At 35.9% G+C, this 72,089-nt stretch overlaps 1 protein-coding gene across 1 annotated transcript; it reads right to left on the bottom strand.

Moving 5' to 3' along the window:
• Nucleotides 1-23,490: 23,490 nt before the first annotated feature.
• On the bottom strand, nt 23,491-65,611 carry LOC128239027 (uncharacterized). Its single transcript, XM_052955454.1, has 3 exons — nt 65,053-65,611; nt 25,757-25,917; nt 23,491-25,234 (listed from the first exon to the last, which is right to left on the bottom strand). Exons 1-3 carry the CDS (start codon nt 65,324-65,326, stop codon nt 25,097-25,099), a joined length of 573 nt encoding a protein of 190 aa, XP_052811414.1. The 5' UTR covers nt 65,327-65,611; the 3' UTR covers nt 23,491-25,096.
• Nucleotides 65,612-72,089: the final 6,478 nt, after the last annotated feature.

Here is a 72,089-nt window from a genome sequence, read left to right as displayed (position 1 = left end):
TTTAAAATATGAATAAAATAATATGATTAGGCTTATGTATAGTGAACGAAGGTTATGGTGTTGATAACAAAGCTTTTTGCGACAATCATTTACACACAAACGCATATTTCAAAAATAACGTCTTCGGCCAACTGTCACTGGTTCTCGCAAGCGTAGCCACGCAAAAAAGCAGTATTTTTAAACCTGTCGATTTTTAGAAAATCCTGACAATCAATGTTGAATGAACAGCCACAATAAAACATATGTATGTCTGTATAAATAAATCCCCTTGAAAGTGAAAACTTGCGATAGGGATGGCTTTATTTACAGACGGTAGTCTGTTTCATTGACTGCTAATGTCGTACATTAATGTGTCATGCACATTTTCAAATTACCAATGTTAAAATTATACAAACCCGCATCAGGGGACCTGTCATCAAGATATGTCTACCCTTTATGCTAATTCCTTGACAAACTAGGAAAATACAATTCGTTCACGTGGGTTATTCACAGAATATTAGAATATTTAACACACAATATGTCATTTCAAAACTGTCATTTCATGAGAAATCGAAATTGAAATGATGCGACTGATTGTTGTTTGTGTAGTCAGAGTTCCACGTGATCAAAATTACTAAATTGCATAACTGTGATGCATATCAGATGAAACTACTGTCATGAGCTTGTATTAATTTTCTTTTCAGGCTATCTACGTTGCGTAAAAAATAACATTGAAAGCTAAGATATGATCATCCGTATGTACTTTACTCAAGAAAAGCCATGAAAGAAATCCTGCTTTAAGGATTAGATTTGTTTGTAATCTGTTGTAAAAAAATGGAAAACAAGTTATTCGATAGTGCAAACGTATTGTTTCTATTGTATTTTATTTCGTTGAAACCTGCGGAGGTTAAACGAAAACTAGCAAAACATCTCAGTACCATATCTGCCATTTTTCAAGAGCATTTGTTTCGGAATAATTCCTTTTCTACATTAATATCAGCGGCAAATGTATATAATGAAAATAGAATGGTTGGATTCAGAATCATAACACAAATAGATAAGTGGCATTGCGACCATTCTATGAAGCCAGAACATGTTATTCAAATGTCCAAAGACTAAGAATTTAAAGAAAATCAAATGCAGTATTGTTTATAATCTTTGTTTTTTTTTCTCGCTTGAAAATAACGGATAGTCAGTGTGAGAGCAATTTGCAAAAACGTATTTAACACCTGAGTATACAAAATTAGAATTCAACAGACGGGAAACCAAAATGTGTAATGGAGCCTTGCCTTTAAAGCTGTTAAGCCGCATATGATATCTTTGACTGGAAATGTAGGTATTTATTTACGTACGGAAGTCTTTTCATTGACGACCAATGTTTCTACCCTTGTATCATGCAATACCTCAATTTACCAAAGGCCATGCAACCTTTTGAAATTAGACAATCCCGCATCAGGCGAAGTGTCAGTATATGTCTACCACATGTATGTTTATTTCATTACAGACGGCACATCGAATTTAATTTACGAAGGCTATTTTCGGTATCCACGGCGATTATCGCCGATTGTCTTACGTGTTGTATATACTATAAATCACACAGAACTGCCGTTTCATGAGAAATTATGAATGGATTGGGAAGTCTTGCGAAGTTTTTTATGTAGAGTCACACGTGATAATCCGAATAAATTCTGTTAATGCAGTTATTGGTATACGAATGAAAATGAGAGTAATGTCAGGAGTTTTTGTTTATTTATTTCATCACGAATCCCAAATCAGGGTGTCTTAGGTGAAAAAACTACATTTAAATCACCTGATTAATAAAAGCTTGTATATATCATGTTAATAGTAAATGATAACGCCCGCGGAATAATACACTCTGTTCACCTAATTAAAACAAAACCAACAAACTGGAAACATATTTTCTTTACAGCAATAATACCAGAATGCAGAAAAGTATGAAAAATAAACATTAATATTTCACTGGAAAGCATACACTTAATACATATTAGACATCACACGTATCTATAAATGTTATATAGAGGATTTTATCAATCTTAGAACACGAGTTCGTCGCTTGAATCCCATACTGTTCTAACAGCATATGTTAGTGTTTTGAGAAAATTGAGTTTAAAGTTTAAAGTGTTAATTTCAATGATTTATATACTGTTCTAATTGAGATATAACTGTTTGTGTATGTGATATTGTACATGCATTTTTGTTATTAAGTGTGTTTGTCAAATGTTCCATACTAATCTAACCTTAAAGCATTTTGGATTTGTTAAAGAAATGAATCACGCGTCGTTAACACCATCATTTCAGAACAGTCTGGAAGTTAGGGAGCAGGAGATTTTTAAAAATAACGGACAAGTATGTAAAATAACTATCTTAACAAAAAAGATAGACTGTTGTAAGTAAGACCGAATGAAAGGGATCACAAAACAATTTTAATGATATAAAAATCCCAAAATAACCAAATATCGACAGTATGGAATTCAAGCGCCAAATTTTGTATTGAGTTTCCATAAATGAGACATTTGATTTATAACATATATGTTAATATAATTTTGTAGTGCATACTTCAACGCTGTTCATTTATGACGTCACTTTAATTGTTATAACACTAACTATATGACTTTATTTTATGATGGCGACGTCTTTCGTGATATAACGATTCTACAGGGTAACGATATTAGAATCTAGAACACATTTCAGTAAATGCATGATGGTGGACCATTTCATTGTACGTATGTGTTTTAGTATGTATCCCGCATCAAAACGCGCAATCTTGACTTTCGGCGATTGCTTGAAAAAAAAACTAAAATGAGTAAGGGTAGGATTCCAAAACTAATAATAATTTCAAATAATTTCACTGCCGAATCGATTTAAAAAGAAGAAGAAAAATTAACATAAGCAACATCAATTTATTTGCCAACATGAGCTTCCTAGGGCGTGTAACATGGGACCCCGATTGGGCCTTGTCTGACGGACAGTCATAGTAAGAGCTCAATAGATGTAAAATATCTATGCCCTACTAATGGCATCCAATATGTCATTCCCCATTAAATGTCTGTGGTATATATTAAGGTCACGACCAACCCATCCTTTAAGCGTCGTCTTATTTTGTGTTCAAGGTCAATGTGGTCCTGAAATTTGGCCTGAATACATCAACAGGGGTCATCTTACATTGAACTGTTAATATCCAACCACATTAAAGCAGATGTATGCATGTTAAAATGATTCATATACCCTGCAAGAAAAGACCCGCGGTGGGGATGGCTTCATTTACATACGATTGTCTGTTTTCATTGACTGGTGATGTCATTCATTTACGTATCATGCACATTTTCAAATTACCAATGTCAAAATTATACAAACTTGCATCAGGGGACCTGTCATCAAACAATGTCTACCATGTATGCTAATTTCTGTACAAACTAGGAAAAACAATTCCGTTTACGTGGGTTATTCATTTTGTCCAAGGAAAAATCCTCTGAAAAACAGACGGTTCTACATAAAATATGGATTATACAGAAGTGTACTCTAATGAGAAATTATGAAATGACGGGAACGTATGTCGTAGTTGAGTGTGATGTCAATATGTCACGTAATCAGAAGCATTTCTGTAAATTGCCCTCAGTACGATAGAATCAAGTGAAAACCAATGTCATGAGTTTATGTTAATTTATGTCGTCAGGCAATCTGCGTGAAGGTTTCTAATTTAGTTTGCATTAAAAAACATTAAAATCCTTGATATATCCATCCGTATGTGATTTACTTAAGAAGCCATAAAAATAAATCAAATTTCTGATCCTACTTCAAGAGTGTGGTTTGTTTGCAATATGTTCAAAAAAGGAAAATAAGTTCTTTAAAAGTGCAAACTTCTTGTTTCTTTTTGTTTCGGTAAAGCTTGCGGAGACATGACAAAAAAACAGCTCAGTTACTTATCTCAATTTTTCAAGAGCATTTGTTTCGGAAAAAATATTGTTCTACATTATTATCTGCGGCAAAGGTTTATAGTGAAAATAGTTTGATTGGACTCAGAATCATTACACAAATAGTTAGTAGCAATGCGACCATAATATATTATAATAACATTTTTTTTAAATATCTACAAATAGTTGCATTTTATGGTTGTTTCCGTTATTCAATGTTCTTTTTATTAAACGCTACATGGGGAGTAAGAGTAGAATGAAAAATAACAGTATTTCTTTTAAATATTTATATTTTATATATATTCAGATCATCGGATGTGACACTAGGCAGCATATTACCACAGCCAATGAGACCTCCTTCAGCAAGGGCGAAGCTGACATACGTTCTGACATGTCATCTTTAATTGACAATTTGTAATGTGAAAACCCGACTCTGTTTATATCAATGAATACATAAAATCAAATAAAAAATAATTGTAAGGCATTGGTGTACTGTTTAAATCATAGTTGGTTATGGTCTGGTACCGGATACTGAAATATTTACTCGGGTAAACGCAAAGTTGCCAAAAGTTTATTAATACTAGCCAAACAAATGTTCAAGAGTTTACTAAGCCATCTGGCCACGTAGGATTACCCGATCTTATCATATATATGATTATGATGCTATAACTAGTTTTAACTAACTGTACATAAATTAAGTTCATATAAACATAGACTATGCTGTAACATCTGACTCCCCAAGCCTGCCTATTTCTTTATATTTTAAAATGTCATATCATATCATTGAATTAATACAGTTGTGTCTACCTCTGTTGTACTTGTGTTGAATGTAAATAAAACTTGTAAAAAGTAAATTAGAAGAAATAAATAAATAGTGTATTTATAAACGCTTTTGCACTACTCAATAAAGGACAACACATTTAAACTGCCTATATATGACAAAGTAAATAAAAATTCAAAATAATTAATTTAAAGTATAAGAGAACAAAGATAATAGAAAATAATTTACTACTGTATCTATAATCTCATTCCAAAGTAGCTAGACGTTCACACTGATCTAATTATGCTTCCTTTTAAGAACAAAACATAAACATAATGTAAATGTTTGAGACATGATATGATGAAAGTGAATTATTGTTTCCTAACAAAAATCGCTTAAAATAATACGACGTAGCATTGACAAAGTCGTTTTATCATATGAATTGATGTTCAATATTTTAATTTTCCTGTTTTTTTATATAGTCTCTGCAGTGTAATAATAATAAAGCGTGTTCATTTTTGAAATTGCATCCTTTATAAGTTATTTTGTCATGCAATCTACTGAATAAAATATGTCTTTTGTCGTGCATGATACATACTATAACACAAAAGTATAATGGAATGTTTCACCTTGCACTAACTAATGTATGTTCTAGAATAGAATGAAGTATTTCTTTCAAATTCGTTGTTTTACCACAAACATACCTATACATGTTGGTATAAGACAGACAAAATTATGATTATCATCTTATGTTATTATATGAATAACACAATTAATGAGCATATTGTCATGCAGTAACATAAATTGTATTGTATAAGAAGCATATTTTATTAGCACTTTGTCATTTAATAACATATCATTTTATTGAGAAAGTTGATGAGTAGGTATATAAATACAAAAACAATAAGCAACATTTTGCAAACAAATGAGACATACATGAGTATGTTGAATTCTGCCTTATGTCTGCATACAATAGTGAACAATACAGTTATGAAACTATGATATAAACTTTAAACAAATGAGAACTCAAAAACAAAAATAGAATATCAAACACAATTCTAATCCAATATCCGCCCCTCTTCATGAAAGCCTTATCAAATGGGAAGTCATATACCATTCCTTCTGTCTTGGAAAATCCTAATCAACTTATCTAAAATACCAACTGACAATCTATTTCTCAAGCATGCCTTAACTAAATTCTGCTTGCTGAAACCCCGCTCACAATCTACAGTGCTAACTGGAGTAACTAACAATCGCTCTGCTGCCTCAGCTTCTGCTGAATACATGTCCTTTTTCTTTATGGCCAGTACTTAACGACCTTACTACAACTATCTGCAAAAGCATGCATGAAGGTCAGACGCAACTCCAGATCCTCCCTACAAGTCTCAAAATCAAGACTACAAAGATACCTCAAAGTTACAACTACATCAGTTGTCTTGTTCGTTTTCTGTGTAACATCGCTGCGAGTACTTCAGCATCGGCGATGGCTACAAACCGGGCATGCATGCTTGCTTCCAACCAAACCTGTTGAAAAAGACTCACAAATACTGGCCGTTTTTCGTCGTTGCTTGTTGGCATCTCTGATGGTGTGACCATGGAACTTAAACGTTTCCATGCCGTCATCACCAGTCGTTGACCCTCTGGGACCTGCTTGAGAAACTGCACTAATCGGGTAAACTGCTCTTACCCTTTTTCACTCTCTCGATTGTCTGTACAACTGTGGCCAAAAGGGGTTTAACCTTTGCAAATAATTGTCCATATATGTTGTTCAGGATAGCCATGATGAAAACATCTACCATGCACTCGCAGTAACTTGTTTGTGGAAATCGGCTTACTAATACAGGCATAAGCGACATAACCGACTTATCTTGGCCACTACGCTACATAATTTCAGGATACATGCCGCCACAAAATCAGGAGGGGGTTATACTCTGGATGGCTTCCAGCATGACATTTATCTAGGTTATAAATGGAAGGACTTAAAGGTATATTTAGGCTTAAATATTTCCTGAACCTGAGTATAGGATGCATCTGCACCCGAACAACAGCTCAGAGCTAATCTATGTTCTATTCAGTGTGTTGGCAACATACCTGGAACTTTTTTTTTTCTAATGTCACAGCAATCTGTTCAAGAACAACTATATCACGAATATGAACAGGAAACCACCGAACGTAATTTGGTCAAAATCAAAAAAAGAGAAGAGAGACCGAAAGCGTCCTTCAATACTTGGAAAACTATAGAAACAAGCTCAGTAGCAAAAAGTTTAAATATAAACCCGGTTTAATTGCACTGGGTAAACGCCAAAGATAAAGAACACAAAAAACAAGAAACATTGAAGAACAGCAAAAAAAACTCCTTAAACAGCACAGTGCATACACACTATATATAAAAAGCTAGGTTTATCACAGCAATCTGTTCAAGGACTGTTAGGTACCGCCTTGGAACGGTCAGTAAAATGTAAATTTACTGGGGGTTTAAACCAGTTTGTGTACACAACCTCACTCTTAAGTTGCATACAAAGCGAAAACACCTTTATGCAATGCTTTCACAGACAAAATGAATTTCAAACCTAAGCGTTTTAGACCAAAACAGAAAAGAAAGAGAAAAACTTTTTTAATAAATGGGCTGTTACAAAATTTTGATTCATCTCTAGCAAGACATGCCCAGTAAATCAGAAAGTGCACGACACATGCTGCTACCTAAAGTGCATGGAAGGTTTTACCAACATATGAGGCCCTATGGAAGGACTCTGTTTTACCAGCTGTTGCTATATTGGTCTGTTCCAGAGTATGTGTCCAATTTGACTGAAATTGTTTTGCAAATGTATTCAGAGGTTATCGCATGCAGGGGTATGATCTGGATCAAAAAAACATATCTAACAATAGTCAGAACATTTAATAATTGCTAATGATTTGGCTACAAACAACGAAAGGAGGGCTCTTATATCTATATTCTAAAATTTAGTTACTGGATGTTGGAATTACGCTGTTATTCAAAACATAACTATTTTAATTTAAAAATATTGTTTTTAAAATGCTTTATTTAAATATTTCTAGTTAGTTTAATTAGACATTATCAGTACATAATTATGTGTTAAGTATTGCTCAAAACAAATATGTGTTAAGTATTTCTCAGTACAAATATGTGTTAAGTATTTCTCAGTACAAATATGTGTTAAGTATTGCTCATCTTCTCACTACATAAATAAATTGTCTCAAGATCATGTTGCATAATGCATCTACACTGTAACACGTGTAATTATCTAGCTTGTGTTATGGAATTTAGTGATTTCATCAGTATGATAACTTACCCCTTCAAATAATGAACCGGTGCAGCAAGTTTTAGGCTTATATTTACATTTTAACAGTGGAAATATGCATTTTCCCTCCTTCTGTCTTTATCACAATTTGCATATTATTGCATTTTATATCAAGGAGAGAGAACTGGGTTAATTCAATTATAAACAATGAATCCATAATATTATCAATATATGTAGGTGAATATTTGTAAATTCATTGAATTGGTCATAAAATAAGGGACTTGATTTGCAAACGTGAATGGAGGCCATTTTCGATTTCATTCGGCCATCTTTTCGACGTGGGTCTAGGTGTCAATTTTCTTGGTAAGTCCTCAAAATAACATGTTCAAAATTCGGTGCGATTCCCATTTTCTGAAGTACTTGTTTCCAATTTGACTGGACTATATATGCTTATATATTTTACCTTACATGACCTAACCTTGTTGAATTCTTATGTATACGCATTAGACAATTCGTACTGTTACCCTTTGAGATAACACGTTTTGATGAGTTATATGATTATATTACACTCTCTTAGTGAACAAAACAGACAAATGGAATTTCCAATAGATAAAGTAGACTTTTTGCAGTAAAACACTTTTAGACCAACACCTTACTCCCTTGTGACCGTGAACCGATATGCAAACTTGTTAGTTGACGTTTCAATAGTTCTATAATGAATGAGATGCTCATTATGTGTTTCTTTTTATTTCTTTATAAATGTACCAGAAAATTTCTTACCATGACAATTCGTGTTTAAAGACGCATAAAGAATAAAAATAGAATTTTCAATGAACCGAAAACATTTTATCATATGACGTAATAATACGAGCATGTGTGTTGACTGATCATTCAGCAAAGATAGGCAAACGACCATCTGCAGTCTATTTTTGGAACAAATTTGGAAAGTATGGCTACATGCAGAAGCTCCACCATGATGTTTAAACTGTACACATTACCATGCATTTTTTACTTCAAGCAAAACTTTTGAACGAATCCATCGAAACACAAACTGAAATAGGTTGGTTTCAACAACATCGCCCTAAATAACTTCATCGTTGACATGACTTTGTTGACTCCTTGCATAACTGCAGATGTAATCGGTGTGGAAAATATGTGTTAGGTAAAATAAAATATATATCAGATGCCATCACCCTCCAGTCATCTGAGTTGTATAGAATAACGAACTTAAAAGAAAAACGTAATTATATTCTTGAACATACATAATCTAGTGCAAGGTAAAACATATTATTTTACGTATGCATTCGGTTATGTCTCAAGCGATGCAACAGGTCGACTGCAAGACAAAATGACTTTATAAAAGATGCATTTTCAAAATTAACCACATTTGATTATTGTTTCACTGCAGAAACGACATAAACAACAGATAAATAAAATATTGAACAAAACTTAGATATAACGACATTGTAAATGCTACGTCGTATTGTTTTAAGTGATTTGGGTTGAGAAACAATGATGCACTTTCAACATAACATGTTCACAACATTCACATTATGTTTATACTTTCTTCTAAACATAAAGCGCAATTAGGTCAATCTTGGTTGCCATATAGTCAAAAGTAAATATGAGAAAAAAAGTCGTAAAGACATTCTGTGATCTTTTGTTATTTTGAATTTGAAACTAATTCATTTGATATTTACTTAATTTTCTCATGTTGCGAGTTTTATTTGTTGTCCTTAATTGAGTTGTGCTAGAGCGTTTATAAATTCTTCTAAATACGTAGTTCAAGTATTATTTACGCTCAACAAAATACAGGTAGTAATGCAATGCTATATGATATGACATTTTAAAATAAAAAGAAACTCATAAACCAAAACCTGGCTTTCGGAGTCAGATGTTACAGCTTATTCTAATATATGTCCAATTCATGATTTCTGCAGATAGCTCCAACACGTTTTGTGTACATAGTGTAGTTTTTGGTTCAAGGACAGATCCCTTGGGTACCCTGTTATTCATGGGCACTGGTTGTGATAGCGCTCGCCGTCTATGCATACTGTCTGATAGCGGTCGGTGAGATGTGATGCCATCTATGCGAGGGGTTTGCCTGTGAAACTAAACTGACGTTTCAAGCGCTGAATCAGCGTTTCGTGGTCGATGGTATCAAATGCTGCAGATAGATCAAGTACAACAAGAATTGTAACATTGTTCTTGTCCAAAGATTGGAGAATGTCGTTATGGACTCTTAGTAGTAGAGCGGTTTCTGTAGAGTGTAACTTTCTATAGGCAGATTGATTAACTCATGAACCCCATTGTTGTTCAGATGATTTTCGATTCGAACATCTACAACTTTTTCTAAGATCTTGGACAGACATGGTAGACTGGACACTGGCCTATAGTTTTTCAAAACATTAGCATCTATGTCTGTTTTATTTAGAAGAAGTCTGATACGCCAACGTTTGAATGATTTTGGCACATAAGCAGCGTCTAGAAATGCATTTATAATATTATTCATATCCTTGTCGGCATGTAATAGAACTAAGAATGGTTCGTTTCTGTGTAAAATCGCACCTTGTGAACACCAAAAGTAAATAATTCATTCTCGGCTAATCCACTCGTGAAATATAGCTTTTGGTGCTCACACGGTGAAATATATTACGATCTTACACTGAAACAAACAATTATCCTCTGTGTTATACATAAAAAAGGTCAAAATAAAGCATGGTTTGGAAACAAACTATCCTTGCAAGTGATTGACTGCCCTAGCAGAAAAGGGGAAAAGCTATAATCTATTAATTCGGTCAGTTTTCATTGCTTGTCATAATTTTAAAACCAGTGTCATGACGCTCATGAATATAAACAAGGAAACAATATGAGCTCATTAGAACGACCGTGATATTAACAATGAAATAAAGTCACATGCAATGCAGCTAAATCCGTAAGAGTAAGCTAGTTATATGGCATCGCTGACACTGTTGTCGTAATTTCAAGCAGTTATTTCCTGCTCTGGGCACGAAGTCTCTAAATATATACGACATATTTGCAGTCTTGTGACGTTATGTTTCTATCATTGTGAATTGCGTTAGGACTTATGTCAGGATCTTGGTGAACATTAAGCTTACTGGCTACTAGTATCTCCGTTGTTTTATAAGGAAACATAAATACATGTTTTCGTGAAAATAACATAGTATCAATGCCGTATCTTTTAATTGACTTTAAACAAGACCTATGGAACTGATATTCACAAGTTGACAATCAAACTGTAGTGATTTAACTTTTTAATTTGTTATGTGTTAAAGTTAAGTTTTTCCTCCGTAGAAATCTGATTTCAACATGGACTCCTGAATTTTTGAACAGTTTTTCAAAATATAATGCAACCGTTTTATAGGTAGAAGGGCTTTGAGATCAGTTTAACTATGCAGGCGAAGGCCATTGGAGGCAATATCCTCATTGTCGGTCTGTTTGCACTTAAATAAACATAAACATATGGGTGAATAGAATCAAATCCAGAATACTTGCAATGATTTCACGTTTGGTTTATGAGATGATAATCTAAATGGAAAGGTCTTTCAAGAACATTATTGTCTTTGTAGGATATAATTGAGAATTAAAACAACATTCGGATGTTTAAGTTTCTGGTTACGACATTATTCTGATTAGTTTCAAAACATTTGTTTGGATGCTATTGTCTTGAATTTTAAGATTAATGAACTATACTTTGAATTTTAAACAATCATGTACTCTCATTTAACTCCGGTAGCGTGAACACCGCTTAATCTGTGAGTTCAACGTAAATCCTTTCTTGGGGCTCTGATCAGCCACACTGTTTTGGATACTGGGCTTATTCCATGTAGTTTCCGTTTAATCATTCATTATATTGTGTATTGTACTGATGAAACAAGTTCACAAGATCTCGTCCACGTACATGTAGATTTCTCTTTTGTGACCCATCTGATATTAAGACGTAGAGAAACTAGAAAGTATGCAATTCTATCAAATGAAGATGTTAAAATTTTCAAAATATAACTTCTTGAAAAAATCACAAATATATATGACTATGGACTATGATAAAATGAGGTATAAATATAGAGTTATCTGTTTGTAAATACATCAAGAAACATTTCTCTACATGAATTTACTCTCCCTAGCATAATGGCTGAACAGAAGAAAAAGGTGTTTGATCGGTGTGGTGCCTCGATTCAAACATTAAATGAACATGATATTTATCGAGAAACCATTTTGAGTAAACCACTATAATAATAAGATGAAATGGACTCCATGTGGCTTTATTTGTTTTTCAAACAATGTTTGATGTTGGTGCTGAAAACAATATCAAATCAGCAGTTTTTACATTCAAGCCAGAACCACACGTCCACTGCGGAATATATAACATTTGTCTAGATAGAAGTCACCAATATCACATCCTTTTGTTTCCACTGCAATGTTCTTGACATTAAATGCAGAACAAATACTCACCTCTGATTGAAATAACCACTATGTCATTTTCGACGTTCGGACACTGTATTCTGTGATTACAAAGTGAAAAGTATTTTATACGATGGAATCTGCAGAGCCTGTCGGGGAGTGTGCCCGTTAATAATTCTGAGTTTTCCTTCGACTGGCCGCTCGCTGAAGCCAGAAGACCAGTTCAAAAATCAAAAAGCACAGGTTTGTTAGATAATACATAACGGTGGTCATATGCAAACAGGTTAGTAGCTAGCCCTCTATTCATGTGAATTCATAATTGTGCTAGGTGGGTCCGGGGGCATGCCCCCTCGAACTGCCACCCTGAAAACCATGGTCCATTCTGGTGCATCTTGGGCGTTCTGATGTGCTTTTTTTAGTACTGGAAAATGGACAGTATTAGGATCATGTAGTCAAGTACGCTAATGCAACTCTGGCGGATTTTTTAATTTAAAAAAATAAAATTGTCAGAATTATGTGGATTCAACCGCGTACTCGCGTAGGCAGCTACGGACCTGGCAAACACCTTCAAATGATATAGAAAAAGTGAATTAAACGATGGTGAAGACTGTTAGCCAAAGGGCCGAATTCAAAACTATCACTCTCACTCACTCTTAATGAGTCCTCTGTAATCACATAACGGTTCATATATTTTCGAGTGAAGGGTCTAGGTGTAAGTGAGTCTCAGTGTGAGTGGGACATTTGTTTTTACTCCGACGGGTGACTTCCGTATATGATTTTCAACTTTCGATTTATACAAGCAGCCTAGCTATATGGTGAATACCAGAGCCTAAGATGTCGGTAAATAACAGCGGTCTAAGTATATGGTGAATACCAGAAGTCTACGTGTATGGTAAATACGAGTGACCTAGGTTAATAGTTAAATCTAGCTGCTAGTGTTAACGGTGAAAACATTCGATTTAAGTTGATGGTAAATACCAGCGGACTTTGCTTAGGGTGAAATCAAACGGCCTAGGTTTATGGTGAATACCAGCGACTAAAGTTAATGTTGAATACCAGCGGACTAGAAATGTTTCAGCAACCTATAATTATTATAGTCGATACCAGCGACATAGGGTTTTGGTGAATAATTTCGGACTAGGTACATGGTGAATACGAGAGGTTTATTATGAATACGATCCACCTAGATAAATGGTGAATACCAGCGGCCTAGGTTTAAGCTGAATAGCACCGATCTTTTTTATAGTGAATGCCATTGGCTACCATTGGATAGATCTTTTGTTAAATTTCAGTGGACTATCTTTATGGTAAATTCGAGCGGTCTATGTTGATAGTGAATATCAGTGGTCTATGTTAATGGTGAATACCAGCGTCCTAGGCCGATGGTAAATATCAGTGTATATATATACCAGTCGTCAAAATTGATGACGAACGATCTGTTTTTCTTAGAATACAAGCGGCCTAAGAATGGTAAATTCCAGCGGCCTAGTTTAATGTTGATAACCAGCGGCCTAGTTTTATGTTGAACATCAGCGTCCTAGATGTATGGTTAACACCAGCAACCTAGGATTATGGTGAACACCAGCGTCCTAAGTTTATGGTGATTACCAAAGACTTATGTTTATGGTGAATACCAAAGAACTAGTTTTATGGTATATTAACGGTCTAGGTTTATGGTGAATACCAGTGACACTGGTTTATAGTGAATACCAGTGGCCTAGGTTTATAGTGAATACCAGAGGCCTAGGTTTATAGTGAATACCAGTAGCCTTGGCTTAAAGTGAATACCAGCGACCTTGGTTAATAGTGAATACCAGTAGCCTAGATTTATAGTGAATACCAGCGACCTTGGTTTATAGTGAATACCAGCGACCTTGGTTTATAGTGAATAGCAGTGGCCTTTGTTTATAGTAAATACCAGAGGCCTTGGTTTATAGTGAATACCTGTGGCCTTTGTTTATAGTGAATACCAGCAAACTAGGTTTGCAGTGAATATCTTCGGCCTAGGTTTATGGTGAATACACGTGGCCTTGGTTTATAGTGAATACCAGCGGCCTAGGTTTATAGTGAATACCAGTGGCCTAGGTTTATACTATATTCCAGTGGCCTTGGTTCATAGTGAGTACCAGTGGCCTTTCTTTATAGTGAATACCAGTGGATTAGGTTTATAATGATAACCAGTGGCCTTTGTTTATAGTGAATACAGGTGGTCTCGGTTTAAAGTGAATTCCAGTGGCCTTTGTTTATAGTTATTACAGGTGGTCTCGGTTTAAAGTGAATTCCAGTGGCCTTTGTCTATAGTTAATACCAGTGGCCTTGGTTTATAGTGAAAACCAGTGGCCTTGGTTTATAGTGAATACCAGTGGCCTTGGTTTATAGTGAATACCAGTGGCTTATGTTTATAGTGAATACTAGTGGCCTTTGTTTATAGTGAATACCAGTGGCCTTGGTTTATAGTGAATACCAGCGACCTTGGTTTATAGCGAATACCAGTAAGCTTTGTTAATAGTGAATACCGGTGGCCTTTGTTTATAGTGAATATCAATGGCCATTGTTTATAGTGAATACCAGTGGCCTTGGTTTATAGTGAATACCAGTGGCCTTGGTTTATAGTGAATACCAGTGGCCTTTCTTTATAGTGAACACCAGTGGCTTTGGTTTATAGTGAATACCAGTGGCCTTTGTTGAAAGTGAATACCAGTAGCCTTTGTTTATAGTGAATACCTGTGGCCTTTGTTTATAGTGAATACCGGTGGCCTTGGATTATAGTGAATATCAGTAGCCTTTGTTTATAGTGAATACCGATGGCCTTGGTTTATAGTAAATACCAGCGGTCTAGGTTGATGGTGAATACCAACGAGCTTTGTTTATGGTGAATACCAGCGGCCTAGGTTGATGGTGAATACCAACGAGCTTTGTTTATGGTGAATACTAGCGGCCTAGGTTGATGGTGAATACCAACGAGCTTTGTTTATGGTGAATACCAGCGGCCTAGGTTGATGGTGAACACCAGCGGCGTAGGTTTGTTGTGAATACCAGCGATCATGTTATATTAAACAATCTTGCTGTATGTGAATGATTTTGTTGAATATAAAAATAATGTAACATAGCGACCTTTTTATAATGCCGGGACTTCTAATCTAATTTCCATAAATGATTTTACACTAAGTGTTTAAAGGAAATCGAAATCATTATGGATAATACAATCCTGTTTCTGCTGACTTGATAATAACGGATAAATAGCGTCACAGCAATATTAGAATGTAGAAAGTATGGAAAATAAATTATTAACGTTTCTCTTATGCAAAACGGCTTGAGATAATCGTCGACGTGTACACAATTTGTTTTATTTATGCAAAAAGAGAGGAGCGAGCACTGTCACTCTGAAGAATTTAAAAATACAGTTTTGCGATAGCAAAATAACTATATTAATTATTTATAAATAAAAAATATCGTGATTAGAACATGTATCGATATATAAAAGATAAAACAGTCCATTCAACTTGCCTGATATATGACTTCAGGTCATGAAGTAACTATGATTAACGAATTGCTGTGGTGTTTGTTTGTTTATACATGAAACAGATTGATTTAAAACATATTTATTATGTTGCTTTAGTTTTACAGAAAGTAAAACATAAAAAATATACCGAAAGTTCATGTTTATTTAACTTCTATTTTAATTGCCATATTTATAAAAAAAAGTAATGTTATGTTCCATATAAAATGTATGATTCTGAAACTTATAGAAAAACTCCTAGTTTAACTAGGTAATACATATAATATTACAATATTATCTTAAGTGATATCTACGGAATGCCGTTAGGGCCATCGCCTGTGAATGTGTTGATCTGAAACGCGATACTCGACAGTACGATGATGAGAACGCGATATTACGATAACTAAAACGCGAAACTCGACAGTTCGATGATGAGAACGCGATATTACGATAACTAAAACGCGATACTCGACAGTACGATGATGAGAACGCGATATTACGATAACTAAAACGCGATACTCGACAGTTCGATGATGAGAACGCGATATTACGATAACTAAAACGCGATACTCGACAGTACGATGATGAGAACGCGATATTACGATAACTAAAACGTAATACTCGACAGTACGATGATGAGAACGCGATATTACGATAACTAAAACGCGATACTCGACAGTACGATGATGAGAACGCGATATTACGATAACTAAAACGTAATACTCGACAGTACGATGATGAGAACGCGATATTATGATAACTAAAACGCGATACTCGACAGTACGATGATGAGAACGCGATATTACGATAACTAAAACGCGATACTCGACAGTTCGATGATGAGAACGCGATATTACAATAACTAAAACGCGATACTCGACAGTTCGATGATGAGAACGCGATATTACGATAACTAAAACGCGATACTCGACAGTACGATGCTGATAATGCGATAAATTGTCGCGTTTTTACCATCGTAGTTACGTGATTTCGCGATTTCATCATCGTACTATCGAGCATCGCATTTCAAATCAACACATTCATAGCCGATGGCCCTAACGGCATTCCGTACATATTGCCAAAATCCTAAGAAATTGACCCGATAGTTTGCTGTGAGTAATAGACATGTTGTGAATGCGTTTTTTAGAATCGCTTATGTTTGCGTCAACATTTTTTCTGTTTGACATTGTCCAAGACGGGAACTTGCATCTGGCCTTGCTAGACACGGGTGCTTGCATCTGGCCTTGCTTGACACAAGCCGGGTGCTTGCATCTGGCTATGCTAGACACAAGCCGTTTGCTTGCATCTGGCCTTGCTGGACACAAGCCGGGTGATTGCATCTGGCCTTCATAGACACAAGGCGGGTGATTGCATCTTGCCTTGCTAGACACAAGACGGGTGCTTGCATCTGGCCTTGCTAGACACAAGCCGGGTGCTTGCATATGGCCTTGCTAGACACAAGCCGGGTACTTGCATCTGGCCCTGCTAGACACAAGCCGGGTACTTGCATCTGACCTTGCTATGCACAAGCCGGGTACTTGCATCTGGCCTTGCTAGACACAAGCCGAGTACTTGCATCTGGCCTAGCGAGACACAAGTCGGGCGCTTGCATCTTGTATCTGGCCTTGCTAGACACAAGCCGGGTGCTTGCATCTGGCCTTGCTAGACACGGGTGCTTGCATCTTACCTTGCTAGACACTGGTGCTTGCACCTGGCCTTGCTAGACACAAGCCGGGTACTTGCATCTGGCCTTGCTAGAGACAAGCCGGGTTCTTGCATATGGCTTATCTACATATGGGAAGGGTACTTTCATCAGAAGTCTGTATAATTTGGTATCATACTTAATCTGTCTTGGCTAAACATTAGTAGGGCACTTGCATCTGGCTTAACTAGATATTGACAGTCTTGCATATGGCTTGGCTTGACCTTGGTATGGTACCTTTATCTTTAATTTCTAGATATATGTTGGTAGCTGGCATCAACCTAGTCTAAACATTGCTAAGAAACTTGCATCGGGATTGTTTAGACATTAGAAGGGAACTTGTATCAGCCTGTAAAGACATTCATATGGAACATGCATCGGGATTTGCAAAACATTGGTAGAGAACATGCATCGGGTTATGACAAACATTAGAAGGGAACTTGCATCGGGATTTGACAAACATAAGTAGGGGAGATGCATCGGGATATGACAAACGTTGGTAGGGAACTTGCATAGATATTTGCCAAACATTGGCATGGAACTTGTATCGGGATTTAACAAACATATGTATTTGCCAAACATGGGTAGGGAGCCTGGAAAGATATTTGCCAAACGCTGGTAGGGAAAATGCATCGGGATTTGCCAAACATTGGCAGGGAACTTGCATAGAGATTTTCCAAAGATTGGTAGGGAACTTGCATAGATATTTGCCAAACATTGGTAGGGAGAATATCGGAATTTGACAAACGTTGGTAAGGAACTTGCATCAGGATTTGCCAAACATTGGTAGGGATAATGCATCGGGATTTGCCAAACATTGGCAGGGAACTTGCGTCGTGATTTGCCAAACATTGGTAGGGATAATGCATCGGGATTTGCCAAACATTGGCAGGGAACTTGCGTTGGGATTTGACAAAGATTGGTAGGGAACTTGCATCGCGATTTGGCAAACATTGGTAGGAAGCTTGCGTCGGGATTTGCCAAACATTGGCAGGGAACTTGCAACAAAATTTGCCAAACATTGGTACGAAACTTGTATCGCAATTTTCCAAACATTGATAGGGAACTTGCATCGGGTTTTGCTTAACAATGGTAGGGAACTTGCATTGATATTTGCCAAACATTGGTATGGAAAATGCATCGGGATTTGCCAAACATTGGTAGGGAACTTGCATCGGGATTTGCCAAACTTTGGTACGGAACTTGCATTGATATTTGCTAAACGTTGTTAGGGAAAATATCGGGATTTGCCAGACGTTTGTAGGGAACTTGCATAGCTATTTGCCAAACATTGGTAGGTAAATTGCATCGGGATCGGCCAAACATGGGCAGGGAGCTTGCATCGGGATTTGCCAAACATTGATACGGAACTCGCATAGCTATTTGCCAAACATTGGTAGGTAAATTGCATCGGGATCGGCCAAACATGGGCAGGGAGCTTGCATCGGGATTTGCCAAACATTGGCAGGGAGCTTGCATCGGGAATTGCCAAACATTAGTAAGGAACATGCATCGGGATTTGCAAAACACTGGTAGGGAAAATGCATCGGGATTTGCCAAACATTGGTAGGGCACTTGCATCGCAATTTGCCAAACATTGGTAGGCAACTTGGATCGTGATTTGCCCCACATTGGTAGGGAGCTTGCATCGCGATTTGTCAAACATTGGTAGTGAACTTGCATCGGGATTTGCCAAATACTGCTAGGAAACTCGCATAGATAAATGCCAAACATTGTTAGGGAAAATATCGGGATTTGCCAAACGTTGGCAGGGAACTTGCATAGATATTTGCCAAACATTTGTAGGGAAAATGCATCGGGATTTGCCAAACGTTGGTAGGGAAAACGCATCGGGATTGGCAAAACATTGGTCGGGAACTTGTATCGGGATTTGTCAAACATTGGTAGGGAAATCGCAACGGCATTTGCCAAACATAAGTAGACAACATGCATCGGGAATTTCCAAACGTAGGTAGGGAAAATGCATTGGGATCTGACAAACATTGATTGGGAATTTGCATCGGGATTTTCCAAACAGTAGTAGGGAACATGCATCGGGATTGCCAAACATTGTCAGGGAACTTGCGTAGAGATTTGCTAAACATTGTTAGGGAACATGCATAGAGATTTGCCAAACATTGGTAGGGAACTTGCATCGGGATTTGCCAAACGTTGGTAGGGAACTTGCATAGAGATCTGCCAAATATTGGAAGGGAACTTGCCTAGAGATCTGCCAAACATAAAGAACTTCTGCATCTGTCTTGTCTATACAAAAATATGGTACTTCTTTCTGACTGTCTAGCCATTGAAAGTGAGCTTGCATCTGGCTTGGCTATCCGTTGAAAGGAATCTTTCATTTGGCTTTGCCAGACATTGGTCGGGTACTTACACTTAACTTGTAGGGTACTTGCACCTGACTTGTCTAGACTTTGGTCGGGTCCTTGCATCTAGCATGTTCAGACATTGGTCAGGTACTTGCATATCGCTTGTCCAAACATTGGTCGGGAACTAGCACCTCAATTGTCTAGACATTGATCTGGAGCGTGCATTTGGTTTGGCTATACATTGGTCGGGTACATGCATCTGGCGTGTCTAGACATTGGTTAGGTACATTATTATTATGATTATGATTATTATTATTATTATTATTATTATTATTATTATTATTATTATTATTTTTATTATTATTATTATTATTATTATTATTATTATTATTATTATTATTATTATTATTATTATTATTATTATTATTATATACCATTCTATAGCACTCTTTTTATACATAAAATATGTTCAAAAGTGCTTTACAATGTAATATAAAACAATAGACAAACTAAAATGCTTATAACAATATTAACGTTAATCAATTAAAACAAAGTGTTTATGCATAGTACATGTGTACAAAATTAATATAATATAAAATGTTTGAAATAACTATAAAATAATAGAATAATAATTTCAGAGTTAGTGAAAACCAATAAAATTTAAAGATAAAGTAACAACAAGCAGTTAAATCCCGGATAGATCTATGCACTAGGAAATAAAATAATAAAACACTTATCGTCCATAATACTGTATAAAATAGTGGGTTTTCAGGGCCTTCTTAAAACTTTGCAAGGTGTTACAGTCTCTGATGTCAGATGGGAGGGCATTCCATAACTTAGCTGATGCTGACTGGAAACTTCTGTCACCATAACGCGCAGTCCGACATTTAGGCACAACTAACGTCAATGAATTATTTATCGATTTCTGGATGCTCTGTATATTTCTAACATGTCCACAATGTACGCAGGCGATTGGTCATGTCTAGGCACATGCATCAGGGCCAGGCGTGTCTAGACATTTGTCGGGATCTTGCATCTGCCGTGTCCATATATTGGTCGGGTACTTGCATCTGTCTTGTCTAAACATTGGTCTGGTACATGCATCTGGATTGTCTATACAATGGTCGGGTACTTGCATCTGGATTGTCAAGACATTGGTCGGGTACTTACATCTGTCTTGTCTAAACATTGGTCGGGTACTTGCATCTGGATTGTCTATACAATTGGTCGGGTACTTGCATCTGGATTGTAAAGACATTGGTCGGGCACTTGCATCTGGATTGTCAAGACACTGGTCGGGTTCTTGCATCTGGATTGTCTATACATTGGTCAAGTACTTGCATCTGGATTGTCTATACATTGGTCTAGTACTTGCATCTGAATTGTCTATACAATGGTCGGGTACTTGCATCTGGATTGTCAAGACATTGGTCGGGTACTTGCATCTGGAATGTCTATACAATGGTCGGGTACTTGCATCTGGATTGTCAAGACATTGGTCGGGTACTTGCATCTGGATTGTCAAGACATTGGTCGGGTTCATGCATCTGGATTGTCAAGACATTGGTCGGGTACTTGCATCTGGATTGTCTATACATTGGTCGGGTACTTGCATCTGTCTTGTCTAAACATTGGTCTGGTACATGCATCTGGATTGTCTATACATTGGTCGGGTACTTGCATCTGGAATGTCTATACATTGGTCGGGTACTTGCATCTGGATTGTCTATACATTGGTCGGGTACTTGCATCTGGATTGTCAAGAGATTGGTCGGGTACTTGCATCTGGATAGTCTATACATTGGTCAGGTACTTGCATCTGTCTTGTCTAAACATTGGACGGGTACTTGCATGTGACTTGTGTATACAATGGTCGGGTACTTGCATCTGTCTTGTTTAAACATTGGACGGGTACTTGCATCTGGATAGTCTATACAATGGTCGGGTACTTGCATCTGGATTGTCTATACAATTGGTCGGGTACTTGCATCTGAATTGTAAAGACATTGGTCGGGCACTTGCATCTGGATTGTCAAGACACTGGTCGGGGTCTTGCATCTGGATTGTCTATACATTGGTCTAGTACTTGCATCTGGAATGTCAAGACATTGGTCGGGTACTTGCATCTGGAATGTCTATACAATGGTCGGGTACTTGCATCTGGATTGTCAAGACATTGGTTGGGTACTTGCATCTGGATTGTCTATACATTGGTCGGATACTTGCATCTGGATTGTCTATACATTGGTCGGGTACTTGCATCTGGATTGTCAAGACATTGGTCGGGTACTTGCATCTGGATTGTCTATACATTGGGCGGGTACTTGCATCTGGATTGTCTAAACATTGGACGGGCACTTGCATCTGGATTGTCTATACAATTGTCGGGTACATGCATCTGGATTGTCTATACAATTGTCGGGTTCATGCATCTGGATTGTCTATACATTAGTCGGGTACTGGCATCTGGATTGTCTATACATTGGTCGGGTACATGCATTTGGATTGTCTATACATTGGTCGGGTACTTGCATCTGGATTGTCTATACATTGGTCGGGTACTTGCATCTGGATTGTCTATACATTAGTCGGGCACTTGTATCTGGATTGTTTATACATTGGTCGGGTACTTGCATCTGGATTGTTTATACATTGGTCGGGTACTTGCATCTGGATTGTCTATACATTGGTCGGGTACTTGCATCTGGATTGTCTATACATTGGTCGGGTACTTGCACCTGGATTGTCAAGACATTGGTCGGGTACTTGCATCTGGATTGTCAAGACATTGGTCGGGTACTTGCATCTGGATTGTCTATACATTGGTCGGGTACTTGCACCTGCCTTATCTATACAATGGTCGGATATTGCACCTGTCTTATCTATACAATGGTCGGGTACTTGCATGTGACTTGTGTATACAATGGTCGGGAACTTACGCCTAAATTGCCTATACCTGGGAACTTGCTTCCTAAATTGTCCATACATTTGTAGGGTTTTTCCATCTGACGTGTCTATTTATTGATAGACTACGTCAATCTGACTTGGCTATACTTTGGCATGGTTTTTGCATCTGGCTTATTTGGACACTGGTAGGGTTCGTGCATCTGGTTTCACTAGGCATTCGTAGGGCACTTCCATCAGGCTTGTTTAGGCACTAGTTATTGTTAGTCATTCTTTCGATTACAGGCATGCAATTTTACTATATGCAAGTTTTTCTTTGTTATTGATTTTTTTCTTGCGTGTCTAAACCTTGGTGTGTATTTAGCTACGGCTTTTTATACCGTTTTGTAGAAGAAGGAAGGCTTGACCTGACACGATTAGCTACATCTACCTCTTCATATTTATTTAATTATAGGACACCAATCGGTCTGTATTTCAATGAAAACTCGATATGCCGAAGTCATTGGGGATCACCGGAAACAATTCGAGATAATGAATATTCGACATAACCGAAATACAAAACATGTCTCCCAGAACCTAACACCGAAAAAAAGTTTGACATACCCAGAACATCGAGATAACAGAGTTGAATTTAACGAGTTTCGACTTATCTTCATTAATCCAGTGTTCACCATTGCACATTGCAGGATAACATAATTAAAGACCATGCAGGTTTCATAGTTTTATTCGAAATTAATTTAGAAATTTGCAACAAGAGTTTCATTGCGTAAAGTACACAAGGCATGTTCAATAACTGTCTTACAAGAAGCTCGAAATCCATACACAATTGCTAATGACAGATATATTCAATAACTATCACCCAATAGAAATTTATCATGAATTATTACAATACGGGGGATTCGAAACTGAACAATTGTAAGTCAATCCACACGTATCTTACACTAAGGTGAAAGGGCAGATCTTGTAAGACATGTAACGAGGTGGATCTAGTTGGACAGAAACTTATTGCAAGGTGCTAACGGGTCTCTCATGTATACGGTTGAGTTGCCATTCGACGTAGAGTTTTCTTTTATTTATATCTGAATATATGTATGGTCTTAATTAATGTTCATGTAATGACAGGAAATTGGCGTTCGTTCAAGCTCGTGTCGGTTTGGGATATCACAGTCTCTTGAATTTGAATTTTCTTAACTATATCCACGTGCACATTTATTTCTAAAATACATTACTTCTGTGGTCGTCAAAAAAATCAGACTGGGGTTTTTGTTGGTGTTTGGATTTGTACGAATATTTCTTTTTATGGACTTATGTCACAGAAATAATGACGTGTTACTTTTGATGAGACTGTCAGGAAAATGTATTGCCTTGATTGGGACGGTTGAACTAAATACAGGATTACATTGAAGTTACTTCTACGAAAAAAGATATTGCTTTGCAAATGTTTATTATCGACTTGTTTGAGGGCAGGTTCTAAAAATTTACAAAAATGTATAAAGAGCTAGAAAGAGGTAGAAAAATACCACAATTTGACAGTAAACGAATTACAGCATTTTTTTTTGTTTCAGAGTAAGATAACGATGAATTTCACTGAATGAGCACCAGAAACCATATTTGCTTTTGATGTTCACAGAGTGATATATATTGCAATATTGCATTAATAAATTAAACAATTACTTTCTTTATGCAGTGAAAATGATTATTAATTGTAATACAGTCGGGAAATCGCGCCACATTTTTTTGCCATATGCCTTTATTTGTTCGTCAGCACTTTCTGTTTTAACGCCTGCTTTTTATACCGTTTATCGGTCTCAAATGAGAGAATCAGCGAAATTATATTTCCATAAACTCATTATATCAAACGGTGAGTTTATCAGGATATAATTCCTCACCATTATTTTATAATTAACAATCGAAATTACCTTTTTTTTTTAAATTTCCCAAAAGAGTTTTATCCACCTAAAAATCATGCGCTTTTGAATTTATTAATATGAACTGAAAAACATTCATTTAATGAATGCCTAAAGTTTCAAATGATTTTTGCCGGAAGAATATTCCTCTTGAATTATTCTAAAAAACATCGTTTTTTACAGAGTTTTTATTTTATGGAAATAGTAAGATATGCGTTAATGTTTTGATACATTTTGGTTTTATATTACAGATCTCTTGATATACCTAAATAACACTCAATACAAGTAGACGCAATGAAAGAAAACAAAACATTAGACCAAAACTAAAAAACTTTGAAATCTTGAATATCACAAGGGCATGTGATTGTTTATAACAATTTGATTAATACACATTTAATGCATGGTTATCACTTTCGTTCGAGTTTATAATCTAGATATGCGGGCTGTGTGTTCTGTTGCTGGGCCAGAATTCCCCGTAGCGTATCCTGCGTTTCTCGGTTCATCCGGGATATCGTCGTCATCATCTTGTTCATGTACTGTTCTGTCTGAAAATATACGAACATTCAATACGTAATTTAATTCTGTGAATTGAATAAAACAATCGCAGACACCACTGAGAATTCTCCGAGATAACGGACATTGGATATTACCGAAAAGTAAAATATGTCTGTCTTTACCCAACACTTTCGAAAATGTTCTACATAAAATCGGGATAACAGAGTTTCGACTGAACACTGTATATTAACTACTATGTATAGCTATTTATATTATTGTTATTACGAATAAACGTGATCGTGGAATAGAAGCTACAATGAAGTGCACTGTTGTTAAACATATGATAACACTGTTTTTAACTGACCGTTCGAAATCGGTTACCAGAATATTCATTGATATACGATGTGTTCATTTTTATGTAGACCATGTTTGTTCTCATAGTACTGTTTCTAGGCTGTTGCATTTTTACTTTGATAACAATGAACAAGATCACGGTAGGCTAAGCAACAGGGTAAGTCCATGTGATGTCTTCTGCAATATTCATGACATTTAATGCGAAAATAAATACTCACTGCTGAATGAAATAAGCACATTGTAGGATCCTCATCCTCGGCATTCGGACACTGTATTCTGTGATCACAAAGGGAGAAGTATTTTATACAATGGATTCTGCCGTGCCGGTCGGGGGTGGGGCACGCTATCAATTCTGTGTCATCCTCCGACTGGCCGCATGCTGAAAATAGAACAACAGATGGGTAACATAAAGGTAGCATACACCTGCAAGATAATATAACAGAGGGTTTTGGCGGCCTAACATAGCAGATCATAGCCACGTATTACAAAGTTCATAACAATGAAAACGTACACTAGCAATCCTTGGCCGATGAGTATTTTGACAAATCGTTAACCTAGAACAATCCCTATAGAATGATTTCATAATATAGCCACCTGTAATGACGAAATGGTGTGTGTTTTTTTTTAATTTAAATTGCATATGTTTACCTTAATTAACGAATAACGAATCTTAGAGAATCTTTGATAGTGGTCGGATTAATAATAACAAAACCTGGCCATTGTTTTTACAGCCAAACATATGTGTTAAAATGTTTTGTTGCCATGGAAACTAAAGTTTTTAATATAATACATCTGCTTGACAGAGAAAATTTAAAAGGACCATAAAAAAGAAGTCGATTGAGCAAATGTGGTCGACGGACACCCAATGAACTTAAAAGGTCATTAACAACACATCGTGTTCAGATCAGCAAAATGTATTGAACATTGATGATTGAATCGTCATTTTAAAGTATTTCTCTAAGTTAAGTACAACGAACATCTAGATATATATATATATTCCACCCCATGAACACCAAGAGTAAAATTTCACGCCACTCTTGAAACAAAGCATTTGTTGCTTAATCGGTGAAATATATTACGAGCTTACACTGAAACAAACAATCATCCTCTTTGTTCATTTTGGGGACAGTAAAGTAATAGTGGACAGTGACATGCATAAACATGGTCCTTGTGTTGAAAGAGATATGTGTGTTTGAAATCGGGTTATTATGTGACTTATTTATTGAAAACATCACAATATCTCTGATAACCCTTTTGTGATACCTTAAGCAGCAGGAAAATTAATTCTTTCAAAATCGTTATCGTGAAAATAATTATCCTTATACATTAAACAGGTATACACTATAGTGAATGAGTACGTTTATACTACACAGTCACTCGGCCGTTTTGACAAATATTTTAGGGTACAAGATATTCATGGAATGAAATGCATTCACAGTCATTGTACCGTCTAAATAATTTTACAGTATGTTAAAACATTCAGACTGTTGAACACATCCAGAAATCTAGTTCAATATAACGTCCGAATTGTGCTAAATTCTCGCTGAACGCCTTATGTTATCAACGATGGAATGGTTGTAACCACTAGTTCGAGTGCAATGACGTATTGACGACGTATTGTCCATATAATTTATCGGTCTAGGGATTTGAGTACAGCTCTTGGAAGTTAATCTTCTGCGGAAAGATGTAATTCAATACAAGGATCACGTTTAAATTATCGATGTAAATCAGGTTCTACCATTTACATCTAGTCACAACTTGGAAGACTGACAAAGCGGATCATCATCAAAGCAAATACAGAAGTTGCAGAATGCTTCCTGATCGTTTAATTTACTTGTTGAGCGCCCGTTACCAAGAAATGTGCAATGGTGGATAAAACGTAATTAAAGGTATTATATAGCTCGTGTAGGGTTCAATGCTATCTTTAAGGGTGTTAAGTGTTTTATGCCTGAGTCGGTAAGATTACTTGTACACACATGAACATATATTTCGAAAATGAAGTCTTAGGACACTTGCCACTTTTTTGTATTTGCCACCTTCGTTGTAATTGCTGCTTTGTTGTCTTTCTTCGCATACAAGAAGTTTCGTTTCGCACCGCTCTATGTTTAGAAGAAACCTCTTAATCATCGCTCAATAAATAACCGCAACAGAACAGATAAAAAAAATCATATACTAGTATTCTTAAAGAGAAGTCTCGAGGTGGGACAGCTTTATGTACATACATACATACGGTAGTCTGGGTCATTAACTGCGGATATCATAAACGAATGTATCATGAACGGATTCGATTTATCAAAGACTGCACAACAAGTTAGATATAGACAAATCCACCTCAAGGGATATGTTATCATATGCCGTCTACCACATATGTATGTTAATTTTACCACAGACTGCGAAACGAATTCAATTAAATTGGGTTATCCGCTCTGTCCACGGCGGCTATCATCGATCGCATGGATAAACAAAGGTGAAATCGTGATAAAGTTTGTCTTATGTTTGCAATATTTAAGCAATAACAATTAACCACAACATTTACTGCTGAAAACATGATTAAGTCACTTTCAAAGACAAATGAGACGTTTTGAAAGACTTTCACTTTAACAGTAAATGAACATGACTTTAGCAGCTAACACGTTCTTGCGATGATAAACCCGAGAACATTTAGATGATATGATATTCTTGGTTCACCATCATCGGCATTACATGAAAGGATCATGACCCATGATTTTAAAGAGATCAATTGCCAGAGGAGTTTTCGAAAAATGATTCTTCTGCTGTGCCTACCAGTAAATGGGAGGGTGAGAGTGGTCTAGTGGTAAAGGTGTCCGCCTCTCACCCAAGAGGCTGTGGGTTCGATCCCCACCAGGGGTACTTTCTCATAGCCTCTCAAAAAGGACACAGTACTGGTTTCTGCCCAGGAAACGGACTCGAGAGTGATTCTATAAGCTATCAGCTTTCGTCACAATCGAGCTTAAATAAATTAGTATAAACCTAAATGGCCTATTAAATGGGCCATGGAAAATTCACAAATATTCATTTACCCTAAAAATAACTATCAACCTCACACTAGTTTTGTGAACGGATCATATAATGTCCCGGACGGGTGTATTACATTCAACCCAATTCACAATCATTGGGTACTCAACATACATTTATTTAATTAACATTGAAAATTGGTGTGGAATAAGGAAGAATGGGTATGGACTAAGGTAAAATGGGTGTTTTTAAGGTAAAATGGGTGCGGACTAAGGTGAAATGGGTGAAGACTAAGGTGGAATGGGTGTGGAGTAAGGTGATATGGGTGTGGACTAAGGTAAAATGGGTGTGGACTAAGGTGTAATGGGTGTGGAGTAAGGTGGAATGGGTGTGGACTAAGGTAAAATGGGTGTGGACTAAGGTAAAATGGGTGTGGAGTAAGGTGGAATGGGTGTGGACTAAGGTAAAATGGGTGTGGACTAAGGTAAAATAGCCTCGTCTAAGGAAAAATGAGCGTGGACTTAGGTAAACTAGGTGTTGCCGAAGGTGAAATAGGTGTGGACTGAGGTAAAATGGGTGTGGACAATGGATGCGTACTGAGGTAAAATGGGTGTTTTTAAGGTAAAATGGGTGTTTTTAAGGTGAAATGGGTGCGAACTAAGGTGAAATGGGTGAAGACTAAGGTGGAATGGGTGTGGAGTAAGGTGGAATGGGTGTGGAGTAAGGTGGAATGGGTGTGGACTAAGGTAAAATGGGTGTGGACTTAGGTAAAATAGCCTCGACTAAGGAAAAATGAGCGTGGACTTAGGTAAACTAGGTGTTGCCGAAGGTGAAATAGGTGTGGACTGAGGTAAAATGGGTGTGGACAATGGATGCGGACTGAGGTAAAATGGGTGTGGACAATGGGTGTAGACTAAGGTAAAATGGGTGAGGACAATGGGTGTGGACTAAGGTAAAATGGGTGTGGACAGTGGATGTGGACTAAGGTAATATGGGTGTGGACAATGGGTGTAGACTAAGGTAAAATGGGTGTGGACAATGGGTTTAGACTAAGGTAAAATGGGTGAGGACAATGGGTGTAGACTAAGGTAAAATGGGTGTGGACAATGGGTGTATACTAAGGTAAAATGGGTGTGGACAATGGGTGTAGACTAAGGTAAAATGGGTGTGAACAATGGATGTAGACTAAGGTAAAATTGGTGAGGACAATGGGTGTGGACTAAGGTAAAATGGGTGTGGACAATGGATGTATACTAAGGTAAAATGGGTGTGGACAATGGGTGTAGACTAAGGTGAAATGAAAGTGGAAAATGGGTGTGGACTAAGGTAAAATGGGTGTGGACAATGGGTGTAGACTAAGGTGAAATGAAAGTGGACAATGGGTGTGGACTAAGGTAAAATGAGTGTGGACAATGGGTGTGGACTTAGGTAAAATGAGTGTGGACAATGGGTGTAGACTAAGGTGAAATGAAAGTGGACAATGGGTGTAGACTAAGGTAAAATGGGTGTGGACAATGGGTGTGGACTAAGGTAAAATGAGTGTGGACAATGGGTGTGGACTTAGGTAAAATGAGTGTGGACAATGGGTGTTGACTAAGGTAAAATGGGTGTGGACAATGGGTGTATACTAAGGTAAAATGACAGTGGACAATGGGTGTAGACTAAGGTAAAATGGGTGTGGACAATGGGTGTGGACTAAGGTAAAATGGGTGTGGACAATGGGTGTAGACTAAGGTAAAATGGGTGTGGACAATGGGTGTAGACTAAGGTAAAATGGGTGTGGACAATGGATGTAGACTAAGGTAAAATGGGTGTGGACAATGGGTGTGGACTAAGGTAAAATGGGAGTGGACAATGGGTGTAGACTAAGGTAAAATGGGTGTGGACAATGGGTGTAGACTAAGGTAAAATGGGTGTGGACAATGGATGTGGACTAAGGTAAAATTGGTGTGGACAATGGGTGTGGACAATGAGTGTGGACAATGGTTGTGGACAATGGGTGTGGACTAAGGTAAAATGGGAGTTGAGTAATGACAAAATGGGTGTGAACCAAGGTAACGTGGTTGTGGCCTAAAGTAAAATGGGTGTGGACTAAGGATTTTAATATATATCAAGAACAACACGTATATCAACCGAAGATGTTGTCTACACAAGACATAAACCAATATTTTTTAAAAATGTCAAAAGGGCATACCTCTTGATTATGAGAAATGAGGCGTTTTAACCACGATCGAACTTGATCGAGACATTATTCCCACAAACAAGGTCACCAAGTTTCATCGTGATCTGATAAGAAAATACTGAAGTCATCGTCTGCACAAGACATAAACCTATCATGTTTTACGTAATAGGGGCATATATCTCTGGAGTTCATGAGGCAATTTGACCAACCACCAAGTTCCACCAGTGATAAAAAAAATACGTCTGAACTCGTATTAAAACAAAATATAGATTTGATGATTATAATATTGAACTTGTTGTGTGTGTTTAGTTTTCTTTAAAATTTAACCTGCAATTTATGCACTGTTAACCACGATGTAAGAGGTTATTATTTTCACTATATCTTTCAATGTTCATTTCTCAACTCAGATCGAAGAAAAATATATCTATGCTTATACACTTTGTTATTATAATAATCTTTCCACGTCAAAATTTGATCAGCGTATGAACAGTACCAATAAATCAACTATGTAAGGATTATCTTTTTTTCTGCAAAAACTGTCTTCTTTCGATATATATGTCATGCCTTTGTTGCTTACTTTACATTATACAATTTTGAAATGTTTCATTTTCCATCTTTAAAATTCGTCTTGTATATACCATTTATCTTACCCATTATCATTATTATGTTATTTGTCATGTTTACATGTTTTAAATGTTGTATTGTTTATTGCACTGTTTTGTCAGAGGCGAAACATGAGTCTTCACTTATGATAAATCGTTTAATCTTAACACTATTAGTTCCCTTGTTATTGTTTCGTCATTTTTAGCATATTAACTGTTATAACACCTTTTAGCTACTTAACCTAATGATAGTAACTGATTTCCAGGAGTCAATCGTTCTTGAAGACTCACTCCACTCTTTATTTTCAGTACCAACCCGATATGGTGTGGGTACGAGGATGGAAGCGAGCTAGTGGACGATGGATGTTGCGATCACAGGACCTATAAGAGTTATCTCTGTATAACAAACAAAAGATTCGAAAAACGAAATCCCCAGATTGGAACTCCTTCATTCAACTGCGGTAGTCTGTTTTATAGACTGCTGATGTCATAAATGAATGTATTGTGCACGGCTTCAATGTACCAAATACATCGCAACCGGTTAGAATCAGGCAAACACTTGTCAGGGGATTGGTCATCATATGCCGTCGGCCACATATATATGTTAATTTCATCAAATACTGCAAAACTAATTTAATATACGTGGGTGAACCGCTCTGTCCAGGGCGGCTATCGTCGTTCTCTATAAGATGTATTTTATCATATTTTTAATACAGGACTGTCGTCTCATGAGAAATTATGAAATGACGGGAACGTATGCCGTAGATGTATGTTGAGTCAAAGTGTCAAGTGATCAGAACCAGAATCGGTGAATTACCATGATTGCGATACGAATGAGTCACGAGTTTAATGTAAGATTTTTTCTTCAGTGATAGATCCGTGTCAGTCTCTCATTAAGTATTGATGAAAAGACTTAATCTAAGACCAAAAAGTTACAAATGTATTAATTCATTCATGTATATCAAACATATTAAAACTGTGTTGTTTTTTCTGCACATATTGATAGGATATGACTGTGCTAAGATATTTATGATCATTAATTCATGATATTTGTGCTTTATTCGAAGTTAATTGGGTATACTATATAAGTATTATATATATATATCTTAATTTATTCTTCTCTATGATTTTTTAGTTATTAAAACTTATTTCTGTTGTATGATTATTATTAGTTATTTATTGCTCTTCATAATATAAGGAATATTTTTCAGGATATAAAGAATGTCTTTCTCTCCCTTCTTTCGTGAGTCCGCTTTGCTATACTTGGGAAAGGCCATTAGAGTAATGTTTGATCCTAAATTTAGAGTTCGTTTTGATTGCACTTTCCGCATTCATGTCTGTTCATTTAAACAAATACACTTAATGATACAGAAGATTTATTTCAATTGAAAATTTGTTTAATAAAAATCTGTATATGGCAATATAAAATGTATTTGTTTTTAATTATGAATCCAGACTCGTGTCAATTGGGTTTAGTAGTTATGCATCATAGCAACCATTCTATGACACCGGAACTTCTAATTCAAATCTCCATCAGTGATTGTACACTAAGTGTTAAAAGGAAATCGAAACGCATTAAATAATATAATCGCTTTTTCCTTTATTGAAAATAACGGAAATATATTTCGAACAGTTTGCGTCACAGCAATCCTAGAATGATGAATCAGTCTTTCAGAGAAGTGTCGGTAGAAGATATAGTTTGGTTTTTTAACTTCAATTAATCGTTGAGTACAGTAATAACCGACAAGGACCAAATATACTTTAGTCACTGTACAAGATTCAATGCCACAATTGCGAAATGATTTGCTCTTCGTAATTATTATGTTTATATTGTAATATAACGATTTTCGCGGGATTAATTAGAATGTTTATTAGTTAGCGCTATATAAAGTATTTTATTTCATTTTATCGTAATCACCCCAGCGCTCATTCGTGACTTCCGGGATTGCATGACAACACTCATTATGTTAAGGATGTGATTCTCTGAATAACCACATAAAACGAATATTAGACCGCAGAAACGTTTTATACGGCAGAAAAGCATCTGATACAAGAATGCATTTTTGACAAATTAACAATCAAAGATTAGGTGTTCTGGTTTGAAGGGACTCACCTTTATAGGGTCAGACATCGAACCAATTAATTGGATATGAAACGCAAACAGTATGCTTGTGACAATGATAAAACATCACCACATATTCTTAAAATCGCTCTCTTTTTTAAAACTTAAACTGAATTATGTTTTGGGTTTACAACAGGTAAGTAAAGGAAATCATAATGAACAAATTGAAAAAAATAACAGTCTTGTCACCATAAAATCAGTGAACGTGTCTTTTTAAAGGCGATTGGGATAACGAATTCTTAAACAGTATATTTATTGTAACATTTGGGTATATAAGTATACAATATGTTACTCCAAAGTTATTGTGTTGCTATTTGTGATGCTCATACCGATTTAATAATATTAAATTCACGACTATAATCCTGTTTGAAACGGGTCCCTGACAATCACTCTAATCGAAAGTATTAATGGAAACTACAGGGATGATTCCAACAGTCGAACATTTAACGAAAGGCTGAGTTAGAGGTACTAGAATCAACTCCCAAAAGTACAATGTACTAGATCAACAGCGCCACAAGATTAAATACACAGATAAGATGGATGAATCCCAACATCGTACAAATACCCGTTAAATAACAGCCCGTCGAATAAATTAAGTGGATTCATTTCAAATTTGTTGATATAGCATCGGCTTTTTTAGTAAGGAACTATATTTTTGACACTTCAAGCTGAGGAACATAATTTGTTTATATGACATCGAATGAAATGAATGGCTGAAGAAACGCATTATTTGATGCTAACGTGCCTTGATTAAATAAATCCATCTACTCGAAGACACTGAAAGTATTTGCAAGCAAATAAACCTTTCCCATCCATCACCGTATACATGTTAATAATGTATTTGTTGATGCCTACCTAATGTCTGATATGAGTTTTTGCGTGCTAGCATTTAGATTGTAGAATAAGATAAGAAAGTGGCAATAAAGTACATAAACTATATGCACAGAACTCGTTTTTGTTGACATGCCTCGTAATACGTGCAATATATATAATATGTGCATGTTGCATGAAATTAAAGTGCTGAAAGAAAATGGAAATTTAAGACAAAATCGAATGAAATACTTCATCGCCAAGCTAAGTGCTTTTCATTTTTCTAAGATTCGCATGATAAACTTGATCTATATTCAACACTGGAGTAGCATTCCTTATATCATTGAATTTTTTACATTTATTTCGTTAACTGTAGTATATAATAGTTTTTCTGTGCATATCTGGCATATTCTAAAACAAAAACACGTTGAATTGCAATTTCAAAGCCAATAGAATTTTCATTAAACTCTCAACACTAGAAATATTTTAGAGAAACAATTTAATTACAAATGTCAGATAACTTTTTTGAAATCATTTATTTAATGCATATTTGTATTTAAAGTGCACGTAATCGATAAGTTTGTGTTTGGTGTTTAACATTCGAAGCCAAGAATATTGCTGAAAAATTTACAAGTTAAAAAACGATTTTTTAAAGGTCAGCTTTTAAGATAATTTTAGAAAAATGATTTTGTAAAAAGCTGGTGAAATGTTTGCATTGTTTACAAAAAATGTCAGAGTTAGAGTTTGTAGAGCCTTATGAAAACCTTTGGAGATTTTCAGGTATGTTGGTGGTTTCATAGTAAAACAGTTTAAGTTTAGTCCCTCCATATAATACATTTGAAAGCAACACGCATGAGTTATATAAAGTGGTGCATATATAAACATGTAGAACACAACTTATGTTACATTCAACTTCAAAGCATCTGTATACACAATACTGTTTTGAAAGTTCCACTTAGGATTAAATAGTTAGGAAAAAATGCGTATATGATAGAGTCTCAGATACTGTCTGATTAAATCCCGAGGTCCAAACGATGTTTTATTAAGAGAAATGTATGAGAAATACCAACGAAGTCCCTAACTCGACCACTGACTCAATTTATGCCAATGATAAGCGTGGAGCATAGCGCTTTGCAAACGGTATATGCCTGAATCTTTTTTTGAGAAATGGCTTGAAAAATGATGAACATTTTCAAATGAAATTTCACATGAAGCAAATTAAGCCCCTGTTTTTAAAATAAATGCAAACATTTTCGAATGAAAAATTATCAATGCAGTTTTCTGAAAATTCGTCAATTTAATGTCTCATTATTAATCAACTATTACGTATTTGACGAGATACGGGGAGAATCGCGGTACCAATACCAGACAACTGAAAACAATATATGCAAACAATCGTTCAATATCGACCAAACTCGGCCAATATCTACAAAACTCGGCTAATATGAGTTTCCTCCGTTTTGATTGGCTACAAACTCGCCTAATATAGGATTTGGGAAATGGACAATTTTCATTGGCTGTCGAAACTCGCTCGAGAAATATGCTAGAAATTATTTTAAAAGGTAGCCATTTTGTTTTCCATTTTCTGATTGTTTTGAAAAGTGTGTGCTTCGTATAAACCTATTTGAAATACTTGAACCTATTAAATACTTGAACTACGTTGTACGGTTTGATATTACAGTTGTATTTAACCCGTTGGTGGATTTTACGACTATTATGATTTTGTACACCGACAAAATGGACGACGAAGGTGAAACATTTGACGTTTTGGCAAACGATTTACGAAATTAAGACGAAAAGACATGCTTCCTTGAATTGTACAATGCTTTATTCATAAGAATGTGCAATGTCACTTGAAGGATGCGCGCTTATAGTACATAATACTTTCGGTTTTGTGGCATGTTTGAATTTGCGATTAATGTATTGGAGTGGGAGTTAACAAATGTCAAATTGGTTAAAAGAAGTCATTTAGATAGAGATACAAACAAAGTTAACATTACTAAGACTAACCTGGGTCTTAATGTGTTGACTGTTTACAACAGGTACCTTAAAACATAAAACATCGTGAAAATCATCACCACCTCCATTCGAAGTCTATACTTGGCAGTTAATATTTTTTTCTTTCATAACAAGCCATGTTCTTTTTTCTATTCGTTAAAAAATATTACAAAGTCTGAAGGTTACTAGAGATAGGACAGGGTTTTCCTTCAAACGCATACTGAATAATTTTCGTAAAAAGAAACTTATACATAATAGATTAAAGGTTTTATTAATTATGAGTCACCTTATACCAAATCCTAAAATGCGATTCTTTATCATAATACTTATAGAAAATCGACCAAAGTTACCATAAACAAAGCATGGCGGTGTTTTCACCCGAGTTTGTTACACAACAATGCCTTTTGTCTTTAATTCACACAGTGTCCAACTAGGATTACGTTTGTATTTATAGTTTGTTTTGCATTCAAATGATATCAAACTAACATATCTAATGTATTGATAATACATTGGGAGCTACAGGGACAAACCCATCCGACAAAATCCTAACTGGGAGCTTTTTTAAATCTTTCAATGAGAGACAACGAAATACCTAAAACCTACAAACTTTAATTATTAAAGGTGAATCTATATATAAATATATATATATAAATATTTAATTTCAGTGAAAGGAATTTTGCTATTTTACTATAGTCCATTATACGGAAAAATCATTAAGATATTCAAATTCTAAAAACGTTATGGAAATTTAAATTAATGTAACGGTATTATAAAAGTACGTCTAATATGGTTATTTTATTTAATGTGGTATTCGTATGAAATGAAAACACTTATACATAAACTGTTAAATGTCCTACTTGTTTACCTAGGAAATAACAAAAAAATAGTCTGAAGTTAATGCTACTTTAAGTTATAAAAGTTCCTTTTTTACAAAATTAATCAGATTTTCTCGTTTACACCAGATTTAAAATTAAATTAAAGAAGATCAATTTGTTCTTTATGGTTGTTTTTAAATCTAATAAGTGTACATTTTCTTATGTGTTAGTATGCTTAACTTGAAGACCTATTCAATATATTAAAAAATAAGGTCATATAACACCCATAACGTACAGAATAATTTTAAGATCAAGTTTACTGAACTTTTCAGATTCGTTATAAAACAATAATACACATGTTACTATAAATAGTAACATTTTACTATAGAAATTCGTTCCCGCAATAATGATTATCGTCTCCGCCTGTGAGATTATCACGGCACTTTAGGGCGATTATGGCATAATTGCCTGACGAAGACGAAAACGTGCACACTGACGTCATTTTCACGAAAATAAAAATGGCCGGCGCATACTTGGTAGGCAAACATTTCAACATTATTAAAAGCTTTAAAGGGATTAAAATGGAACTATTGGTGCAATAATAGTGAAACTAGTTTTACCAATAATGACACATTCCGTGTTTCGGTAACGAGTACTACCCGAAACCGTACCGGATGTTTACATTCCATAAAGGTCATATAGTAGTGAGACAAGGAAATGTTTTGTTGAAACGTTTTGTTTTACTTTATTCGCTGAGAAATGCTAATTATTCCAGCGACATGGCTAGGGTCATTCAAGCTGAGATTCTTATAAAAATGCTCCTAGGCTGGATCGACCCTAGCTGTGCTCACCTATTGAAATGAACATCACAATCACTGATTGAATCAGCCGATGTAAAACAGGAAATATTCGAAGAATGGAAAAATTGCAGGCTTATTCTAAAAACACGTACCAAAAGGTTTGCTATTTTGATTTCCAGTCACTCACAGCTAAAGCCATTCAAAACATATCCCTCATTATTCCACAAAATCACGTTTTTAAATCCATTTGAAATCATTGACAAAAGACAAAACATATATGTACTATACAGGATAATACATGGTTCACCATGGTTTTTGGTTGATAATTGCCTCAGTGTAAATAATTGCCCTCGGGGCAATTATTCCTTCCACTGGGGCAATTATCAACCAAAAGCCATGGTCAACCATGTATTATTCTATAAATAATAGATAGGGTATATTTTAGTAGGTTTTTCTGGTGACCGGAATCACGTCAAGTTCGGTGTGTTAACAGGTATACGTCGAGACCGCATATCTACGCCGCGTATGGAGCCCAACATGCAGTCTTTAACCAGATCTAGATTGAGAGTTAATTTACTTAAAACACTTCGACAAACCATTTTAAAAAACGGCAGTAAGACGAAGCACTGTCCAAACAGTATTTTGGAAACAGGTTTGTCAAAGTATTTCAGGAAACTAATCACTTAATCAAACTCTGGTAATAAAAAGGCGGGACTCTTGAAGCGGCATTAAGCCCTTTGTTTGATTTTAAATTGTAAAGAAAAGAAACTTTATCTTTGTTTCAAATCTTTATTCGAAGCAAAATGTTGCCTCCCAAGGAAGCATATATTTATGACGTATTTATCACGTGGAATACACACACTGTTTATGACGTATTGATCACGTGGAATACACACACTGGGCTATGACACAATTTCAACGACGTCTTTTCCGAAATCTGGCCATGCCACTCTTCTCGAAAAAAACAGCTTATGGTGCACACTCGGTGTAATTTATTGCGATCTTGCATCGAAACAACAATTATCCTTTATATTTTAATATGATTCCATTTGCTCATCCTTTTCTGAACAATGTTGTTCCAGTTAATATACTTTAATCCATGTCCTGCAATAGGAGGCACATACGATATTGAATTAAATACATTTTGAATGCTGTTATTTATTCATGTTACTATGTGACGGTGCGGTAATGTCCTGGTTTGGTATTATATTTATTTATAAAGATATGTATTCCGATGACTATGTGTAGTTTTGCTTGGCAATGCCTTGTTTTGTGACGTTGAGTGACTCTCATTTTTTGTATGCTGGACCAAAACCTCTAAACAGTTTGTTAAATGTTCACCTACTCAGTTTATCCCTGTAATTTTCTTTGTATGTTTGGAATTTCATAGATGAACTTCAACTCCAAGACAAGCCCATGTATTCAATAAATAAAAGACATTGCAAGATGAATCGTTTTCTCGCTGCAATTCCCTTGTTGAATCAAACCTGCGAACACGGAAACAAATGGGAAAGTTAATTGGTGATTATGTTCCACCACCGCAGATACTGTCAGACACCAATACTCGTACTTTACCACTGCCGCCTGACAGACTTCCTCACGTTTATACCATTAATCAGGCAAGCAATAATAAACCATGACAAAATATAGAACACATCCTCTCAGTATGGCTGTAATGGGTTTTTATTACCTATCAAAATCACTGACATCAAGCCAGTCGTAGCTGTTAATTGCCTATCAGATAGCCACTTAATGCGTAAAGCCGAGTGTTGATAGCTCTGTGATATTAAAAACGGTCGACCTGTCTCTCGTAAAGGCAGTTCCAGGGAATAGTATACTCAATAACTGGTTTTTGTCCATGTCATTGTACCAGGGAACGCCATATATTTAAATGACAAAAAATGTACATTATTTTACTTCGTCCGTTTTATGTTATATAAGCACACGTTCTAACAATTTGATTATATGTAGAAGTATCTACGTGTTTCTTTAATTCCAACTCATAGATTTGATCATTGTATAAAATAAAAAATCAACACGAACAAGATCAAAATATCCCACAGACACAATCCCATTCCGATCGTGTTCCGAGAGATGTTGCCTTGTGCGTTATAAACGATTATTTCTACGTGTCTTTTCACAACTCTTGAATGACAATCATAAACGCTTCTATGGAATTTCAAATGGCACTAGAAATATTCGCAAAGTAGAAGAGACATTTAGATGATATCAAGCAAAATTTATTACTGCTTGAACTTTGAGTTTGTGCTTTATTTCTAGCATAAATATACTGTATTGTAATTATAGTTGATAGGGTTGGTCTTGTTATTCCCTTTGGGTATGGTACAGTTTACCATGTTTCTGTTCATATCATACGTCACGTTTTGTTAAAGTAACTATGGAGAACAGCAGAGCGTGTAGCTGACCAAGGTGACTCGATTTCGACGGATATTTTAATGCTTCGGTGCTATTTTTTTGCATCCGACTGAATGCTGCCCAAGAATGAATTGACAGAATTCATCACATGCTAAATTGTCAACAATGTGTTTTCATTACAGTATATTATAGATCAAGGAGGCCTACACAGCTATTAACACATCATAATAGTTATATAGTTCGGTCGTACAGGAGCTGTTGTATTTATTGGCCTTACATGTGAACGTACATACATCACTTGGTCGCAAACGTACTAGTTACTACAGCCGGGAACAAATGTATACACTCACGAATCAACATGATATCTATATAGCAAAACGATTCTATACGGTAACAAGCGTCTTCAACACTCGTGTAATTAATACCCATTTTCTAGATTTTTTTACAAGGTATACGTTCAATCAAAACGAAATACCCTGATTGTCTAAATGATTGCCCATGATCATACTTATGATATAAAAGCAATTTAAACTAGAAGAAACGCACACACACACACACACACACACACGCACACACACACACACACACACACACACACACACCAAAACTAAACTTTACGCCAACAGGGCAAGTAAGTTTGTGACAATATATTAAAGATAAAAATGTTTACTATTGTCTAATGTAAACATTCCTGTGAAACTGATTTTTGATATTTTATTATTCTTTTTGCATCTTATTCAAATGAAATGTATCCGAAGAAACGGGCCTGGCTTTGTAAATAACACAATGGAAATCTTCGTTGATGTCATCTATGTACATACCACACAAAAACAGGACGTAATCATGAACAAACCACGATATGGCGTTCGAAATGCCATGGAAACTCTATGTCAATACCAAACAGCCATATCTTGTAAACACAAATGTTGAGCTGGGTCAATTAATTACAAGTAAATTATATGAACTGTTTCAATATCAATTGTACTTAAAGTTATAAAAAAATACATAAATAACATTGTTTCGAGTCTGTTTGTCTTTCAAACCCGTCTCTGATGATGACGCTGAATTCACTAAGAATTTCTATTCTATTATTGACATTAAAGGACGACACACAGTTACAACTGCAATAAGACACAGAGAATAAGGAAGGAGAATTGCAACTTAATAGAAAAGAGAGACAATTACAGATTGAGGAACGGGAAAAAGAAATGGCCATTCGTATGGAAATATATTGTATTTAAGTGGTATTTATGTTGCTGGCATTCCTTCTGCTACAGAATAAGATTGTAATAAAAGATTCAATACTTCGAATTGATATATCTGGCGAACTTTGAGTATACGGGAACGCATTATGTAATGTCATTTAATAATTTATTGCCTCAATATATTTTTGGTATACACAATAAGTACCGGCTGGAAAGCCGACACCAGGAACGCCGCCCTCTTTTGTAATAACCTTTTCTCGCTATTTTTTTCAAGACATAAATAATTCAGTATCAATATGCCTATATAATGTCAAGTGATATTTTTAAAGCAATTCAGAGGGTAAAAATATCAGCAACAACCTCTCCAAGATCAGATTGAAGACATTCATTTGCATTAATCAATTAAATAATTGCATTTGGCTGTAAACATGATATTAAACATGTCACATTTCCTGGGAAGAAGCCTTTGCTTGAAAATGGAATTGTTTTAGAAGGGAAATGTTGTTGAATTCGGATTTGAAATGATTCCCCAAGGAGCATCTAGTGTCAAATATAACGGGCTGGAAGGAATCGCGGACTTTTAGATGCATTGCCGAGCAACCGCTCACCAAAAACAATTGAATGAGACATCCCTCATACTGCGAATTAACACAACATTCGTCCTAAATCAACTCCAAATGTGTGCCCACCTACACAGCTGACAAAAAGTGTGAAATCTTTTCCCGCTTAGAAATCCCATATGTTGAAATATCGCTAAAATAATTTGATTGCATTCCAACGGTAATTTCAAAAGTGCATTTAATATCGTAAGGAAATGTTAAAGGGGCATTATCTAAAACACACAAGAGTGATTTGCGACTATTGATCACCCTGTTAGAAAAAAATGAATTAAAATCGGTATTTGGAGTCCACACCCAGTATGCAAAAAAATGAAATTGTTATTTGGATTACATAACTATTTTTCCGAGGAAATATAAATATACTTAGAGTTGAGTACTGTTAAATCCCGCTTATTGCAGTGTTTGCCGTTGAATGACAAAGCAGAGCGGTTCCGGTTAAGAGTTCTTTTCCTCCCCCGCCTTAACAGTTAAGGAAGCCAGCGTGGCAACCACCTCAAACCGGAAATGAACACAATCACTGAACAAACGCGCCTGATACCTCTCATTGTAACAAGTAGGTGGGAGGCACGCTTCTACATTAATCACACATAATCAATTTGGTTCTAACAAGCGCGCGAGAAAACGTCACTTGTTTGTATACAAATTAGCCGCTGAGAGGAGTTTAGAAGCTATATAAGTCCATGTTGTCACTTGCTTTAGAATGGCTGTTGGTGCCGTGAGGAACTGCTATCTCGAGCGCTGAACATCATTAACAGCTCTCGTGGTTATATTCCAGGAGAGAATAGCAACACGCTGGTTAATTTGCACGTTAACTTTGTGTTCGTTAATAGGGCGATTGCATGATGAAGCCTTCCAGTATTCCATGTAAGGCTATGTTTTCATGAAAATGTATATGAACATTGCAGTTAAGTAAAGTTAATGTGGTTGCTAGGTATGATTTTCAGGTTTCAAACGGTTAAATTTAGAATAGTGAACATAAAGTTTGTGCTTTAAATCAATGCACCAAGCGTGGATAAACTAGGCTAATATAGACCTTTAATATATGCCTATCAGTTTCCATTTTAGTACTCAGCAAAGAAAACATAGCGCGCTGTATTGAAAAAGTTAGTATCCCGCTACTGTCCTGGGTTTCCAAACCCGTATCAGCATAGTAATGCACTTTGACTTTCCAGCCAATCCAAGGTCAAATCCCCACCAAATGCCCCCGCACCCCGGGGACATACGGGATATTTAAAGCATACGTTGTGTATTTGTGTATTTGTAAATATCTCGCGAGATCTCGTTAAAATCCGGAAGAAGCGAGGCCACCTGGAAGGTAAAACACGACCTATTTCCCCCCGCTATACCCGGTATACCCACGGACTTGGGGCGGGGGGGGGGGGGTACAATTGACTGGGGCATTACATTTGTTAGTGCTACATGCTACCATTCAAGTGTTTTACAATATGCACATACTATTAAGTAACATATATTTCATGAACGTACTATATATCCTTAAGAAATTATTTCGAATGTATCCAACTGCTGATGTGTGTTTCTGAACAAGGTTGTTTTCAGTGTAGCCACAAATTCGACACTCGCAATATAAAATGCCTATTAATAGTAACACGTGTCGTCTGCCTCTTTACCACCAAAAATATAGTTTGAGAAAGTGCGGACTATATAAATTGCAAGCTATGTTTCCAAACACCGAGCTAGATTTGACAAAGCAAGAAGGAATCATAACGCAATATCTATTTTAATTATTTAATTTGTTGAACTTAGATAAAGATAATATTTAAGTAGTATCCCTGCGCCCAAAAGTGAATGAACATCGAAACGTTAACAAAGAATTACTATGCACTCAAAGCGCATCATTCAATCAAGTGACACAATGATCTCATCCCCTGCGCACAGTCATCACTTGATAGCCGACGTAGGAATAACAAACACACGCCATTTTGACATGCACGTACTAAAGTGCTGACGAGTTAGCTGACGATATAGAAATAGAAGAGAGTTGCTGACCATATATACAAAGAAGGAAAACAAATAAGTTTTGAAATTAAAGATTTTTCAAGACTCATTTTGTTTAATTTATTTTATATACTTTTTATAGTGTACGTATAGACGGATGTTTGTGCTTTTTTTTTTAAATGACATTTCATTGAAATGAATTGAGTTATATTTTTTGCTGAATTGGTGTAAATATGAGAAAATATCACGGATTGAACTTTTTAGGTGTTTCATTTTCAGTCATTTGAAAGCAATTATTTTAATTTTAATCATTTTAATTAAGAAATTATTTCTCTTGAATCTGTTGTCTTTTCGAAGTTGTTTTGTGAATAACAAGGCAAACATAGGCACACTCTTGCTAATGAGTAAAGTTTGATTAATATACATTTCATTTTCTTTATTGGGAATAGCCCAAGCATTCACCCATTTTTATATTTTCATTTTCTATTATTAAACCCCACACATTTACGGGGAGGAAGGCTTCGTGGAGTTTGTTTCTATGCTGTTTCAATAATTCACCAGCCGTTGCATATTATCTACTCATCGTTCCTCCCGGGTGAGAACCCATTTTCTATGTAAATAATGTATATATCTTTCTAAAATACTATTTGAAATTTTATCAGTGGCCCTGAAAAGGATCGTTTTCAATTGAATAATTAGAATAGTCTTTGTTAATGCCACCATCTAAATACCAACCGGAAACGGTTTTAGTGTATCTTTTAAATTCACACTGAATGATCAACCCATTTCTATTTTATTTCTCTGGTTAATAAATCCTTGGCAAGCCTAACTCATATTGTAACACCATAGGATGGAGTCTTATGCTGGGATTGGTACATTCTCCATCCTGGTTTGCCTGGTTACACAGTGACATTATCTTTATTGTCAATACAATATTAATTTGTCATTTACAATCATGCTTCAATAAACCTGGGGCGGCCCCTGTGGTTGGTTTACACGGGGACTCATAGATTCACTGTGCTACATATGAGCACCTTGTTAATACACACATGATCGTGAATCGTAATGGTGAAAACCCGTATAAAACCCTGTTCGTGCAGCGCTATCAGCGTTTTGATTATTCAAGAAACTGCACTAAATCATTGAATGCGAATTATTTATGAAATCATTTCCGACATGGAAACTCCGGGAAATGTCGTGTTATATCTATCTGCAGGTTCTTTGATTTCAACAACAAACGGTCCGCTAAACATGGAAATAATCAAAGGAGACATGTTGTAAAAGAGATAATACGATAGGAAGCTTTTCCGACGACCTGTATCACGTCTTGTAAAGTGTATAAACATGACGTGATACAGAACGTCAGGAAAGCGTCCTGTCAGATTATCCTCGATTTATCGCTTTCAGTTAAAAAAGGACAACCTTTACATCCTTTACATTTATTGAACCCCAACTCGCAGAGAATTAGAAAATTGATATCATGCCTTCTGTGGTCCAAAAGGTCATGTTATAATAAAAGTGCATACAGGATTACCAGGTATCCTAACGTTTGTTGACGTGCCTTTGGCAAGTCGAGATCTTGACGTGTCTACGACAAGTCGTGATATTGACGTGAGCTGTCGCACCGGCAGAAGACCTCAAACAGATTCTTAAACTTGAAAACCATGCAAATGTCATTGATATTAATTCCTATGTTTAATGTTTTATTTAACATTAACGAATCCCCTTGACGTAGTCAAGCGGAACCACATAAGTTTGCTCTTTTGGAAGGTAAGTTCAAAGACACCTGGCTCTTAATTCTCGAAACATATTAAGTCCCTTATAACAGGAATAAGATAAGCTCACTATTATTGATTAGGATTATTTGTATAATATATACATTTAAAAGAAGGTTTTGAACTTTTTCTTTATAACGATAATTTGTATTTATCAAGATCGCGATTAAGTTGGAACTTGGCTTAAGAGCTTCTTGCTTCTTAAACTTGTTACGCTCAAAAAATTGGGCCAGGATTACGCTCAAGAACTTTCGAGAAAATGGACCAGGATTACGCTCACCAGGATTACGTTCAAGAACTTTAGAGAAATTGGGCCAGGATTACGCTCAAGAACTTTCGAGAAATTGGGCCTGGATTGCGCTCAAGAACTTTCGAGAAATTGGGCCAGGATTACGCTCAAGAACTTTCGAGAAATTGGGCCAGGATTACGCTCAAGAACTTTCGAGAAATTGGGCCAGGATTACGCTCAAGAACTTTAGAGAAATTGGGCCAGGATTACGCTCAAGAACTTAAGAGAAATTGGGCCAGGATTACGCTCAATAACTTTCGAGAAATTGGGCCAGGATTATGCTCAAGAACTTTCGAGAAATTGGGCCAGGATTACGCTCAAGAACTTTAGAGAAATTGGGCCAGGATTACGCTCAAGAACTTTCGAGAAATTGGGCCAGGATTATGCTCAAGAACTTTCAAGAAATTGGCCCAGGATTATGCTCAAGAACTTTCGTGAAACTGGGCCAGGATTATGCTCAAGAACTTTAGAGAAATTGGGCCAGGATTATGCTCAAGAACTTTCGAGAAATTGGGCCAGGATTACGCTCAAGAACTTTAGAGAAATTGGGCCAGGATTATGCTCAAGAACTTTCGAGAAATTGGGCCAGGATTACGCTCAAGAACTTTCGAAAAATAGGACCAGGATTATGCTCAAGAACTTTAGAGAAATTGGGCCAGGATTATGCTCAAGAACTTTCGAGAAATTGGGCCAGGATTATGCTCAAGAACTTTCGAGAAATTGGGCCAGGATTATGCTCAAGAACTTTCGAGAAATTGGGCCAGGATTACGCTCAAGAACTTTAGAGAAATTGGGCCAGGATTATGCTCAAGAACTTTCGAGAAATTGGGCCAGGATTAAGCTCAAGAACTTTCGAAAAATAGGACCAGGATGTATCCCCCGTGTAAATTTTCTATCATTCCTTGTCACTCTCACAAATCCTCTTCACGCCAAAGACAAATGGACAGACAGTATTACATTAATTGGCTATCAATGTGAGTGAAGCCGGGCGTTCAAATTAACGGTTATTTTCCACTCGTTGATAGGTTTCTGTCTACTAGAATATAACATCAAATAAATCAAAGAAGTTCGTCGACATATGCAGTGCCCAATGCACATCTTTTCTCGGAATGGCAATATATTGTTAGTGAAAACAGCAAATAGGATCTATATATGTACTCGGAACTCCTCTTTGGTAAGATAATCAGTCCCCTTTTGGATTTACTTAATGCTTCCAGAATTCAATGTTGACATAAGAACAACTAGCATTGTATTTAAATTACTACCAGACAAATGGTTATCGTTCGCAGATGGACAAAAAAGCAAACGTTATCGACATTCTCCTAAAAGGTCTAGAAAGTATATTTCTATTGTAAAATGACTCACTTAATACTCTTGTATGCGTTTTAAAAATATCTTCAATAAGGGAAACTGATTGATGTTTCTGTCATCCCGATCAGATAGGCAGTCATAATGGAACCCTAAATGTTTTGGTACCTCGCCACTTGTTATTATCAGTAACGATCGCATGCTCTCCATAGCTTCCATTCAGTATCTGTCCTGTTATCAACAGTTTCAATCTCCATAGTTTCATTATTAAATCATATCATTTTCCCGTCTGCTTGGGCATCATGGGAACCCTCATCGCGCTCCGAACGCTCTCTGCATCATCGGATATTTGCATTACCATTACAGCAATTTTGAAAATACGTAAGAGTACATATATGTATACATATAAATTATATACATTTATGCCTCAGACATTTACGGGGAATGAACCATTTGGTAAACGAAAATTTATTACCAACAGAGATTCAGTGTATGTCTAACATTTAGATGAAAAATGAGATAACCTTCAGCTTTCCCTATTCAATTTATTTTAAGCAGTCTATTACAGGAATGTGATCAATATGAATTGCAAAATTTAAACATTTTTCACAAACTCAACCTCTGATATCACCATAATGAATTACGTTTTTTAAGGTGAACGTCCTATTCAAAGCGTTTGTGTTGAAAACTCCCAGAACTATGCACCACATATTTAGATTATTTATGATACACTGTAAACTTCAGGGACAACCCCAGTAGTAATCAATGAAGCAATTACAATAGTTAAAGGCATACACGTAAGGCCTTAGAGACAGTGAACGAGAGACATATAACGCGTTAACACCAAAACCTGACAACATATACATAAACATATATCAAAATATGATGGTAGCATGTCATTTTGTGTAACGAATGCTGCTTATGGCGACATACATTGAATGTCACACTAATCAAGGCCGAATCGCCACTGAACGAAAGTCACTGAATGTCAAACTAATCAAGGCCGAATAGCCACTGAACGAAAGTCACTGAATGTCACACTAATCAAGGCCGAATCGCCACTGAACGAAAGTCACTGAATGTCAAACTAATCAAGGCCGAATCGCCACTGAACGAAAGTCACTGAATGTCAAACTAATCAAGGCCGAATCGCCACTGAACGAAAGTCACTGAATGTCACACTAATCAAGGCCGAATCGCCACTGAACGAAAGTCACTGAATGTCAAACTAATCAAGGCCGAATCGCCACTGAACGAAAGTCACTGAATGTCACACTAATCAAGGCCGAATAGCCACTGAACGAAAGTCACTGAATGTCACACTAATCAAGGCCGAATCGCCACTGAACGAAAGTCACTGAATGTCAAACTAATCAAGGCCGAATAGCCACTGAACGAAAGTCACTGAATGTCACACTAATCAAGGCCGAATCGCCACTGAACGAAAGTCACTGAATGTCAAACTAATCAAGGCCGAATCGCCACTGAACGAAAGTCACTGAATGTCACACTAATCAAGGCCGAATAGCCACTGAACGAAAGTCACTGAATGTCACACTAATCAAGGCCGAATCGCCACTGAACGAAAGTCACTGAATGTCACACTAATCAAGGCCGAATCACCACTGAACGAAAGTCACTGAATGTCACACTAATCAAGGCCGAATAGCCACTGAACGAAAGAAACTGAATGTCACATTAATCAAGCCCGTACCGACACTAAACGGATGTCACTGAATAACACACTTAACAATGCCGAACATTTACTAAACGAAATACACTAAACGTCACACTAATTAAGACCAAACCTACACTAAACGCCATACGATAAATGCCACACTAATCAAGGCCGAACATATACTAAACGAAATACGCTAAATGCCACACCAATTAAGGCCTAACAGACACTTAACGCTATACGCTAAATGCCACACAAATAAAGGCCTAGCAGACACTTAACGCTATACGCTAAATGCCACACAAATAAAGGCCGAACATACACTAAACGCCATACGCTAAATGCCACACTAATCAAGGCCGAACAGACACTAAACGCATTACACCATACGTCCCATTTGGTAACCCGGCGCATAAATTATTTTAACATGCCATGTCAAAAAATAGATCTGACGATACCTGATTTTGATTTGTGGTACTAAAATATGTAGGCATGCGGCGGACAGCCTCAAAAAGAATGAAAAAAGTCGCCTATATACACCATGCATGACACAGCGGGGCAGTCTTATATCGGCTCTTCAATAGCGTTATTAATATTGCTATCTCCTATTCTAATGTGATGGTTTTCTCCACTTCCATAAATGTTCAAGAAATCTTACTTAGAATTGCATGTATTGAGTCGTTCCTTAACACATACTGCCAATTACGTAATTGTAAATCTCATGTTCGCGGATGCAAGACATGAAGAACAGACAAGTACGCTCACATGTTCATCTAAATATGGATATGTAAGAGTAAAAGTACAAGAACCTTTAATTTCAAACGTATATCTCTTCGATTGGATGAAACAGTAATCGAAAGCTTTCAGTTTCTTATCTGAACATTTCTCAGGTAACTGGATATGTAGTAGGCCATTTTCGAATATATTGTAGCACTGAAACCATAAGCTGATAACTCATTTGTGTTTCATGGTCATCACAAACAAAGAGACCAATAATGAAAATATCCTATCAGAGTGCAGGAATGAAACAAATAGTGACGTCAGAACGCCGCGTGGCTGAATCTATGTGAACGTCTGTTTTTTTTTGTTACATCAAAGACTAGGACAATGCGATTATGTAAGCATTACTTAGACATGCGTGCATTGCATTTACTTAACCGGTTATGTTATCTTTCTTTTTATATATCAACCTTTAAATGATTATCAGCATATTTTATTAAGCTGCATATCGACCTTTGCAAAAATGATTCAAAAATAAAGGATATCAGCACATATCTGTTCCATTTTCAACCTTTCGAGAAAGAAAGATGCATTCATAAAGCTTCAACGGTTCACTACACCGAAACATTTGCTAACACAACTCAATACACCGTTTAATTACATCAATTTGTTAAGAAGCCATTCGGTTATAAATTCGTTCTCCGAAAGACGCCAATCTCAAATGCCAAAACAAATCCAATTTTGGAATTCTTTGCAATTGACGTTGTTAGTCTTCTCCGATGATTCTGGCTGTAATCAGGTACGAACAAAGAGTATTTTACATTTATAGCAAAAGTAAAGGTCAATCGCAGATGAGCTCCTCTCGTCATAGCCATGAACGTTAAATTATAGCGCGTTCCTTCTTATCGGTCCTACGTACAAATTATGCTATAAACGGTATACTTAGTGGAGTTCAATTATTAAGCTCTCGGCCGCAGGTTTATAGACTTTAGTACTGCAAATCCAAATCAGGTATCATCAGATTTACATTTTGACATGACATGTTAAAAGAATTAAAGCACCGAGGTAAAAAATGGGTCGGATGGTGTTATGCTGTTTAAATAGTGCGAAACAAAACACCATTTTAATTATGTATAAAAGATTGCAACATAAATGTAAATTTGAAAGCAAACCAAAGAAGCTTACATAAATCTTGGAGGAGAACAAATGTGTTGACGAAAAGACCTTGCCTGATTTTATCAAATACAAATAATGAAAAAGTCAAAACGTCCTCAGCAAATATCGGTATTTGTTTAATTCATTTTACACTAGCAATTAACTTGCAAGATTAAAGTAATGTTCATATATCCTGGTACATATCGGTTTATCAGTTATTGTTATAGAACTAGCTTAATGCATTAAACAATATCAAATTACATAACATATTCTTAGGAAATAAAAGCCAATTGTCGGTAACAGTTTGGAGCCATTTAAAATATAAAAAAATACAATCTAATTTTTATTGCCTGCGTACATGATTTAAAAAAAAATCGCCTGTCGCGTTAACAACCTTCAACGCTTTCAGCGCTTTCATTAAACTTTTATCTTGCTAATGGCCCCTTACGTATCTATTAAATTGTTTAACTCCTGTGCCATTTAGCTGATCGTTGTTGATATTCATAATGATGTTTCATGAATATTAAATCCTGAGCTGCCTGGCATTACATTCTATGTTAATGAAACCATTTTTGTCAAATACATTTTCTGTTTCTGGAGATAATGTGTGTGCATTAATAAGATAAGAATATAGAAAATTCGTCACAATAACTATAGAAGAACTGGACTTTTCAAAAGTGTCATGTGCAATAAATCATTCGGCTACGGGTGGTTTTAATGCTACAGGTTAATTAAAACATTTTTATGAAAATCGATTCCATTTTTTTCTAGCATTTATGCATTTTAGCGTTTCGTGGTGAATTTGCAATATCATGCGAACCGATCGATCATACCACATAAAACACGCGAGAAATGGGAATGAATTTTGAGGACACAAAATCTCCTTTAATCCCCATGTGAATTTCTGTTTTGCTGAACGTTTCAAGGCGGAGATCCCAACATGTATTGCTGAACGTTTCAAGGCGTAGATCCCAACATGTATTGCTGAACGTTTCAAGGCGGAGATCCCAACATGTATTGCTGAACGTTTCAAGGTGGAGATCCCAACATGTATTGATGCATGTGCTGTGTGTCGGAGTTGTTATCACGGTGTGTGTCTCTCATTTTGGTGCCTGTTAGGTTTTACATTTTTTCCCTTTAACAAGTTATTCGTCACATGTGTGGCTACCAGGTGTGTCCCTGTAGTTTCAATGTAAATGTAATTGATATTGTAGTTAAGGTGATGATAAGGAAATCAAATTTCTATCGGTGTTTGGTATCTATGAAAGAGAATGGCAGATATTTCAAACGTCGTTTACCATTGGATATTTACGTAGCCTTTCCAGTAAGAATACATAAATGAAATGAAACAATGTCGCCACAACGCCGTGCGTTTCATGCAATATGAACGTTTTATGACTTATAATAACACTTGTATTTTTTAATTCATTTTAATGTTAAACATGTTGTATATTCATGCTTGGTTTAATTACTTGATATGAGGTTGAATCAACCATGGAATGCAGGCACCTAAAGTAAGCATCTGTCATGAGTTCATTTAAGTCAAAAATAGGTGCTTACAGCTACCGTTCTCGTAAATTGTCCCCCCATCTGCAGTGTATGGGCTGCGGTGCAACAGGCATACAAAACTGAACAGTTTGCTGAACTCATGAATGATGGTCCCCCCCCCCCCATTTGCAGTGTATTGGCTGCGGTGCAATAAGCATACAAAACTGAACAGTTTGCTGAACTCACGGCTAATGTATCACATCACACATTAAAATGTTTACTGTTAAATCACGTGACTAGCGAGCACAATTGAGAGTTGCTTATGATGCCGAATAAAGATACACTTATATGACGATTTTGATTAATTTTCTTTTTAAAACGCAATAGGAGGTTATTCCCAGTGCAATGCAAGTCCCATGCCACTCCCATGCATTATTTGAAAAATAAGATAATTATTGTTTTATATTAAGAGGAAGTCCTATTAGCAAAAACAACTATTGTAAAAGCTTCAATAAATAATTACAATATGTGTGACAACGGGTGACAAATAGTAACAATAAGAATCATGTAAACAAGTAACGTTCCCAACAGTTTTGTATGCAAAAACCTCGAACTAATTTCTGTCGACTGTTCAGTCTAAATGAACTAAGTTCTTTTAAACTTTGTTTGTCTGTTGCTTAGTGTCTGATAAGCATTTAGAGGGTCTAAGTTCAATGTGTGACCACAGAGCCTGACGCTTAAGTCTCCATTGTATAATTTGTATTAACATTTTGTCAAAACATTTAAATTTATCGTATTTTGTATCATGATTTCTGTATTTTCCATGATATTTTATTTTTCCATAATTCATGAGATATTCAACAGAGTCTGAACCTTGAGATATCTCAACAGTCTAATTGATGGTCACTTACGGCTCTTTTAAAGGGAATTTCACTTGCGAATTTGTTGTATATAATAGCTTCAAAAATTGCAATCAAATAATCAAATTATCCCAAATTAACTGGCATTAATAAAACAGTGCAAATAAAGAGATGTTTGTACATATATATATTTCTCAATAAACCTGAACACGCGAATAAATGTCCTATACATCCATGTTAAAAAATCGCCGTGAACAGATTCAACCAAAGTTTGATTGTGTCAGGCAAAACATGTCGTTGGTCGTTAAATTGTTTTAATATCAATGATTCATATTATACGATTTTATAATTGCTGTATCTTTTATGTTTTGTTTCCTACGTATGTTTGTAATGTTTAATGCAGAATTGAATGGCTTAGTCTGTGATAGATCGGTGTATGAAAATATATGGTCTGTGAGGTCCGGACTTCACGATGTTCCAATAACTGACCAAATGATACTTTGTACTATTCCATTGTAATTGCGTGTATAGTTTCATGAAGGTGTATTTGCGCCTTTGACCAAAGAATAGCAGCGAAATCAACTCTACCATACCATGAATTGAAACGGTGTGGTTTCACTCTGTATTTTTCAAGAAATCTGTGCAATATACGGGGGGAATGGGTCCGATGTCAGAGTACTGACACGTAGGTGTTTATTCAATTTCAATATGGTAATTAGAAGTAGTTTCTTTGCAATAATCAACTTTTAAGGCGTCATATTGTTTGTCCTATGGTTTTCAGTAGCACGGATGCCTCATTTGAGTAAACATGCTTCACATTCACATGACTATCTGGTGTTATATGTTCCACCTTAGAACCTCTCCACAGCCACAAGAGGCAACCAAGGCTGAAATGTGATTTGAAGTGGTGCTCTTGTCTCGGCAATTATTTCCAAATAGACGCTTTGTATAACGAGCGACAGGAACGGCTCTCCCAGTCATTCCAGCAATCAAATTTCCTCTACCGGTAAGCGGACAAACAAGAGTGTGTATTCGCTTGCCTGTCCAACTAAATAAGGAAACACGATAACTGATCAAGCGAAGTTTTGTGGAAAACACGACATTCGACAATTTAGATCTATGAGGTTAAAGTCCCATATGCACATCAATGGCTGACAGCAAAACGTGGAATTGAAAACTTATTTCTATTTGAAGTTAGCGGAGATCTAACTGCATTCGAAAGACATCCATTATACGCGTACACAGGACAATTGTGCCCGCTTAATTTGCATACTCGACTTATTAATGTAAAATTTCAATGTTTATATTGTATTGAGGCGAAATTATTACTCAATTGACTACTCACAAGACCGCATAGAGCTATGTCGTACAGTCCTTGCTCCTTCATCAAATGAAACGGGGTAGGTCAAATCGCAATCCCCACCTCACTCTTTAATTGTTTTATTTTTTTGTGTTTTTCATTTCGACAATGTAACAAATAAGAATAAATATACATTCTGGAAGGGAGATCCTTCAAACGAAACACAAACAGTTCAGGTTTACGAACAGTCTCTCGTCCAAGACTAGACTCAGACTCAGAAAAAAACCACTTCATATAAATACCAAGATTCCGCATTATTCCATTCGTTATACAAACATAAATGTGAATAATTGTTATTTCGAATGTAATAAAATTCAGCAAATTTCATAATCAAAATAAAGAAATAACGAGCTAAAGATTTGCAGTATAGCCCCTGGAGTCTGAACTCAGACTTGAGATTGCTCGTAATTAAAGCCCCAGAATTCACGTTTGCCAAAAATAACAGATACGTTGCTGACCGTGGTAAGAAGTGTTACCTCCAACATTAACCAATGAAGATATTGTGCTAGTTATGTGCTATTGTGTATGTGTGTTAGACTGGGTTCTTGTGCGCTTTAGTCAGTAATATCGTAACATTAAAGGCAACTGGGCTTGTCCTTGTAGTTTCCCTCCTTTTATACATTTTCAAAACCCACATGTTGATGCTTTCACCGAAAGTGTGTGTGTATATGACATATTAGTTCTAACAGGTATTACAAACAATAAGGGAAACGTTGCAAACTTTATAGATGTCAGATTATCTTGTTAGCCACGGGCCGAATGTTTATATAGTTACGTGTGCTTTGAATAGGTGCAAAATGTTATACGTTTGTCAGCTTGATATTTACAATGAACGCATAATGATCCTTCGAATCTGTCTCTTAATCCATAATGAAATTACCACAGTGTCCTTATAAGGAGGAATACAGCTACGTGAACTACATAGACGCCTCAGGCCAGCTGAGAGATAAGAAGGGAATACAGAAACTATGAAGTCGACTTAGGCTTATTTGTCTGATGTTTACTGATACATGGACATCCATTACTGGATACTGGATACTATTTACTGGATACATCCAGTTAGGCGAAATAAAGGATGACGTAAACATCTGAGTAATGGTATCAGTGCTTACAAGATGTATTTTAAACATAATTATCTTGAAATGATGTCATAGACGATATATTTTTATTTGAATCTTATTCAATATGTCAACTTCGGCCTAAACAAAAACTTCATTTTGTATTTGTGTTTTGTTTATACATGTGTTGTACACTGAATAAGAACCCAGGTGTAGTTCAGGATCTACTCTACAGTATTAAAAATAATGCATTGTTTTGGTCTGTCTGTTGTGTGTTCTTTTGTCTCTAAATAACACAATGAAAACTACAGGGAAAATACGGATTTTCATTAAATTTAATATTGCCTCAACTACAAACCGTGAGGTATACGCTCGTCCTCTGGGAACAGTTATCTGTAGACTTTGTGTTATTGGTAGTTTTTCAATCGTGAGCACTATTGAACAAATTGATATTCAGGAATTTATTATTTATTTCTGAAACACATTATTGCTAATTTGATTTGATTATCTATATTCGTTGTAGTTAGTAAAACTGAAACATGATATACATCACAGAACACCATGTATTAATAGCACAGGTCTTCGATAAAACAGATCCAATGAAAGATAAAAACAGACTGCTTTAAATATCCATTTGACCCAATCAATATCTTAGTAAAATAAACACCAGTAAACGGAGTTCACTCGCTACTAGCATGAAGTGTATGTTCTTAGTTGCTCTCGTGCGAAACAATGCACACACCTTATTTTCTGAACAAATTGCTCTAATAGATATATTATACCAATTATTAAATCTGCTACAATAACATAAATGAAACTACAGAGACAAGCCCGGTGACTAAAGAAATTGTGCGGACCCTGTTTAGAGGTCCAGGGTTAGTGGTCAAGGGTTAATACTAGGGATGCAAACGAATAGTCGAATATTCGAGCAAACGTTTGGTATTCGAATGTCAAAATCGGTATTCGAATATTCGATGTTTTGTTGTTGAATAAATATAATAATAAACCTTTTGCCTACAACTCTGTTGTTGTGTTTAATGTTCGTTTGCCTTGTTTTTACAACGATTGGTCTATACTGCTAGAGGTGTGAATGTGATGACAATACACTAAACGCGCGTCATATGTCATTTAGGGACATATCCTCGGGTACTATAAAAGTCCCCGTAATAATACACTAACTGGCTATAAGATAGGTGACACAAAAAATCAATTATTTCCGGTAAATTTGAATGCCTTTGCCAATTAAGGAATAAACTAGTTCCCGAGTTGGTTTGTTTTTCCATTGTTTTATTTAGTACAGGTCAATCCCAGAACGAGGCTGCTGTCCTACGGAAAGACCCTACATGTACATTGGCGTATTAACGCCATTTGACCAGAACTCCATCTAAGTTCACGTTGTTTCCAAAAATGAAATTATTTTTTCTTTGTTCATAATGTTTTACGTTTTCTCTTTCTGAAATGAGGCTATTACTTGAGCGAATATTATAATAGTTTACTACAACTTTTAAAAGATGTATTTTGGTAATCGAATATTCGAATATTCATTCGAAAGAATTACCGAATATTCGAATATCAATTTTACCATTCGTTTGCATCCCTAGTTAATACACATGGTTAGAGGCCCTGGTTAGAGGTCAAGAGTTAAGGTCAAGGGTCAGAGGCCTAGGTTCGAGGTCAAGGGTTTGAGGCCCAGGGTTGGTAAGAAGCCTAGGGTTGGCTAGAGACCCAGGGTGTTAATTGATTATTTAAACTGGTTTATGAGATCTCAATCACTCAATAAAATCAATATTAATAATAAAACTCTAATCGGAACCAGCATCAACTTGAAATGATGAAGAACAAAGTAAAACAAATTCCATACGTTAAATTCAAGTACATATGGCCATGTGTTGTGTGTCATTTTAGTTTTCGTTATTGTGCCTATAACAAGCTCACTGTGCCTATACCAAGCTCAATGTGCCTATAGCAAGCTCATTGTGCCTATACTAAGCTCAATGTGCCTATAACAAGCTCACTGTGCCTATACCAAGCTCAATGTGCCTATAGCAAGCTCATTGTGCCTATACCAAGCTCAATGTGCCTATGACAAGCTCACTGTGCCTATACTAAGCTCAATGTGCATATAGAAAGCTCGTTGTGCCTATAGCAAGCTCATTGTGCTTATGGCCAGCTCAATGTGCCTATAACAAGCGTAATGTGCCTAACACAAGCTCAATGTGCCTATAGCAAGCTCAATGTGCCTATAGCAAGCTCAATGTGCCTATAGCAAGCTCAATGTGCCTATAGCAAGCTCAATGTGCCTATAGCAAGCTCAATGTGCCTATAGCAAGCTCAATGTGCCTATAGCAAGCTCAATGTGCCTGAAGCAAGCTCAATGTGCCTATAACAAGCTCATTGAGCTTATAACCAGCTCACTGTGTCTATAGCAAGGTCACTTTTCCTATAGCAAGCTCATTTTGCCCTTAGCCAGTTCATTGTGCCCTTTGCAAGCTCAGTGTGCCTATAAGAAGCTTATTGTGCTTATAACAAGATCCTTGTGGCTATGACAAGATCATGGTGCCTATAACAAGCTCAATATGCCTATATCAAGCTCAATATGCCTAGAGTTAGCCCATTGTGCCAAAACAAGCTAATTGAGCTTATAACCAGCTAAATGTGCCTGTAACAAGGTCACTTGCCTATAGCAAGTACATTGTTCATATAGCAAGCTCATTATGCTCCAAGCAAGCTTATTTAGCCTATAACAAGCTCATTGTGCATATAACAAGGCCATTGTGCCTATAGCAGCTCATCGTGCCTATAAAAAGACTATTGTGCCTTTAGCGAGCTCAGTGTGCATATAACAAGCTCATTGTGCCCTTAGCAAGCTCACTGTGCCTATAATAAGCTCATAGTGCCTAGAACAAGCTCACTGTGCCTATAATAAGCTCATAGTGCCTAGAACAAGCTCATTGTGCCCATAGCAAGGCCATTGTGTCTATAACAATGTCATTGTGCCTATAACAAGCTCACTGTGCCTATAACAAGCTCATTGTGCCTATAGCAAGCTCATTGTGCCTATAACAAGCTCATTGTGCCTTAAGCATGGCCAGCGTGCCTATAACAAAGCCATTGTGCCTATAACAAGCTAACTGTGCCTATAACAAGCTCATTGTGCCTATAGCAAGCTCACTGTGCCTTAAGCAATCTCATTTTACTTATAGTAAGCTCACTGTGCCCATTACAAGCTCATTGTGCCTATAACAAGCTCATTGTGCCTATAGCAAGCCCATTGTGCCTTAAGCATGGCCAGCGTGCCTATAACAAGGCCATTGTGCCTATAACAAGCTAACTGTGCCTATAACAAGGTCATTGTGCCTATAGCAAGCTCACTGTTCCTTAAGCAATCTCATTTTACTTATAGTAAGCTCACTGTGCCCATAACAAGCTCATTGTGCCTATAACAAGCTCATTGTGCCTATAGCATGGCCAGCGTGCCTTTTACAAAGCCGTTGTGCATTTAACAAGCTAACTGTGTCTATAACGAGCTCACTGTGCCTAAAACAAGGTCATTGTGCCTATAGCAAGGCCATTGTGCCTTTAGGAAGGCAATTGGGCCTATACCAAAGGCCATTTGGCCTTTAACAAGGCCACTTCACCTATAGCAAACTCATTGTGCCTTTAACAAGCTCATTGTGCCTATAACAGGCTCATTGTGCCTATAGCAAGCTCACTGTGCCTTAAGCAATCTCATTTTACTTATAGTAAGCTCACTGTGTCTATAGCAAGTTCATTGTGTCTTTTGTAAGCTTATTGTACATATAGTAAGCTCAATGTGCCTATAGCAAGCTCACCGTGTCTATTGTGCCTATAACAAATTCAATGTTTGTACCGTGCTTGTTTTATGTTCGCCAGTTCAGTATGTGAGGACAGACAATTTGTGGATGTATTGAAGTTCTAATCATCATTAAATTCGTCAGGCATGGGTTTTAAATTACCATAAATTCCGTAATAAACAACTAGAACTATATTTAATCAAAATTTGCGTACCTGTTCCTGATAGTTTGAACAAATTTTATGCACGCCTCGTTGTAATGATTGAATTACCTCAAGTACCGGGCGTAGAACCGCAGACTGTCAGGGACAAATGCATGTGTATATTGTAATTAATTTTATGTCCTGTATCGAATGAAACAAAACGCTTATCGCCGGAGGAAAGCTTTCCGAGCACGGCGTTAAATGCAATTCGCTTTATATCATAATCAATTTCATTCCATTAAAATAGGAATGCAATTTGTCTAAACTTATCATTAATGACGACACGAAAAGATCGTATCTATAGCTTATTTGGAAAATTAAGCTTAGCTACTAGTTTATAATTATGTAAGTCGTGACTATCGACTAAAGTTGCTCCTAAAATAAGTATCTAAGGATAGGTTATACATAGAAAAGGATTTGAATTTAGTTTAAAACATTTTGGAAAAGTACTCTTTCTGAAGCATGACCCTGAGGAAAGATCTAAAAGTAGAAATTTACCCTATTTGTACACTTATTTGGAAACCATAGAAAACAGAGATGCATGTTTTATATCCAGCTAATTTTGTATGTTTCTTACTGAACAAGTGTTGTTCATTGTTAAGAAAGAAATATCTAATGTCTACAAATATCAAGGAGATAACTTTAAGGGGCACTATATATGGTTGCACTTGCCCGATGCATTTAAGAAATAAAAGCTTTAATATATAGGGTTGACAATTAATAGCTACGTCGCCACATATTCACGTTTAAAAAGCGCCAAAATATCGCTAATTTTGATCCGTACACAAACCATATGTTATTTGCCATTAAAATCAACGAAGATAAACATTTATGCAATTCTATCAAGTGTAGACCTATATTGAGCCCACCAAGTGGTTGAGATATATTCTACAAAAGGTTCATACATTCGAAACGATTCGTTTGAGATTATTCATTGACAGTAATGGCAAATGTAACACCAGCTATGCCCCAAGCACCGGCTTAATTTTCAGGAAACCCTAACTTATGTTCAACGATCCCCGCGGACCAGAGACTAGACAACATACGAAATAACAAAATACATTACTTGCACACGACATAGTCTGTAATGGGAAAATCCATATAGTGAAATACGTGACGAATGAACGACAAGATGGTCCTTTTACAGAAATGATGTTTGCAGGTACCGTCTCATAGTCAAACCTTTACATTTTTTCACATAAAAGTGACACTCTTATTCAAAATCAATACCTACACATTTATAACAAACATAAATGTTTAGTGATAAACCTTAACTACTTACTAAATAATGCATTTATGGAAAATATTAATACCTGATAATAAGATTGTAACCGTGTATTTAATAGCAGAAACCACAAAAATATTAAAATGATTGATGAATGATAAAAGATTTTCTGTGTTCTACTTGAGTTTTGTGAGGTAGAAATACCGTGTTTTATGCTCATTTCTTTTAAATTCAACTCGGTATCCTTCATAAGACCATTGTTTTCGACATGTATTCATCTTTTTTGGAATAGTAAAATAATGTTATAAATTGTGTTAAATCTTATTTGTGAGTGCATCTTTTAAGTATTTCTCTACGCAGTGGTTTGCAGTTGGTGAGCGATTCGCACTGAATTGTACTCTTGGAAAACCTTAAAACATAAGCTATATACCATGACACAAACATCAGAACTCAGAAACATAATAAGATCTACTTCTGTTTTAAGCCGTTTCAATATATCTTGTATATAATAGTATGAAATACAATGTCGCAATATTGTATGTATATGATGAACAAAAAATATTCAAAATAAATCAGAACTAGGAATGCATTACCATTTGTAAATCATGCAATAATTTGATTTCGTCCCAAATCGCCTAAAGCTGTAATTTGTATAAAGTGATGAAACTCCATCTAGCGTTATCGCCTAAATTTCAACTGCCAGCGGTTGTGATAAAAAGGACATACGCAATCTTTTGTTTCCATCAACTTTGATCGATCAGGATATTTGTACCATTAAGGTCATTAATGTCCATTGCATCTGTGGACCAGGTATTTTGATGATAATTGCAAGTTATAATTTTCACATTGATAAGACGTAGTTTGATCCCTATAGACACATTTAGTACAGTTTTCCAAGGGTCAGATAAAGGCCCTAAGTCGCTCACTTATCCTCAAACCAATATGCTTGTATAGACATAGAGCCTCAAAAATGTACATTTTACTTCAAAACAAGGGCCACTTTTTGTTTGTTTTTTCATAAATAAAAGTCTTCATGTATGTTTGAACTTGTCTTTGTCATGAAATTTTTAGCGTTAAAATTATTCCTACCTTATACGCCGTTTTTATGACGAAATTTACCCCCGGGTGCAAATATGTGTATAAAGACACAAAAACACATGGGGGGAAATTAACACAAAGTTCGGAGATGGGTTGATGTTGCCCCCGTGTATATTTCATGTCATATAAACGCAAAATTGATTTGTCCCCCGAGGATTTTTCATGTCATAGAAACGCAAATTTTGATTTGTCCCCCGGGGATTTTTCATGTCATATTAACACAAAATTTGATATGTCCCCGGGGGTATTTCATGTCATATACAAGCAACATTTGATTTGTCCCCGGGGTTAATTCGCTTTTGGCAGGGATTTAGAGTAAATAATTGACAAATAAAAAACGGACGGAAACTGTCATAATAATTCGGGTTTTTTACAATATCATTTTTTATATCAAAGATTTGTTTGTAATTCCTCGTCAGAAGTTTCAACAAGGAACTGAATTGTTTCAAATACAATGATTATAATCGAGTTAAAGGGGCTATATACCGTATGATGAAATAGCGAAAATTGGAAATTGTCGAAAACTGACATAAATTTGGTATCGATGTGTACAATGCATTGAAAATAACAAACTGAAGTACCACATAGTTTACAATAAAAATTTTTTTTGCAGTTTTTTCGTATTTTTTACATTAAAAAGAATACTAGGTATGTATACTTAGTAGAATTCATTCTTATGCGTGATTGGCTAGTCGATGGTATCACGTGATATTACCAAGTTAGGTATATAGCTTAAATATTCCAACCGTTTAGGTAGCACATAGCACAGTGGCTACAACACCTGACTGCAATTGTGGCGACACCGGTTCGAACCCGGTCTCCCACTCGATTTGTTGTTGTTGTTTTTTTAATTTTGGTATTTTTTTGTTACAATTATGATATCAAAGAGTAAAACATTTTGTTAAATAATTGTCTTGAGATTTGTTACAGAAAAAAAACTTTTTTTGAGCCAACCTGGTGTTTAGTCTCTTTAACTTTTGTGTTTTCAACTTTGATTATTTGGTCCCTCATTGAGGCACAAACTACCATACTGAAGTACTAAATTTTAAAAACACATTTAATTAAAAGCTATCGCACTCAAATTAAGCAGATTCTTTGAAGTTTTCCACTTAAATCAGAAACTTCATTCTTAATTCGTTCTACAACTTCCTTAACAAATTTGAAATGTACTAATAGTCTTACTTAATTAAATGAGAGGGCATATGCCCTTTATATTAGTTTCTCTAAATGTTCTACTTTGATGATGACTTACTTTACTTCACTATAATGATATTAGAACTAAAAAGATGTATAAATATCACAAGTCACATGTAATAGTTTTATCCATAATGTGCGTTTAATTTCCAAACACTAACCATTGACTTTTATTGCAATATTCATTTTTAAAGAGTCATATCGGATTATCAGGCATGTATTTAATCTAAAAGTAAGTTTTATGACTTAATACAACTTAATCAATTTTAAAGAGCATATTGCTCGCTTGGGTTTCCGAGAAAACGAAGTCTGTTTGCACTTAGAAGAAGTGGTACCTTTTTCATCCAGTCATTTATATACAGAGCCAATTGGAAACCATCAAAACTATTAAGAAAATACTTAAACAATCAACGTTGCGATACACACACGCACGTAATCGCATTCCTTTGTAATTTTTGTAATAAACATTCGCATTTAAACAGGAAATTCACCCAGACTGTATGCGCTGCCATACTTAAGTAACATAACAGAAGCATTTAGACTCTTGTAGACAAATTTATTAGTTTTAGAAATGCAGCTGTAATGTTGTGTCTCTGCAAACGACAAAATTATTCAACAGAGAATGACTTTATTTAGACGTGATCGGGGCATCTGGATGGTAAGCCTCACTTAGTTGAATGATTTTGGTTAAAACTGTCATTGTTAGTCCCAGTGCTGATTGCTCTGCGAGCTAATCCTGTTTTATTTCTGTATTTCCTATAGCTGGCAAATTGTTGCCCACTGCCGAGGCATAAACAAGGTTTACCGCCTTATTCCAAAGATCGAAAGCCCGATATAGGCTCGCATAGAATGAAATTTGCGAACTGATTCTCCATACTTCTGTCAAGTCTTGGTTTATCATGACTGATTCCAGAAATGTATAGGTCAGGACATAGAGTAAAAAATGAAAAGCTAAACGGTTTCCGTATACGGTCAAACGAAAACATTGGTACCCCTTTTAAAATATAATCTTAAAAATAACGAATAATTGCAAGATTGTCAACACTTGATGATAGTCATTTGAAACACAATTTTATTTTTACTTTTAATTCATTTATAAATAGCAATAAAAGACAAAAACAGGAGCGATTTTGATATTGATGGATCACCTACTCGTGGAATATTCACACAATATATTTCAGCATTTTCCTATTTCAGATAAGACTAGAGGCTCAGCGTCACGTGTATTTGATGTCGATATCAAAAGACGTCATTTGAATTCAATTCAAAGGCGGAATGAATTAACGCAGCTGTGATTATTATTTGTATAATAATGTTATTTGTTCTAGTCTGTATGCCGCTGTTCCCTCCTATTTCCCGACTAGTGACAGTGTCAGATGGAAGAAAAAAACCTTAGTGACCGTTATTGTTTGCTGCTTGCAAGCGAGACATACTGTATATAGACATAACCTTACGCAAAGTGCAGAGAATAAGATTTGATTAAAGTGAAAAAGATCATAAATCATGGCTTTGTTGTAATATTAACATTGCGACAGATTTCTAGATTCACTGTGCAGATTACAGCCATTAAACTCTTATTTAGTGTTTTGTACCGAGAGAGGGTGCATATCGTCACGAATTTTACATCATTTAAAGCTTAGGATCAGAATTGAAATATATTACAGAGAGTTAAAAACGAAAAAACTACTTGTATCAATCTAAATTTAGAACGGGATCGAAATTGGTATGTTTAAAAGAAATGTAGGATTTAATGTTCACTAAAAAGCTTGGAAGACTAAGGTTTTATTAAAAAAAAAATAAAGATAAAAATAATAAATATTTGCTTACCAAATTTTGGAATGTCATATCCGATAGAGTCCTGGTTGGCGAATTCCCCGAACGTCCCCTGCATATCTCTGCTGTGAAGGGCCTTGAGCTTAATGTCAACCGAACTTGTGCCCGGGTAGAACGATTTAGAAAGGTCCCGCAATATTCTCAATCTGTTGTTCAGTTTGAATTTACACTTGCCATTCCGGCATCCTCGCAACTTGTCCTTGGCTGCTATTGTTAGTGTTGTGTGAAAGCAAAGAAATGCTGTAACAACTAAAGCGCATATCTTCATCTCCCGCGATTAATTTGAATTTTCTGAACTTTTCTTTCGTACTTATTCCACAGGAACTAAACGAAAATATGTGTTGCATTCAACTAGACATCGTTCACGGAGTGTGTATACTGGTGGTGTTCTGTTGAAGTTGAATTTTAATTTCGTCGACATAAATGTAAAGAGAATTAACCGATAGTAAATAAGACATCCACTGTTGCCTCAGTCCGCCGTGCTATCGAAATTCCATGTAGCTTTTGCGACATCAGTTTGCCGTCGAGCCTATTGCCACCCACGTTCGGGATACGTAGGTTCTCTGTATGAGTGTATTGGATGCCGCTAGTTAATTCATTTTAACAGTTCTTATATGATTCGTAATTCCATACTGAAAGTAGATAAAGGATACTCCCGGTAGTGCGACAAATATTTATGGAGGCATTGAGCATGGAACAAAAATATGGAATGTGCAAATCGATCATTACAGAAACACTGAGAAAGGAAGTGAGGACAGAACACAATGATACCGGTGGCTGCATTTTAATAACAATAAATAAATGCCAGATCACTGTCAAACCACCTGTCCCATGTTACGCCACAAAACCGGGCTTTATGAATGTTCAAACATTCCTATGAAGAAATATCCGTTCGAAAATCATTCATCTCGGTCAAAGATTTAAATCTTCTTTTGAAGTGAGATATGGTATAAGAGGATTTGGATGTAATGACAGAGGCTTGGCACGTTCCGGCGAGCAGCATTCCGGTGCCTTGGTTTGACACACGTGCTGCAATTCTTCTCATTGTAATTCGCTACGCACTTCGAGCGTCAATAAATCCCACGATACGCTTGATTAACTGCACTTAACGTCTATCATCGTGTTAGTGAATTAATTCAACATTTCTAAATTTATGTAACAAGCACGTGTAAGTGATTGTGTTTAATCAATCGTTTAAAACATACGTGATTCTAGACAATTGATACATAAACCTTTCTTTTATTCCAAAGAATATAAATTCATCGCGCTGTTAAAACTGAACTAAGCATACATGTTAACCCCACGAAATGATCATTTAGAAGAAGCGAACAGAAAAAGAAATTCCAATTTATTAAAATTGGATATGTGTGCAACGAAAATTCATTAAGACGTATTCATTATTGTTATTGATGTTATTGTTCATGCTTTTCATAGAGTATGTACCTCAAAGATGCACTCTTACTCCCAAATAAGATTTGCCACAATTAATAAAAATGTTTTAATATATCAAAAATTAGTAATCAATAATTTCCTTAAATGCATTATTTGGGAAGTAGTTAAACTTGTATTACTCAAAATTTGTTATACATGTGTATATGTATTGATTTTGAATAAGAATACCACTTTAATAATGCAATGTACGACACGGACAGGCCATATAAGTGAACGACACGGATCCCACCTCGGAACGGTCAGCGAAAAAAAGGATTAGACAGGAGTGAACATTACTACGGAAGCCACAGTGAAAGGACCAGGTGTCAAAACACGGACTACCCTGGTTAGATGCACGAAAAGAGTCAGCGTATCACGGACACGCAGATTGAAAATACTACGAAGACATAGTGCATGCATATTTAAATGTTAGTAGTATTAATTACTGAGGAAATGTTACAAGTTCAAGTACAGCGAGTACAATTATAACATAGTCTTCGGTCAACATCATTTACGAGTATATACATATACAAAAGAACTTTCCATTTTGCCTCAATGGTTGCTATTTTGCATCGACTAAATTTGAGAAATGTCCGTACATCCGCACTTAAAGCTCAATAATAGGTATATCATGTGACAAGTATAAATGAAATATCACTAAATGATGCACATAATATAATGTAATGATATCAGAATAGAGAAGTAAGCCTTAAATAGTACACAATGTCTGGCTTTTGTCATAGTTCCAGCTGCTTATGCAAAAACTTGAATGAAGGGTGTTATGGTTTATAGATAATTTCTCAACAACTCGTAGCCGGCGAATGCCAAGAAATAACAATTAAGGTACCAGAGACTCGATGGCGTGTTTAGAGCGCTGAAAATGGTTGATTATTGTTGTGTTTAAAAGTAATGGCCAAGTTAAAAACTATGCGCGACTTTTTGCATAATCAATGTACGATCTAGCAAAATAATTGAGTCGGACATTTTGATTACGCGAAAGAGTATATTGGCAGTAAATGGGTTACGGGTAAGAGTTTTGCTTCTGCCCGTCGACAACCCTGGTAGTGCTATGACATGTAACAATGCCTCGACTAGTTCTCTTTTAAATCATATAGGGTATTTAACACTTATAAAAAGCTTCTGGGTTACATTCTCGAACAGACGGGTAGAAGTATTGACTGAGCGTTCAAATGGAAACTACAAACCTCTGTTCAGGGTTAAGAAGGTTACGTGCGATCTGCAGGGGTATTTACAATTGGTTAATGTAAAGCCGCTTCTTGATCATTACACAAAGGTGATTGCTTAAGGTTAAACTGGTTGTGTGCAATGCACAGAGGTTTGGGCGAAAAGAGACCACACAAGTATATAAATAGCCTTTATCAATAAATGTTTGGGTTAAGGCCTGAAAGGTCATCAAAACAGATTACACAAATATAGAAATAGCGTTTATAAATAAATATGGGGGTTAAGGCCTTTGAACGGTCAGCGAAAACAAACCTCACAAATAAAAGAATAACGTTTATCAATAAACACTGAGATTAAGGCCTGAACGGTCAGCGAAAACAGACCACACAAGTAAAAAAAAATAGTGTCCATCAGTATTTGTTGGGGTTAAAACCTTTGAACGGTCAGCGAAAACAGACCACACAGATATAAAAATAGCGTTTATCAAGGAGTGTGGGGTTAAGGCCTTTGAACGATTAGCGATAACAGACTATACAAATATAAAAATAGCGTTTATCGATAAATGTGGGGGTTAAGACCTTAGAACGATTAGCGATAACAGACAACACAGATATAAAAATAGAGCATATCAATAAATGAGGGGGTTAAGGCCTTTGAACGGTCAGCGAAAACATACCACACAGCTATAAAGATAGCGTTTATCAACAACGTGAGGATTCAGGCCTCTGAACGGCAAGCGAAAACAGACCACACACATAAAAAATATAGCTTGTATCAATAAATATGGGGACTAAGACCTTTGAAGGGTCAACGAAAACAAACCTCACAAACATAAAATAGCGTTTACTAGTATCAATAATTACTTTGGTTAATGCATTTGAACGGTCAGCGAACACAGGCCACACAAATATAAAACTAGCGCTTATTAATAAATGTTTAGGTTAAGGCATTTGAACGGTTAGCGGAAATTCCTATTTAGTAACCGTTTTCCGAGGCCTCAAACCCACACTTATCCTAACAAGTATCCATATGTAAACCAAGTAAACCAATGAGGGTCGTTGGAGTCATAGTCAATTTCATGAAGATATAACAGGGCAATAGCAGAAATATCATATTAACTCATACATTAATTTTAAACCATTTAACCCATTTAAATCCAAATAAACCCATGGGCAGCTCTAAGTAAGCATACACAGTGTCCATCATGCCACATTTACTAAACTATTAAACCCATTTAGACCCAAACCTTAGCTTGCAAGAGGGGACGCAACTGTTGTCAAGATATATTTAATGACTATCATGCGTATAAGTGAATTGTTTAGGATTCGTCTACTGGTTCCCGTTCAGATTTCCGAGTTAATGTTTAAACGAAAAAAAGAAAACTCAAACATGGTACACTTTTGTAACATAACGTTAAAATCACGATGATATTGACAGTAATGTGGTCTGCTATGCGGGTTAATTTACGTATATTATAAAATGAAAACACTGTTTATATTAAGACATAGGTAAATAGTCAACAAATTAACTGGAAAACGTCCAATTTCAGCACTTTCATTAGGCAACGTGTGTCACAAAATCGTCATGAAACTCTGACACTTTTCTCTGCAAACTGACTTAGTATTTTAAATTATCTATTCATGTTTACTTTTGCAATCATGTTGTAAATGAATTTACCATAGTAAACTTTAAAAAAGATAAAAAAACAAAAAAAAACAAACAAGATATCCCTCTTTTTGCGTATTTTTGCGTATTTTGATCTTGACTTTGACATTGAAGAACTACCGTATGCATATTAACATAAAAAAATACATTATTGAATAGATGCATCCCATGCATACATATATACATTTGTCTTAGAATTAAAGTGTGACATTTGCAAAATTTGCTATATTTTTAAGACTCGATAGTAATATTATCATAACAGCAATATCATCCTTTAAATGAACGTTGTCACTCTGTAATGGTATAAGTCATTCGGAATCCACACATCTTAACCAGCCCAACTGCGTGCATACCCCGAGTATGACATCAATCATTCAATTCATTCCTTAAACAGATTTTCATAACATCCCAGTCACTCTTTTCTCACAAATTGACCCAGACTTTAGGTACTCAAAACCAATACTAAAGATCACTTGCAATTAAATCAACCTAGCTGACAAGTTTTTAGACATTCTAAACAGTTTCAAAAGGCCTGGTTGCTATTTCGTACCTGTCAATGATTTTTCTTTCATTTCTACAGTATCAATTTACATTGATTTAAACTTAACCGTTTTGTCAGCATTCTCTTTGTGAAAGCATTACTGACTGTGTACATTGTATTGTCTTACACGTTTATTTTTATTGTTTTATCCGTTTTCATCTTTTGTACAAATTGAATGTATTGGAAATCTAATTAAAGTATGTCTAAGTGGCTTTTCCATTTTATGTTTTTGATTTATTGAAATACTTATTTTTTGTAAGAGCAGTTATTTACATCTATCAATTTATATGTCTTGTTGGGAAGTTTGACTGAAAAAACACAAATAATAACTAGATCGAAACAAAGGGTTTAATAGACTTGAATGTAAAATGTTTAAGAATTGTATTTCATTTATCTTCTTTTTTTTTGCTAAAAACCTGATTTTACAAAATAAATAAACAACAGTTTATCGTGATCGTCGGAAAAATAATTTCCCTTAATTGACTCAAAACTCTGAAAACTGAATAAGACTAACGTGCTAAGCTTGATCCTGTTAAAAGGACTACACATTGTTGTCGACATTGGAGCCTTTGCTTTCATCCTTAATTCATTTGTCACAAATCTGATGAACGCGATATGCAATCAAAGAACATCAGTTCAATGTATATACGGAACTGGAAACCAATCTCCGGGATATATCGGCCATAGTCTGACGTTGGACAGTTTTGTTGGTGATATCGATTACAGCCTTTTTTCTCTTAAAATAACTGCTCAAACTTGTTAAGCGCAAGTCCTTTAAGTGAAAATACACATTAACTCGGTCAACTGCTCATATATTTTAGGAAACCATTATGACAATTATATCGTGTCTTTGTCTCGTGTAGAACTGACTTCCACAGAGTGAGCGGGGGTGGTCGTTTGTTAATAGAAACTTATTGTCTTCTCGTTGATTTATTGGAATTTGGTCGTTCACAGTAAATTTCAATCGGATTTCAATTAAGTTGACGGTAGTTTTACACGTCAAACGAAATCGGCATTGTTTCTGTAATTGTAAATTATAATATGAAATTAGATGGTCCTGTAAAATTTTTTGTATTTTAACAATGCAGCAGTCGACTAAAACGTGCTAGCAAAACCAATCTTACAAACACAGCGAGATAAATCTTTTATATGTGATTTCATTTAGCCATTTCCGTTTAGATAAACGTTGAAAGAGCCTGGATTACTTGTTTCAATCTGATGGAAACTATCCATTAACGTTTAAATCAAACTGCAATAGCAATCCTGAAGTAAACATACATCTCGCTATGTCGAGCTCTGTTATCTCGATGTAGTGGTAATGTCGATTTGTTTTCAAACGCATTGGGTTAAGTTAGAAAAAAATGTATTTCGGATATTTCAAATGTTTGTTATTTCGAAATATTTATCGATGTCAAAACGAATTCGACATATTGAGTTTTGACTGTATACAAAATGAAACAAAACATTAACACAGGAACAGACATGATACATGCTATATATCAAATCGAGGGGTGAAAGCGAACAGCTTCAATAGTCTCCTTTATTTAATGTCATTTAGAACCTTTTCATATTCACCCCTTGAAATGCAACAAGTAGTCTAATCCTTAGTTAAAACTTCTGCGTTACTGTGGGAAGTACAGGGATAAACCAAGAAGCCCAAAACAATACACTTGAATGACGGTCAACGCCTCAACACTGTGAAGGAGAACGAGACAACATAGATCATGACAGCTAACATATTGCTGTCAATAAATATTAAACAGCTCCAACCGTTCCGCGAAAACAGAAGTTAAGTGGAAGAGTTATAGTATGCGCCCAATGTTTATCAATCAAAGCAAAATGAAATATGTAGAAGCCAACTTTGTCTAAATACCACGTCAGTTTACAAAACATCTCACTTTGCATTGTAAAATATTGTTACGTGTACGAGTTCACATTATATTTAATTAATCTAAAAGAAAACAGACAATGCGCATCAAACGAATGTATGGAGTATAAAGTTGGCGTATGTATCAATTGTGGCATCCCTGGTTTACCTAAAGAGAAAAGTTCGCTGAACTGTGTACGCTCGTTTCGTTTTAACATTGTGCCAGAAGAATAAGATAATACGCGACCGCATGATGATGTGGTTTGTTTTTTCTTCTCTTTTTTAAGCTCCTGGTTTGTACAATGATGTATCATTATCAAACAGTATGAATAATAGTTTAAA

The sequence above is a fragment of the Mya arenaria genome, chromosome 6 (assembly GCF_026914265.1).
Source record: "Mya arenaria isolate MELC-2E11 chromosome 6, ASM2691426v1".
NCBI lineage: Eukaryota > Metazoa > Mollusca > Bivalvia > Myida > Myidae > Mya > Mya arenaria.
Note: the sequence above shows the minus strand (reverse complement) of the source record. Positions and strands in the feature narration are given on the sequence as shown.

What these genes read in the sequence shown, in the direction of transcription:
- LOC128239027 (XM_052955454.1), bottom strand. Translation starts at nt 65,326, where the DNA reads ATGAAGATATGCGCTTTAGTTGTTACAGCATTTCTTTGCTTTCACACA. An exon ending in ATATGACATTCCAAAATTTG is followed by an intron (nt 25,918 to 65,052) that starts GTAAGCAAATAT and finishes TTCTATTTTCAG; the next exon opens with CATGCGGCCAGTCGGAGGAT. An exon ending in TGTGCTTATTTCATTCAGCA is followed by an intron (nt 25,235 to 25,756) that starts GTGAGTATTTAT and finishes GTATATTTTCAG; the next exon opens with ACAGAACAGTACATGAACAA.